Source organism: Pristiophorus japonicus, chromosome 1 (assembly GCF_044704955.1).
Source record: "Pristiophorus japonicus isolate sPriJap1 chromosome 1, sPriJap1.hap1, whole genome shotgun sequence".
In the NCBI taxonomy this organism is placed as follows: domain Eukaryota; kingdom Metazoa; phylum Chordata; class Chondrichthyes; family Pristiophoridae; genus Pristiophorus; species Pristiophorus japonicus.
In genome coordinates, this window is record NC_091977.1 from 253,762,599 (window position 1) to 253,834,687 (window position 72,089).

The 72,089-nt window shown below is 46.0% G+C and overlaps 1 pseudogene; it reads right to left on the reverse strand.

Annotated features, from left to right (window-relative positions):
* Window positions 1-16,172: 16,172 nt before the first annotated feature.
* LOC139262861 (large ribosomal subunit protein mL44 pseudogene) lies at window positions 16,173-33,182 on the reverse strand (annotated as a pseudogene).
* Between the last annotated feature and the right edge of the window lie 38,907 nt (window positions 33,183-72,089).

Consider the following 72,089-nt stretch of genomic DNA (forward strand, 5'->3'; position numbering starts at 1 on the left):
CACATCAAAAAATCGGCGCAGAAAGACGCCATTGTTTCTCGGTAAAGTTTTGGAGGGAGTCAAGAACACATCATCAAGCTTAAATTTTTGAAACTTAAAACACAGAAAATTGAAGTTTCATGGAATTCTTTAAGTTTTGATTTTTTTTAAAGGGCCATGCCACCACCGAACGTTTTCAAACTGGGTTCGAGGGTCGGAGCGTCGGTCGGCAGAATCAGTCCCTCGCCTGGACACAGGGGCTCGGCTTGAAAAGAAGCCGGGGGTGGGGGTGTGTGAAAGACGAACTGAAGGCTTGAGAAGCCTTACACTATGCCACTATGCAGCAAATGAAGCTTCCGGGGAGAGGGGTGGGGGGGCGGGGTGTTTCCCGATCATTGCGCATGCTCAGACCTGGGTGTGGTCCATACTATGGCATTGACCTTGGGGAGAGAGACAACAAAGAACCTTGTCCTGCCTGCCGTTTTCAGTTTTTTGCAAAGGTACAATTTAATCATGGGGGCAATGCTGAGAATGCCATACCTTGTGCAAGCCTACTGCATGATGGTGCTGCAGAGGAGAGAATTGATTTGCGTCATCGCATGAGGAACCTCAGAGCACGTAGGATGATGGGCAGGTGGCCTTACCGACATCGAGTATATCGAGACAGGCGTTCGTACCTGTGCCTGAGTGATGCAGACTGTGTCACAAGGCTGCATTTCTGCAAAGAAGTGTAAGATTTCTAAATCTCTGGCATTAAATTGACAGCAAGAACGATTCTTTTAAAACAATTTGGAATAGTTTATTAAACACATACACATGCACATCTATCAGCAGTCGTCAGCTATCCTATGGGTCTACTTAGTTACAACAGATACAATGATGTAACAATAATGATTTATAAAACAGTATACTTTACTTCCCTCTGGCAAAGTACAAGCACATGGCGTTCATCCTTGCTTCTGCTGTGGAGGGAGGTCCTGCTTTTGATGTGTGCTAAGGAGAAGAGAGACGCAGCAATCTTTGCTTGGATTATAATAGCCCTTACGGCCATTGTTTCTCAGAAAGCCTCAGGATTGGATATTATTTTCAGGGCCGTTCCTGATTGGCTTCTCCTCATAAATGTGTCTGTCTGGAGGGCCGGTGACATTCCTTAATTAGGTTAATGGCTTTCCAATACACACCTTTTCTAGTTTGGTGAGTTTCAAGCTATGCTGACATGAACTTGGGGACATAATCCATTTTGTTTCTTTTAACACTGCAGCTTTTCCATATAATCTACACTTTTAACATTTATATATATACAGAATCAATTTTATCATTACTAAATACTTTTATTCTTACAGAAGTTGTAACTGAGATCTGTGAGTTAGTAAAAGCAGACCTGCAACCTAGAAGTGTCAGGAGGACTGCTTTGCCAGTTAAAGTGAAGATTACAGCTGCACTTTCACTCTATGCATCTGGATCATTCCAGGCCACAACTGTGGATGCGTGCATCATTTGCCAACATGCAACACATATCTGCATTTGGCAGGTGACTGCTGCAATATATGCCCGGAGGAATGACGATATAAATTTCCCCATGACCACCCAGGCAATGCGTGAAAGGGCTGTGGGCTACTCCAGGATTGCTGGCTTCCCAAATGTACAGGGCTGCATTGATCACACCCACATCGCTTTATGAGCACCTTTGGAGGATTCCAAGATGTACAGGAACAGAAAAGACTTCCACTCCATTAATGTGAGCTCATGTGTGATGACATGCATTGTACCATGTCAGTTGATTCAAGATACACTGGAAGCATCCATTGTGCATTCATCCTATGCGAGAACACTATATCTGCCATGTTTCAGCAGCAGCCAGAAGGGCAGAGCTGGCTACTGGGAGACAAAGGGTACAGCCTCACCATCTGGCTCATGATGCTCCTACGCGTAACCCGGACGGAAGCTGATCGGGAATACAACATGTTGCACATTGCGACGCGCAGCCTAATAGAGAGGACCATTGGCACCTTGAAACAATGTTTCCGATGCCGGGACCATTCCAGAGGCTACTTGCAATACTCCCCTGAGATTGTCGGTCAGTTCACTGTTTTATGCTGCATGTTGCATAACTTAGCCATCATGAGGCAGCAGCAGTTGGTAGAAGAAGACCCACCAGATGTGAGAGTGGCTGATGATAATGATGAGGAAGATGGAGATGACAAGGAGGAGAAGGAGGACAAGGACGAGGAAGCCATGTAACTACCTGAACCCGTAGCACGACAGCGGAGGGGGGCGGGCCATCGTGTCCCTTTAACGATTGCTCGAGCCTTGTGCCAGCAGTTCATCCATGAACGCTTTACTGATGCCTGAGGGCTCAGTGGCAACTATTCCACATGGACCATGTTTACTGTTTGGAGCTGTTCCGTGACGTTGTGTTGTGTTGATGGAACAAATGATGGAAATTATTTTTGTTTACTTCAAAAAGTTGTGTTAATAATGGTTCAACCTGTGCCATCTCCAGGCCAGGTCCAAGACCAACCTAACCTCTGTCGTCAAGTTACAGTACACGGACGACACCTGCTTCTGCGCACATACAGAGGCTGAACTCCAGGACATAGTCGACGTATTTACTGAGGCATACGAAAGCATGGGCCTTATGTTAAACATCCATAAGACAAAGGTCCTCCACCAGCCTGTCCTCACCGCACAGCACTTCCCCCCCCACACCCCCCCAATCATCAAGATCCACGGCACGGCCCTGGACACCCACTTCCCAAATCTCAGGAGCAACCTATCAACAAGAGCAGGCATCGACGACGAGATCCAACATGGCCTCCAGTGCGCAAGTACAGCCTTCGGCCGCCTGAGGAAAAGAGTGTTTGAAGACCAGGCCCTCAAAACTGCCACCAAGCTCATGGTTTACAGGGCTGTAGTAATACCTGCCCTCCTGTATGGCTCAGAGACATGGACCATGTACAGCAGACACCTCAAATTGCTGGAGAAATATCACCAACGATGTCTCCGCAAGATCCTACAAATCCCCTGGGAGGACAGGCGCACCAACATCAGCGCCCTCATCCAGGCTAACATCTCCAGCATTGAAGCACTGACCACACTCGATCACCTCTGCTGGGCAGGCCACATAGTTTGCATGTCAGACACGAGACTCCCAAAGCAAGTCTCTACTCGGAGCTCCTTCACGGCAAACGTGCCAATGGTGGGCAGCGGAAACACTACAAGGACACCCTCAATGCCTCCTGATCCGACATCCCCACTGACACCTGGGAGTCCCTGACCCAAGACCGCCCTAAGTGGGGGAAGTGCATCCGAGAGGGCACTGAGCACCTCGAGTCTCAAAGCCGAGAGCATGCAGAAATCAAGCGCAGGCAGCGGAAAGAGCGTGCGACAAACCAGTCCCACCCCCCTTCCCTCAACGACTATCTGTCCCACTTGTGACAAAATCTGTGGCTCTCATATTGGACTGTTCAGCCACCAAAGAACTCACTTCAGGAGTGGAAGCAAGTTTTCCTCGATTCCGAGGGACTGCCTATGATGATGATAATAATGGAACAAATAATGTAAATGATTCAGTTATAATTTAAAATATATTTTATTCAAAAGTTTAACAAACATTTGTTTGTACTTAACTTAACTTTAATGAACATATTCTGGTATCAAACTTTAAAGTTTTCACTTAAGATCCCTTACAAACTCTAAGATCACTTACAAACTCGAAGATGACTTAAAAACTTTAAGATCATGTACTAACTTTTACTAACTTGTAAATTTACATAACTTACAAGAAACTTTTAATTTGAGCACAGTTACAATAGCAACAACAATAATAATAATAACAACAACAACAGCAGCAAAGAAAGACTGCATCCATCTCTCCTCCACCTTATTCTAAGACCGCCCGCAGGTTGTGGCGCAGCATTTCTCAGGTTGGTACCAAGCTTATTTTTTCAAACATCTCGGGTAATGTACACTTCTTGATGGATGGGGGCAGTCGGTAATGTGAAAGGCCCTGCTTGGGCCTCTTCAGAGGCTTGTCTGGGGATTGGAGTGGCAGTTGATTCTGTCAATGGGCGCGGGGTCTCGGTGTGTTCCCTTATTGCAGCAGCTAACTCTGACATTCCCTCCTTCATGTGCCCTGACAGTGTCTCAACTACCTGTGACATGCCCTTCCTCATGTTCGCTGACAGTGTCTCACCTACCTGTGACATGCCCTCCTTCATGTTGAGCAAAAGTGTATCAACTACCTGCAATATTCCCTCCCTCATGTTTACTGACAGCGCATCAGCTACCTGCGACATTCCCTCCCTCATGTGCACCAACATTGTTTCTGCTGACTGAGATATTCCCTCCCTTATGTTCCTGTCCTGCATTCCCATTTCTCCTGAGAGTGCTGTTACTTCTCCCGACATTCCCGATACTTCATCACCCACACCACTGATGGTGTGAGGAGTGATCGGGTAAGGTCAATGCTCCCTGCAATCATTGCCGTCATTTGAACCACGTCTGTTAGATCCTACACCTCTGGAGAACGCTGTTGAGCTCTTCTTCCCCTCCTCCCCCTGGGTGTGCCTTGATGCATCCCAATGGGACCCGCAGCCTCAGAGGGTGGGGCCCTGGGTGTGCCTCGCTGCATCCTATGGAGTGTCCCACCAACACTCAAACCACTAGTCAGAGAAGGGGCTAGCACCTCAATGGGCGGCACCTACACCTCCTCCAAAGTGAGTACAACAGTGGGGACGTCATCCATCCCCTCCCCCTCACCTCCATGCTCTTGGTCTGGAAGGTAGGTTTGGAAGATATTCTCCTCTTCAGCCTCGTCCTTGTCTGAATCTTCTTCTGCATCACCAGGGTGGACATCAAGTTATGCAAAATATAACAGAACAGACAAATGGTTAGCAGCAGAGGAGGGGACAGGGTGGGTGGCATGAGCAGGCACACACAGCGCAGGCAGCAGGCTGATTTGAAGGACCAGGATGAATGATAGCACATTGTATCAACCGAAGCATAGCTGAGGGAGACATCCGGATGAACCGAAGCATGGCTAGCCCACGCAGAACTTAACATTTAGAAAAGCGAGACTGTGGAATTTGCAGGACTTACTCTTTCCCTTGAGTGTGGGCCCAGCTTGTATAGTGGTGGTTGCTTTTCTCCAGGCAGGACCCATCAAAACAGCGACCCTGTCTTCCAATGGTGTCAGTGGGTGCAGATTTTCCGGGCCTCCTCCTGTTCGAGTTCTCTCCCTTTTATTATGTGCCACCTTCCTCTACAAAGATGAAAATGCAACTTTTTAGAGAGGGTGTCTTTCTGCTGAGTGGGACATACAGATGGTCACATTTACAATTGCAATTCCATTGAAAAATGAAAAAATTACTTACACTAACTGCTTGACCAAGGTCCTGCCACTTCTTTTTGCACTGGGTCTCCAGACCGCGGGGTGGTCACTATTGCACAGTAATCTTCTGCAAGTTGGTTCCAGCGTTTCTTCATTTCTTTGGGTAGAACTTTTATGTGACTTCTTCTGGTGTCCAGCTCCTGCCATCTGGCCTCAATCACAGTAACTAGTGCCTCCACTTCATCCTATAAAAAATTCTTGATCCTTGCGTCGCGTTGCATCTTATATTGCAGGTCCGATTTTTCCAATGATAATTAAAGATCTCACACAACACTCAAAATTCTCAACACACAACTGGCTCTATAAAAATGGCCGTTTGCAGACCGGGAGTTGTACTGCGCATGAGCACCCATAGGAATCAGGTCAAAACCGTCCTTTTTTTCACCCATGAGCAGAAGGGACGGCATCGTTTTTTCGGTGCAGATATTAGGCTCCACCCCCCCGAGGCTGTGCGGTGCCAATTAAGAATGTGGAAACTTGGCACATTTATTTTTGGAGCAGTTGTGACCTCGAAAAATGAGCATAACTCTGGCAATACGCCAAAAAACTGCTTTGGGCAAAATTGAGCCCTTTGTGTCTGTCTTCATGGAAGAAGACGTAAAAAAAACTCCTCTCGGAACTAGTGGGGAACCAAGGGTCTAGCAAGAATGAGGAACTGAAAGAAATTAGTATTAGTAAAAAAAAGTACTGAAGAAATTAATGGGACTGAAAGCTGATAAATCCCATTGGACTTTATGGCCTACATCCTTGAGTTTTGAAAGAGGTGGCTTTAGACAGTGGTTGTCGTCTTCCAAAATTCCATAGATTCTAGAATGGTTCCCGCAGATTGGATGGTAGCAAATGTATCCCAGCTATTTAAGAAAGGAGGGAGAGAAAAAGGGGAACTACAAACCAGTTAACCTGATATCAGCCATAGGGAAAATGCTAGAACCTATTAAGGACGTGATAATAGGGCACTTAGAAAATAATAATAGGATTGGGCAGAGTCAACATGGATTTATGAAAGGGAAATCATGTTTGACAAATCTGTTAGAGATTTTTGAGGTTGTAACTAGCAGAATAGATAAGGGAACCAGTGGATGTAGTGAATTTGGATTTTCAGAAGGCATTCAATAAGGTGCCACACAAGAGGTTATTAAACAAAATTAGGGCTCATGGGATTTTGGGTAATATACTAGCATGGATTGAGGATTGGTTAACGGACAGAAAACAGAGAGTAGAAGTAAACAAATCATTTTCGGGTTGGCAGTCTGTAACTAGTGAGATGCCACAAAGATCGGTGCTTGGGCCCCAGCTATTCAAAATCTATAGTGACGATTTAGACAAGGGGATCATAGAAACATAGAAACATAGAAAATAGGTGCAGGAGTAGGCCATTCGGCCCTTCTAGCCTGCACCGCCATTCAATGAGTTCATGGCTGAACATTCAACTTCAGTACCCCATTCCTGCTTTCTCGCCATACCCCTTGATCCCCCTAGCAGTAAGGACCTCATCTAACTCCTTTTTGAATATATTTAGTGAATTGGCCTCAACAACTTTCTGTGGTAGAGAATTCCACAGGTTCACCACTCTCTGGGTGAAGAAGTTCCTCCGCATCTCGGTCCTAAATGGCTTACCCCTTATCCTTAGACTGTGACCCCTGGTTCTGGACTTCCCCAACATTGGGAACATTCTTCCTGCATCTAACCTGTCTAACCCCGTCAGAATTTTATATGTTTCTATGAGGTCCCCTCTCATTCTTCTGAACTCCAGTGAATACAAGCCCAGTTGATCCAGTCTTTCTTGATAGGTCAGTCCCGCCATCCCGGGAATCAGTCTGGTGAACCTTCGCTGCACTCCCTCAATAGCAAGAATGTCCTTCCTCAGGTTAGGAGACCAAAACTGTACACAATACTCCAGGTGTGGCCTCACCAATGCCCTGTACAACTGTAGCAACACCTCCCTGCCCCTGTACTCAAATCCCCTTGCTATGAAGGCCAACATGCCATTTGCTTTCTTAACCGCCTGCTGCACCTGCATGCCAACCTTCAATGACTGATGTACCATGACACCCAGGTCTCTTTGCACCTCCCCTTTTCCTAATCTGTCACCATTCAGATAATAGTCTGTCTCTCTGTTTTTACCACCAAAGTGGATAACCTCACATTTATCCACATTATACTTCATCTGCCATGCATTTGCCCACTCACCTAACCTATCCAAGTCGCTCTGCAGCCTCACAGCATCCTCCTCGCAGCTCACACTGCCACCCAACTTAGTGTCATCCGCAAACTTGGAGATACTACACTCAATCCCCTCATCTAAATCATTAATGTACAGTGTAAACAGCTGGGGCCCCAGCACAGAACCCTGCGGTACCCCACTAGTCACTGCCTGCCATTCTGAAAAGTACCCATTTACTCCTACTCTTTGCTTCCTGTCTGACAACCAGTTCTCAATCCATGTCAGTACACTACCCCCAATCCCATGTGCTCTAACTTTGCACATCAATCTCTTGTGTGGGACCTTGTCGAACGCCTTCTGAAAGTCCAAATATACCACATCAACTGGTTCTCCCTTATCCACTCTACTGGAAACATCCTCAAAAAATTCCAGAAGATTTGTCAAGCATGATTTCCCTTTCACAAATCCATGCTGACTTGGACCTATCATGTCACCTCTTTCCAAATGCACTGCTATGACATCCTTAATAATTGATTCCATCATTTTACCCACTACCGATGTCAGGCTGACCGGTCTATAATTCCCTGTTTTCTCTCTCCCTCCTTTTTTAAAAAGTGGGGTTACATTGGCTACCCTCCACTCCATAGGAACTGATCCAGAGTCAATGGAATGTTGGAAAATGACTGTCAACGCATCCACTATTTCCAAGGCCACCTCCTTAAGTACTCTGGGATGCAGTCCATCAGGCCCTGGGGATTTATCGGCCTTCAATCCCATCAATTTCCCCAACACAATTTCCCGGCTAATAAGGATTTCCCTCAGTTCCTCCTCCTTACTAGACCCCCCGACCCCTTTTATAACCGGAAGGTTGTTCGTGTCCTCCTTCGTGAATACCGAACCAAAGTACTTGTTCAATTGGTCCGCCATTTCTTTGTTCCCCGTTATGACTTCCCCTGATTCTGACTGCAGGGGACCTACGTTTGTCTTTACTAACCTTTTTCTCTTTACATATCTATAGAAACTTTTGCAATCCGTCTTAATGTTCCCTGCAAGCTTCTTCTCATACTCCATTTTCCCTGCCCTAATCAAACCCTTTGTCCTCCTCTGCTGAGTTCTAAATTTCTCCCAGTCCCCAGGTTCGCTGCTATTTCTGGCCAATTTGTATGCCACTTCCTTGGCTTTAATACTATCCCTGATTTCCCTTGATAGCCACGGTTGAGCCACCTTCCCTTTTTTATTTCTATGCCAGACAGGAATGTACAATTGTTGTAGTTCATCCATGCGGTCTCTAAATGTCTGCCATTGCCCATCCACAGTCAACCCCTTAAGTATCATTCGCCAATCCATCTCAGCCAATTCACGCCTCATACCTTCAAAGTTAGCCTTCTTTAAGTTCTGGACCATGGTCTCTGAATTAACTGTTTCATTCTCCATCCTAATGCAGAATTCCACCATATTATGGTCACTCTTCCCCAAGGGGCCTCGCACAACGAGATTGCTAATTAATCCTTTCTCATTACATAACACCCAGTCTAAGATGGCCTCCCCCCTAGTTGGTTCCTCGACATATTGGTCTAAAAAACCATCCCTTATGCACTCCAGAAAATCCTCCTCCACCGTATTGCTTCCAGTTTGGTTAGCCCAATCTATGTGCATATTAAAGTCACCCATTATAACTGCTGCACCTTTATTGCACGCACCCCTAATTTCCTGTTTGATGCCCTCCCCAACATCACTACTACTGTTTGGAGGTCTGTACACAACTCCCACTAACGTTTTTTGCCCTTTGGTGTTCTGCAGCTCTACCCATATAGATTCCACATCATCCAAGCTAATGTCCTTCCTAACTATTGCCTTAATCTCCTCCTTAACCAGCAATGCTACCCCACCTCCTTTTCCTTTTATTCTATCCTTCCTGAATGTTGAATACCCCTGGATGTTGAGTTCCCAGCCCTGATCATCCTGGAGCCACGTCTCCGTAATCCCAATCACATCATATTTGTTAACATCGATTTGCACAGTTAATTCATCCACCTTATTGCGGATACTCCTTGCATTAAGACACAAAGCCTTTAGGCTTGTTTTTTTAACACCCTCTGTCCTTTTAGAATTTTGCTGTACAATGGCCCTTTTTGTTCTTTGCCTTGGGTTTCTCTGCCCTCCACTTTTCCTCATCTCCTTTCTGTCTTTTGTTTTTGCCTCCTTTTTGTTTCCCTCTATCTCCCTGCATTGGTTCCCATCCCCCTGCCATATTAGTTTAACTCCTCCCCAACAGCACTAGCAAACACTCCCCCGAGGACATTGGTTCCGATTCTGCCCAGGTGCAGACCGTCCGGATTGTACTGGTCCCACCTCCCCCAGAACCGGTTCCAATGCCCCAGGAATTTGAATCCCTCCCTGCTGCACCATTGCTCAAGCCACGTATTCATCTGAGCTATCCTGCGATTCCTACTCTGACTAGCACGTGGCACTGGTAGCAATCCCGAGATTACTACTTTTGAGGTCCTACTTTTTAATTTAGCTCCTAGCTCCTTAAATTCATTTCGTAGGAACTCATCCCTTTTTTTACCTATGTCATTGGTACCAACGTGCACCACGACAACTGGCTGTTCTCCCTCCCTTTTTAGAATGTCCTCCACCCGCTCCGAGACATCCTTGACCCTTGCACCAGGGAGGCAACATACCATCCTGGAGTCTCGGTTGCGGCCGCAGAAACGCCTATCTATTCCCCTTACAATTGAATCCCCTATCACTATCGCTCTTCCACTCTTTTTCCTGCCCTCCTGTGCAACAGAGCCAGCCACGGTGCCATGAAAATGTAATATATTCAAGTTTGCTGCTGATACAAAGCTAGGTAGGAAAATAAGTTGTGAGAAGGATGCAAAGTGGCTTCAAGGGGATATGACAGGCTAAGTAAATAGGCAAGAACATGGCAAATGGAATATAATGTAGAGAAATGTGAAGTTAGCCACTTTGGAAGGAACAATAGAAAAGCAGAGTGTTTTCTAAATGGTGAAAGATTGGGAAATGTTGGTGTTCAGAGGGACCTGGGTGTCCTTATAAATGAATCACTGAAATTTAACATGCAGGTACAGCAAGCAATTAAGAAGCAAATGGTATGTTGGCCTTTATTACAAGAGGATTTAATTATAAGAGTAAAGACGTCTTACTGCAATTATATAGGGCCAGGATGAGACCGCACCTGGAGTATTGTGTGCAGTTTTGGTCTTACCTAAAGAAGGATATACTTACCATTGAGGGAGTGCAATGGAGGGTCACCAGACTGATTCCTGGGATGGGTGCATTGTCCTAAGATGAGAGATTGAGTAGACTGGGCCTATATTCTAGAGAGTTTAGAAGAATGAGAACTGATCTAATTGTAACATACAACAAATTTTACAGTGCTTGACAGGGTAGATGCAGGGAGGATGTTTTGCTCTGGTTGGGGAGTCTAGAACCAGGGGTCACAATCTCAGAATAAGGGGTCGGCCATTTAGGACTGAGAGAAAGGGAAATTTCTTCACTCAGAAGGTGGTGAATCTATGGAATTCTCTACCACAGAGGGCTGTGGATGCTGAGTTGTTGAGTATATTCAAGACAGAGATCGATTGATTTTTAGATATTATCAGCAATGATCTTATTGAATGGTGAGCTGACTTGAGGGGCCGAATGGCCTTCTCCTGCTCCTATTTCTTATATTCTTATGTTCTTATGTTCTCTTCACAGACCTGACCTGCTGAGCATTTCCAGCATTTTCTGGTTTTATTATTGTAATATCGGTTTGTAGGTGTCACTTGACAGAGTATTGATGACTCCTTCCATTACTTCCTTAATGATAGGATGGCAATTAATTGATTTATAATTATCCTATATATTTATTATCTATACTTGGGCAATCTTCCACATTGTCAGGATGTCATATCTTTATTGCAACAGCTTGGCTGGGGAAGTAACTAGTCTTAATGTGCAGGACTTCAGCACCGTGGCTGAGATGTTGTCAGGGCCCACAGACCTTGCTGTGCAGTGCACTCAGCTGCTTCTTGGTAGGAGTGACCATCGTACAGTCATTATGAAGACAAAATCTTGTTTCCACAGTGAGGACATCCTTCATTGTTTAGCTAGGTCACTTCAGGTAGTGTTAAGAGTCAACCAAACTCCCTGCCCTGAAAGGCATTAGTGAACCAGTTAGGTTGTTCTGACAAGCCAGCAGTTTATGATTATTTGTCTGGTGCATGCTCAAATTACCAGATTTATTAAATCACTAATGACCACAGTCTAATATGGTTAAAGGAACGGGAGCATAGTGGTAATGTCACTGGACCAGTAATCCAGAGGCCTGGACTAATGATCCAGAAACATGAGTTCAAATCCCACCATGACAGCTGGGGAATTTAAATTCAGCTAATTTAATAAATCTTGAATAAAAACTAGTGTCAGTACTGGTGAACATGAAACTTCTGGATTGTTGTAGGATCCCATCTGGTTCACTAATGTCCTTTAGGGAAGAAAATCTGTCGTCCTTACCTGGTTTGGCCTATATATGACTCCAGATCCACAGGATTAAATTGCGCATGCTCAGACCTGGGTGTGGTCCATACTAGGACATCGACCTTGGGGAGAGAGACAACAAAGAAGCTTGTCCTGCCTGCAGTTTTGAGCTTCTTGCAAAGTTACAATTTAATCCTGGGGGCAATACTGACAATGCCATACCTCTTGCAAGCCTTCTGTATGATGGTGCTGCGAAGGAGACAATTGATTCAACGTCATTGCATGAAAAACCTCAGAGCACGTAGAATGATGGGCAGGAGGTCTTACCCACATCAGGTATATCGAGACAGGTGTACATACCTGCACCTGAGTGATGCAGACTGTACCAGAAGGCTGCGTTTCCACAAATAAGTTGTGACTGTTTCGATAAGATCACCTCTCATGCTTCTGAACTCCAATAAATATAGGCTCAACCTACTTAACCTATCTTCATAAGTCAACCTCCTCATCTCAGGAATCAACCTAGTGAACCTTCTCTGAATAGCCTCCAATGCAAGTATATCTTTCCTTAAATACGGAGACCAAAACTGTACACAGTACTCTAGGTACCAATACCCTGCAGAGTTATAGCAGGAATTCTCTGCTTTTATACTCCGTCCCCCTTGCAATAAAGGCCAACATTCCATGTGCCTTCCTGATTACTTGCTGTACCTGCATACTAACTTTTTGTGTTTCATGCACAAGGACCCCCAGGTCTCTCTGTACTGCAGCACTTTGCAATTTTTCTCCATTTAAATTATAATTTGCTTTTCTATTCTTTCTGTCAAAGCAGATAACCTCACATTTTCCTACATTATATTCCATCTGCCAAGTGTTTGCCCACTCACTTAGCCTGTTTATATCGCTTTGCAGATTTTTTGTGCCTCTTCACAATTTGCTTTCCCACCCATCTTTGTATCATCAGCAAACTTGGTTACATTACACTCGGTCCCTTCATCCAACTCATTAATATAGATTGTAAGTAGTTGAGGTCCCAGCACCAATCCCTGCGGCATCGCATTAGTTACTGTTTGCCAAGCGGAAAATAACCCATTTATACTGACTCTCTGTTTTCTGTTAGTTAGCCAATCCTCTATCCATGCTAATATATTACCCCCAACCCCGTGAACTTTAATCTTGTGCAGTAACCTTTTATATGGCGCCTTATCGAATGCCTTCTGGAAATCTAAATACACCACATCCACTGGTTCCCCGTTATCCACCCTGCTCGTTACATCCTCAAAGAACTCCAACAAATTTGTCAAACATGATTTCCCTTTCATAAAACCCCATGCTGACTCTGCTTGATTGAATGAAAGGGCATGAAATTAGGGGAAGAGTAGCAAACTGGAGTAAAATATGGTTCAAATGGAGAAAACACAGTGTAGGATTTAAGGGCAATTTGTCAGAATGGTTGGGATTTAGTAATTGTGTCCTTGAGGGTCCAGTTCCGCTGCCACTTTTGTTCACTGTGTATCTCAATGATTTGGATATAGGCCGAGAGGGAACAGTGTTGGATTTTGCAGATTATACCAAAATAGCTAAATCTTTAGAAGTTCAAAGAAAACTATAAAATGCTATTGATAAAACGGTGCAATGGGCTAAAAAGAGGCAAGTGGATTTCAATGTCAATAACAATGAGGTGATGCATTCTGTTAAAACAAATAACAGCAGTAACTTACTCTCAATGGAATTCGGCTCGGTGACATGGGAAAAGTCGATACACTTGGAATACAGGTTCACAGAACATTAAAGACAGTGTCTCAGCTTGATATGGCTGTAAAAAAAACTAATAGAATTCTAGCTTTTATCTCAAGAGGTATAGAATATAAAAGCCAAGCCCCAATACAAATTCTTAATAAGACTTAAGTACTTCATTGGCTGTAAAGTGCTTTGAGAAGTACCTAATAATGAGTTAAATTAGCTGCCATTTGGGTCACGGCTGCACTGGGAAGTGAAAGGTGTGTGGAGGCAGGATGGTGGCGGATTTCCGCTCTGAGTTATTTCAACTTGCACTCCTGAACAGCCTCCAATCCCGCTCACGCGGCAGAAAATTGTGGCCTTCATGATCAATGTCAGGTACAGAATATAGTTGCAAACTAGACAGAATACAGAAAGTGCAAGGGGAAATTGAAAAAGGATATAAGACGGACAAAGAGAGAGTATGAAACAGATAAGCAGGTAACATAAAGGGGAACCCGAAAATCTTTCATCAACCTATGAAAAGAATAAGGATAGTTAAAGGAACGATGGGGCCAATTGGGGACAAAAAAGAAATATTCCTGTGGAGGCAGAGAGCATGTCTGAGGTATAGAATTAATACTTTGCATCAGTCCTCACAAAAGAAGAGGATGAAGTTAATGTCACTGTAGAGGAGGGGGGAGGAGAGACATTGGATAGGATAAAGACAGATAGAAAGGAGGTGCTAATTAGGTTGGCATCACTCAAAGTTAACAAGTCATTTGGGATGCATCCTAGGTTGCTGAGTGAAGCTAGGGTGGAGATAGCAGAAGCTCTGACCACAATCTTTCAATCTTCCTTGGATATGAGAGTGGTGCCAGAGGACTGGAGGATTGTAAATGTTATACTCTGATCAAAAAAGGGAAGAAGGATAAACCTGGTAACTACAGTCCAGTCAATCTAACATCAGTGATGGGAAAACCACTAAAGACCATTGTCAAGGACAAAATTAATCCTCACTTGGAGAAGCATGAGTTAGCAAGAGGCAGCCAGCACAGATTTCTTAAAGACAAATCGTGTCTGTTTAACCTGAGTGAGTTATTTGATTAAGTAACAGAGGGTTGATGAGGGGAGTGCAGTAGATATTGTATATATGGACTTTCAAAAGACATTTGATAAAGTACCACATAACAGATTTATTCTGAAAATAATATCACATGGGATTAAAGGGATGGTGGGCAAGTGATTGACTTAGGGATAGGAGGCAGAGAATAGTGGTGAACTGATATTTTTCTGACTGAAGAGAAGTATGCAGTGGGGTCCCTCAGAGGTCAGTATTAGGACCTTTACTTTTCTCGTTATATATAAATGACATGGATTTGGGTAAAGTTGTACAATTTCAAAGTGTGCGGATGATACAAAACATGGCAACATAGTAAGCAGTGAGGAGGATAGTAGCAGACTATCAGGAGGACAGAGAGAGACTGGTGAAATGGGCAGACACATGGCTGATGCAATTAGGTGCAGATAAGTGTGCAGTGATGCACTTTGGGAGAAACAACATGGAGAGCCAGTACAATATAATTAAATGGTACTGTTTTGTGAAGAGTGACCTGGTGGTGCACATTCTCAATTTTTTGAAGGTGGCAGGGCAAGTTGCTGAGGCAGTTGAGAAAACACATGGGATACTTTGTAAATAGTGACATTGAACACAAAAACAAGGAAGACATGTTAAACCTTTACAAATCACTGGTTAGGCCTCAGCTGGAGAATTGTGCACAATTTTGAGCGCCACAGTAGGAAGAATGTCAAGGCCCTGACGAGGCTGCAGAGGAAATTTACCAGAATATTAGCAGGGATGAGGGAGTTAAGTTATGTGGAAGGATTGGAGAAGCAGGGATTGTTCTGCTTAATCAGAGAAGATTAAGGGGAGACCTAATAGAGATATTCTTTTATTTCATTCATGGGATGTGGGCGTCGCTGGCAAGGCCAGCATTTATTGCCCATCTCTAATTGTCCTTGAGAAGATGGTGATGAGCTGTCCATGTGGTGAAGGTACTCCCACTGTTCTGTTAGGGAGGGAGTTCCAGGATTTTGACCTAGCGACGATAAAGGAACGGCGATATACTTCCAAGTCAGGATGGTGTGTAACTTAGAGGGGAACGTGGAGATAGTGGTGTTCCAATGCACCTGCTGCCCTTGTCCTTCTAGGTGGTAGAGGTCACAGATTTGGGAGGTGCTGCCGAAGAAGCCTTGATGAGTTGCTGCAGAACATTTTGTAGATGGTACACAATGCAACCATGGTATTTTTTTTGAATTTGAATGTCTTTATTATAGCTCCAACATGATGAACATTTGCACAATGGTTAAAGTCCCATAAACAGAAATAATAATTGGATGATGCGCGTCACATAGATCGAGTCCAGCACATTAACCACTCAGCGCCTTGGCTACCACAGGTTCCTTTGTGGGGCTGGAGTAATCCCAAGGTTGTCTGTTTTCTGTAAGGCCATAAATCTTACGCAGTACTACTCGTGCTGCCTCTTCTTCAGCTGACAGCACCATTTCACCAGGTCCGTCTGCGATAAGCTGCTTATCACTGTATAGTCCAACGAAATAGACCGGGAGCACAGTGCCAGCTCCAGACTGCCTGGTCAGTCTGGGCTCAGGAAGAGACACCTTCCTCTTATTCAGCTCTTCCACTTGCAGTCCCATGAGATTAACAAGAGGCCACATTTCAAACAGATCTTTGCCAATAAGTTGAGTAATTAGGAAGTCCTGGATAAATAAGCTGGCTCTTTCAGGATCACTGCTCTCAAGCAAAGCTCCAACAACAGCAAAGAATGTATTTTGAAAAACCTCATGTGGCACTGGGAACTCTGCACTTAGCATCAAGTCTTCCACAGCCAAGTTCCTGGCAACATGGCACAAAATCTGTGAGCTTGTGATGTGACTAACAAGTGCCTTAACACTGTCGACAGGCAGGTTTGGATAGGCACGACTGAAATAGTCTTGGAGGTAAGTGTTACACTCATATTAAAGGATGAAACTGAATACTGTAGGCAATGAGTAAGTGTGACCTTAGTTCCTTTAATTAGACTCCAGAGTGCAGGTATCGCGTGAGTGGCCTGATTATGTACAGTGCTCACAAGGGATGCTGGGATTCCTTGGGACTCCAACAGGTAGGCCCTCTGGTGGTGGTGTGATACAGGTTGCCAAGGGTTAAATACATAACATCACTCCCTCGGAAAGTCAATAGTACACTTATTTGCAGGGTGAGACGATCTGGGGTTTTTTGCTCCCTTGTCGATCGTCTCAGTACAAATGCAGGTGCGGGTGAGTTGGTTGGTTCTTCACTGGGCTGCTGGGCAGCCGGCCTTGCTGGGCTGCTGGGGATGATGAGTTCGGCTTCGTGATCAACCGTGATCTCGGTTGCCACTTGTGTGTGTGTGTTGGAGGGTCGAAGTTGGTGGTTGCTCGTAGCTGTTAATGAACCGCAATTTGATTTGGTCCAAATGCTTTCTGCACGTCAGTCCATTGGTCAATTTGAACTGAAACACCCTACTCCCTTCTTTGGCTATGACTGTGCCAGCGAGCCATTGATTGAGTACAAACACAGGATCATTGACCTCAGTATCGCGTGACAAATTTGCGTGATCATGGTACATACTTTGTTGATGCCGCCTGCCCTCAACGTTATCATGGAGAACAGGGTGGACAAGAGAGAGCCTCGTTTTTTGAGCGCCCTTTTCATGAGCAGCTCTGCTGGGGGAACCTCGGTGAACGAGTGGGGTCTAGTGTGGTAGCTGAGCAGAATTCGGGACAATCGGGTCTGCAAGGAGCCTTCCGACACACGTTTCAAGCTTTGCTTGATGGCATCTGCCTCGTTCAAGCCCATTCTGCCTGGCCATTGAATGTGGGCTTGAACGGGGTAGATGTGATGTGCTTTATCCCATTGTGGGTCATGAATTCCTTGAATTCAGCACTGATGAAACATGGCCCATTGTCTCTGACGAGGACATCAGTCAGGCCGTGTGTGGCAAACATGGCTCGTAGGCTTTCTATGGTGGCGGTGGACATGCTTACAGACATTATTACACATTCAATCCATTTTGAATAAGCATCCATGACAACCAAGAACATTTTGTCTTGAAATGGGCCAGCATAGTCAACGTGGATCCTAGTCCACAGTTTGGAGGGCCATGACCACCACTTAGCGGTGCCTCTCTGGGTGCATTGCTCAGTTGAGAGCAAGTGTTGCACTGGCGTATGCATGACTCTAAATCTGAGTCGATGCCGGGCCACCATACATGGGATCTGGCTATGGCTTTCATCATTACAATGCCTGGGTGGGTGTTGTGTAGGTCACGTATGAACATTTCCCTGCCTTTCTTGGGCAAGACCAAGCGATTACCCCACAAAAGACAGTCTGCCTGCAAGGACATTTTGTTTTTGCGCCTGCGGAACGGTTTAATCTCTTCCTGCATCTCCGTTGGGACACTGGATCAGCTCCCATGGAGGACACAGTTTTTTTTACAAAGGACAGTAAAGGATCCTGGCTGGTCCAGGTCTGATCTGGTAGGCCGTAACTGGTGACTTTTCGTTTTCGAATGCATCCATCACCAAGAGCAAGTCTGCAGGCTGTGCCATTTCCACCCTGGTGGTGGGCAATGGTAGCCGACTGAGAGCATCAGCACAGTTCTCTGTGCCTGGTCTGTGGCGGATTACATAGTTGTATGCCGACAGCGTGAGCACCCATCTTTGGATGCAGGCAGAGGCATTGATGTTAATCCCTTTGCTCTCTGAGAATAGCGATATGAGCGTCTTATGGTCAGTTTCAAGCTCAAACTTGAGACCAAACAAATACTGGTGCATTTTTTTCACCCTGTAAAAGCACACCAGAGCTTCTTTTTCAATCATGCTGTAGGCCCTTTTGGCCTTGGACAGACTCCTGGATGCATAAGCGACCGGTTGCAAAATCCCCGATTCATTAGCCTGTTGTAACACACACCCGACCCCATATGACGACGCATCGCAAGCTAGCACTAATCGTTTACTTGGGTTATACAGAACAAGCAGTTTGTTTGAACATAACAGATTTATGACTTTCTCAAAGGCAGCCTCTTGTGAATTCCCCCATACCCAGTCATCTCCTTTGCGCAGTAGCACATGTAGAGGTTCTAACAAGGTGCTTAACCCGGGTAGAAAATTACCAAAATAGTTGAGGAGTCCCAGGAACGACCGCAGTTCCATCACGTTCTGTGGTCTAAGTGCCTTTTTGATGGCCTCCGTCTTGGCGTCGGTGGGTCTGATGCCAATCACTGCGATTCCTCTCCCTAAGAACTCGACCTCTGGTGCCAGGAAAACACACTTCGAGCGTTTCAACCTGAGTCCCACGTGATCTAGCCGACTTAGAACCTCTTCCAGATTCTTCAAGTGGTCGACGATGTCCCAACCCTGTGACCAGTATGTCATCCTGGAAAACCACGGTGAGAGGAACCGACTTTAGCAGGTTCTCCATGTTCCGTTGGAAAATTGCCGCGGCCGACCGAATCCAGAACGGGCATCTGTTATAGATGAACAGGCCTTTGTGCATGTTGATGCAGGTGAGGCCTTTCGAAGATTCCTCCAGCTCCTGCGTCATGTAGGTTGAGGTCAGGTCCAACTTGCTGAACGTCTTTCCTCCAGCCAGGGTTGCAAATAGGTCGTCTGCCTTGGGTTGCGGGTACTGGTCCTGTAGCAAAAAACGGTTAATCATTACTTTATAGTCACCACAAATTCTGACCGTGTCATCAGCTTTGAGTACCGGGACAATTGGACTGGCCCACTCGTTGAATTCCACCGGCGCGACGATGCCTTCTCACTGCAGCCTGTCCAGCTCAATTTCCATTTTCTCTCGCATCATGTACGGTACCGCCCGTGCCTTGTGCTGGATGAGTTGTGTACCAGGAATCAAATGGATCTGCACTTTCACCCCCGAGAAACTTCCAATGCCTGGCTCGAACAACGATGGAAATCTGCTCAGAACCTGGGCACATGAGGCGTCGTCGACGGACGAAAGCGCTCGGATGTTGTCACAGTTCCAGCGGATTTTTCCCAGCCAGCTTCTGCCGAACAGTGTGGGGCCATCCGCTGGCACGATCCATGGTGGGAGTTCGTGCACTGCTCCATCATAGGAGACTTTGACTTCTTCACTGCCAATTACCGGGATCAGTTCTTTGGTGTAAGCTCTTAGAAACATAGAAACATAGAAAATAGGTGCAGGAGTAGGCCATTCGGCCCTTCTAGCCTGCACCGCCATTCAATGAGTTCATGGCTGAACATGCAACTTCAGTTTGAAGTTTAGAAGAATGAGAGGGGATCTCATCGAAACATATAAAATTCTGATGGGACCGGACAGGTTAGATGCAGGAAGAATGTTCCCAATGTTGGGGAAATCCAGAACCAGGGGTCACAGTCTAAGGATAAGGGGTAAGCCATTTAGGACCGAGATGTGGAGAAACTTCTTCATTCAGAGAGTTGTTAACCTGTGGAATTCTCTACCGCAGAAATTTGTTGATGCCAGTTTGTTAGATATATTCAAGAGGGAGTTAGATATGGCCCTTACGGCTAAAGGGATCAAGGGGTATGGAGAGAAAGCAGGAAAGGGGTACTGAGGTGAATGATCAGCCATGATCTTATTGAATGGTGGTGCAGGCTTGAAGGTCCGAATGGCCTACTCCTGCACCTATTATCGATGTTTCTATGTTTTTATGGTGTGAATGGGGCTGAGCTTAGGCCTGTGTGCCTTGTTACACCACAGCCTGTCGAAGGCCTTTTTGCTCATTATGGACTGACTCGCACTCGTGTCCAGTTCCATGGATACTGAAATTGCATTCAGTTCAACCTTTAACATTATTGGTGGACATTTCGTGGTGAAGCTGTGTACCCCGTACACTTCTGCCTCCTCGGTTCGAGTCTCTAGTTCAGCCTGATCCACCGTGGATCAATCTTCCTCTGTAACGTGGCGGTTTGCAGGGTTAGCAGGGTTTGCAGCTCACCTGCACATTTGCTGGAGGTGTCCCATTGTTCTGCAGCCATTGCACACATAGTGCTTGAAGTGGCATGATGGGCCCGATGATCACCTCCACAACGCCAACAAGGTGTTAACTGCCTCGCATTAACAATTGATGATGAACTCTGAGTCATCTGAGGTCGTGTAGCAGCCGGCATGTATGTTCTGCCATGTATATAAAAACGACGTTACTGGCCAAAACCTCTTTATGCTGCGAAATTTGTTTGGTGTTTTCGCTGGTGGACATAAATGCCTGGGCTATTAGAAACATAGAAACATAGAAAATAGATGCAGGAGTAGGCCATTCGGCCCTTTGAGTCTGCACCGCCATTCAATGAGTTCATGGCTGAACTTGCAACTTCAGTACCCCATTCCTGCTTTCTCGCCATACCCCTTGATCCCCGTAGTAGTACAGACTACATCTAACTCCTTTTTGAATATATTTAGTGAATTGGCCTCAACAACTTTCTGTGGTAGAAAATTCCACAGGTTCACCACTCTCTGGGTGAAGAAGTTTCTCCTCATCTCGGTCCTAAATGGCTTACCGCTTATCCTCAAATTGTGACCCCTGGTTCTGGACTTCCCCAACATTGGGAATATTCTTCCTGCATCTAACCTGTCTAAACCCATCAGAATTTTAAACGTTTCTATGAATCCCCTCTCATTCTTCTGAACTCCAGAGAATACAAGCCCAGTTGATCCAGTCTTTCTTGATATGTCAGACCCGCCATCCCGGGAATCAGTCTGGTGAACCTTCGCTGCACTCCCTCAATAGCAAGAATGTGCTTCCTCAAGTTAGGAGACCAAAACTGTACACAATACTCCAGGTGTGGCCTCACCAAGGCCCTGTACAACTGTAGTAACACCTCCCTGCCCCTGTACTCAAATCCCCTCGCTATGAAGGCCAAGATGCCATTTGCTTTCTTAACCGCCTGCTGTACCTGCATGCTAACCTTCAATGACTGATGTACCATGACACCCAGGTCTCGATGCACCTCCCCTTTTCCTAATCTGTCACCATTCAGATAATAGTCTGTCTCTCTGTTTTTGCCACCGAAGTGGATAACCTCACATTTATCCACATTATACTGCATCTGCCATGCATTTTCCCACTCACCTAAACTGTCCAAGTCACTGTGCAGCCTCATAGCATCCTCCTTGCAGTTCACACTGCCACCCAACTTAGTGTCATCCGCAAACTTTTAGATACTACATTTAATCCCTTCGTCTAAATCATTAATGTACAATGTAAACAGCTGGGGCCCCAGCACAGAACCTTGCGGTACCCCACTAGTCACTGCCTGCCATTCTGAAAAGTCCCCATTTACTCCTACTCTTTGCTTCCTGTCTGCCAACCAGTTCTCAATCCACGTCAGCACACTACCCCCAATCCCATGTGCTTTAACTTTGCACATTAATCTCTTGTGTGGGACCTTGTCGAAAGCCTTCTGAAAGTCCAAATACACCACATCAACTGGTTCTCCCTTGTCCACTCGACTGGAAACATCCTCAAAAAATTCCAGAAGATTTGTCAAGCATGATTTCCCTTTCACAAATCCATGCTGACTTGGACCTATCATGTCACCTCTTTCCAAATGCGCTGCTATGACATCCTTAATAATTGATTCCATCATTTTACCCACTACTGATGTCAGGCTGACCGGACTATAATTCCCTGTTTTCTCTCTTCCTCCTTTTTTAAAAAGTGGGGTTACATTGGCTATCCTCCACTCCATAGGAACTGATCCAGAGTCTATGGAATGTTGGAAAATGACTGTCAATGCATCCACTATTTCCAAGGCCACCTCCTTAAGTACTCTGGGATGCAGTCCATCAGGCCCTGGGGATTTATCGGCCTTCAATCCCATCAATTTCCCCAACACAATTTCCCAACTAATAAGGATTTCCCTCAGTTCCTCCTTCTTACTCGACCCTCTGACCCCCTTTATATCCGGAAGGTTGTTTGTGTCCTCCTTAATGAATACCGAACCAAAGTACTTGTTCAATTGGTCTGCCATTTCTTTGTTCCCCGTTATGACTTCCCCTGATTCTGACTGCAGGGGAACTACGTTTGTCTTTACTAACCTTTTTCTCTTTACATATCTATAGAAGCTTTTGCAGTCCATTTTAATGTTCCCTACAAGCTTCCTCTCGTACTCTATTTTCCCTGCCCTAATCAAACCCTTTGTCCTCCTCTGCTGAGTTCTAAATTTTTCCCAATTCCCGGAATCGCTGCTATTTCTGGCCAATTTGTATGCCACTTCCTTGGCTTTAATACTATCCCTGATTTCCCTTGATAGCCACGGTTGAGCCACATTCCCTTTTTTATTTTTACGCCAGACAGGGATGTACAATTGTTGTAGTGCATCCATGCGGTCTCTAAATGTCTGCCATTACCCATCCACTGTCAACCCCTTAAGTATCATTCGCCAATCTATCCTAGCCAATTCACGCTTCATACTTTCAAAGTTACCCTTCTTTAAGTTCTGGACCATGGTCTCTGAATTAACTGTTTCATTCTCCATCCTAATGCAGAATTCCACCATATTATGATCACTCTTTCCCAAGGGGCCTCGCACAACGAGATTGCTAATTAATCCTCTCTCATTACACAACACCCAGTTAAGATGGCCTCCCCCCCCGACATATTGGTCTAGAAAACCATCCCTTATGCACTCCAGGAAATCCTCCTCCACCGTATTGTTTCCAGTTTGGTTAGCCCAATCTATATGCATATTAAAGTCACCCATGATAACTGCTGCATCTTTATTGCATGCACCCCTAATTTCCTGTTTGATGCCCTCCCCAACATCACTACTACTGTTTGGAGGTCTGTACACAATTCCCACTAGCGTTTTCTGCCCTTTGGTATTCCGTAGCTCCACCCATACCGATTCCACATCATCCAAGCTAATATCTTTCCTTACAATTGCATTAATTTCCTCTTTAACCAGCAACGCCACCCCGCCTCCTTTTCCTTTCTGTCTATCCTTCCTAAATGTTGAATACCCTTGGATATTGAGTTCCCAGCCTTGGTCACCCTGGAGCCATGTCTCCGTGATGCCAACCACATCGTATCCATTAACTGCTATCTGCAGTTAATTCATCCACCTTATTCTGAATACTCCTTGCATTGAGGCATAGAGCCTTCAGGCTTGCCTTTTTAACACACTTTGACCCTTTAGAATTTTGCTGCAAAGTGGTCCTTTTGGGTTTCTCTGCCCTCCACTTTTACTCATCTCCTTTCTGTCTTTTGCTTCTGTCTTCATTTTTTTTCCCTCTGTCTCCCTGCATTGGTTCCCATTCCCCTGCCATATTAGTTTAACTCCTCCCCAACAGCACTAGCAAACACTACTCCTCGGACATTGGTTCCGGTCCTGCCTAGGTGCAAACCATCCAGTTTGTACTGGTCCCCCAGAACCGGTTCCAATGCCCCAGGAATTTGAATACCTCCCTGCTGCACCACTGCTCAAGCCACGTATTCATCTGCGCTATCCTGCGATTTCTACTCTGACTAGCACGTGGCACTGGTAGCAATCCTGAGATTACTACTTTTGAGGTCCTACTTTTTAATTTAGCTCCGTCTTAAATGCGTCTCGTAGAATCTCATCCCGTTTTTTACCTATATCGTTGGTACCAATGTGCACCATGACAACTGGCTGTTCACACTCCCTTTTCAGAATGTCCTGCACCCGCTCCGAGACATCCTTGACCCTTGCACTAGGGAGGCAACATACCATCCTGGAGTCTCGGTTGCGGCCGCAGAAACGCCTATCTATTCCCCTTACAATTGAATCCCCTATCACTATCGCTCTCCCACTCTTTTTCCTGCCCTCCTGTGCAGCAGAGCCAGCCACGGTGCCATGAACTTGGCTGCTGCTGCCCTCCCGTGATGAGTCATCCCCCCCAACAGTACTCAAAGTGGTGTATCTGTTTTGCAGTGGGGATGACCTCAGGGGACCCCTGCACTTTCTTCCTTGCACTGTTCTTCCTGTTGGTCTTCCATTCCCTATCTGGCTGTGGGCCCTTTACCTGCGGTAAGACCAACTCACTACACATGCTAATCACATCATTAACAGCATCGTGGATGCTTCAGAGTGAATCCACCCTCAGCTCCAATTCTGCAACGTGGTCCGTCAGGAGCTGGAGGCGGATACAATTCCCGCAGATGTAGTCGTCAGGGACACCGGAAGTGTCCCTGAGTTCCCACATAGTACAGGAGGAGCATATCACGTCTCCTGCCATGACTTAACACTTAGATACACTTAATTTGGCGACAACAATGTTAACAGGTTACTTACTGATATAAAAAGAAAAAAAAACTACTCACCAATCACCATCCAATCACTTACCCCCTTGGCTGTGGCGTCACCTTTTGCTTTCTTTCTACTTCTTTTTGGCTTTCTCTCCCCGCTGCAGTTGCACAAGCTGGGCCTTTATAGGCCTGGGACGCTGCCCTGCACCTCTCGACCTCTCGCTGGGCCTCCCCGACTCACGCTGGGCCTTTATCGGCCTGGGACGCTGCCCTGCACCTCTCGACCTCCCGCTGGGCCTCCCCGACACACGCTGGACCTTTATAGGCCTGGGACGCTGCCCTGCACCTCTCGACCTCCCGCTGGGCCTCACCGACTCACGCTGGGCCTTTATAGGCCAGGGACACTGCCCTGCACCTCTCGACCTCCCGCTGGGCCTCCCCGACTCACGCTAGGCCTTTATAGGCCTGCGACGCTGCCCTGCACCTCTCGACCTCCCGCTGGGCCTCCCCGACTCACGATGGCCTTTATCGGCCTGGGACACTGCCGCTCCGCCTCTCGACCTCCCGCTGGGCCTCCCTGACTCACGCTGGCCTTTTGTAGGCCTGGGACGCTGCCGCTTGCCTCTCGACCTCCCGCTTATTAAGGCTTTGCTTAGATTCAGTTTCAACAGTCAATAGTTTGGGAAGGATTACCTCATGGCCAATGCCAAGCACAAAAAAGTCTCTCAGTATTTGTTCTAGGAATCCATCAAATTTGCAATGTCCTGCAAGGCGCCTTAGTTCGGTGACGTAGCTCGCCACTTCGTGGCCCTCTGACCGTTGACACGTGTAGAACCGATACCTCGCCATCAAAACACTTTCCTTAGGATTTAGGTGCTACCGGACCAGCGTACACAATTCTTCATAGAATTTGGTTGTTGGTTTTACTGGAGCTAGAAGATTCTTTGTGAGGCCATAGGTTGTTGCCCCACCGACGGTAAGGAGGATCGCCCTTCGTTTGGCAGTGTTTTCGTCCCCTTCCAGCTCATTGGCCATGAAGTATTGGTCGAGTCTCTCCACGAAGGCCTCCCAATCATCCCCTTCTGAGAACTTCTCCAGGATAACAACTGTTCTTTACATTTTCACACGGTTGTTCGTTATCTCGTCGCCAATTGTTACACTCATATTAAAGGATGAAACTGAGTACTGTAAGCAATGAGTAAGTGTGACCTTAGCTCCTTTAATTAGACTCCAGAGTGCAGGTACCGCGTGGGTGGCCTGCTTATATACAGTGCTCCCAAGTGATGCTGGGATCCCTTGGGACTTCAACAGGTAGGCCCTCTGGTGGTGGTGTGATACAGGTTGCCAAGGGTTAAATACATAACAGTAAGTATCCGTAAATAATGATCCTTTCTTAAATAACTCGTGATTGTCTTTGAGATTTAACGTGATATTCTCTTTGTTCAGTTCAAGTTCCCACCGGTGTGCTTCCCAGGATGTTGATGTTGGGGGATTTGGTGATGGTAATGCCGTTGCATATCAAGGGGCGGTGGTTAGACTCTCACTTGTTGGAGATAGTCATTGCCTGGCACTAGTATGAAGAAAATGTTACTTGTCACTTATCTGCTCAAGCCTGAATGTCGTCCAGGTCTTCCTGCATGCGGGCATGGAATGCTTCATTATCTGAGGAATTGTGAATGGCACTGAACACTGTGCAGTCATCAGTGAACATCCCCACGTCTGACAGTATGATGGAGGGAAGGTCCTTGATGAAGCAGCTGAATGTGGTTGGACCTCGGACACTGCCCTGAGGAACTCCTGCAGTGATATCCTAGGACTGTGATGATTAACCTCCAACCACCAAAACCATCTTCCTTTGTGCTAGGTATGACTCCAGGCAGTGGAGAGTTTTCCCCCTGATTCCCATTGACTTCAGTTTTACTAGGGCTCCTTGATGACACACTCGGTCAAATGCTGCCTTGATGCCAAGAGCAGTCACTCACACCTCACCTCAGAAAATCAGCTCTTTTGTCCATGTTTGGATCAAGGCAGCAATAAAGTCTGGAGCCGAGTGGTCCTGACGGAAACTAAACTGGGCATCAGTGAGCGGGCTGTTGGTGAGTAAGTGCCACTTGATAGCATTGTCGACGACACCTTCCCTCATTTTGCTGATGATTGAGAGTAGATTGATGGGGCGGTAATTGGCCAGATTGGATTTGTCATGCTTTTTGGGGATAGAAAATACCTGGGCAGTTTTCCACATTGTCAAATAGATGCCAGTGTTGTAGCTGTACTGGAACAGCTTGGCTAGAGGCAAGGCTTGTTCTGGAGGACAAGTCTTCTGCACGACAGCCGGGATGTTGTCAGGGGCCTTAGCCTTTGCTGCATTCAGTGCGCTCAGCCATTTTCTGATATCATATGGAGTGAATCAAATTGGCTGAAGATGGTTCTGTGATGGTGAGGACCTCAGGAGGAGGCCGATACGGATCAGCCACTTGGCACTTCTGGCTGAAGATGGTTGCCAATGCTTCAGCCTTGTCTTTTGCACTCACGTGCTGGGATCCACCATCATTGAGGATGAGGATATTCATGGAACCTCCTCCTCCCGTTAGTTGTTTAATTGTCCACCACCATTCATGACTGGATATGGCAGGACTGCAGAGATTTGATCTGATCCATTGATTGTGGAATCACTTAGTCCTATCTATGGCATGCTGCTTCCACTGTTTAGCATGTATGTAGTCCTGTGTTGCAGCTTCCCCAAGTTGGCACCTCATTTTTAGGTACGCCTGGTGCTGCTCCTGGCATGCTCTTCTACACTCTTCATTGAACCAGGGTTGGTCCCCTGGCTTGATGATAATGGTAGAGTGAGGGATATGCCGGGCCATGAGGTTACATATTGTGGTGGAATACAACTCTACTGCTGCCGATGGCCCACAGTGCCTCATGGATGTCCAGTTTTGAGCTGCTAGATCTGCTCTGAATCTATCCCATTTAGCATGGTAGTAGTGCCACACAAAACAATGGATGGTGTCCTCATTGCTGGGTCTGTCCTGCAGGTCAGGCAGGACATACCCAGGGATGATGATGGCGGAGAATGGGACATTGGCTGAAAGATATGTTTCTGTGAGCATGGCTATATGCTTGACTAGTCTGTGGGACAGTTCTCCCAATTTTGGCACAGGTTCCCAGATGTTAGTGAGGAGGACTTTGCAGGGTCAACTAGGTTGGGTGTGCTGTTGTCATGTCCGAGGCCACGGCCACGGTCGATGCCGGTTTGTTCGTCCAGTTATATTCTTCTTATTTTACGTAGCGGTTTGTTACAACTGAGTGGCATGCTGGGCCATTTCAGAGGGCAGTTAAGAGCCAACCACATTGCTGTGGGTTTGGAATCACATGTACGCCAGACCAGCTAAGGACAATTTGCTTCCTTAAAGGACAAAAGTGAACCAGATGGGTTTTTACGACAATAGCTTTTTATTCCAGATTTTTATTCAATTAACTGAATTTAAATTCACCAGCTGCCATCGTGGGATGTGAACTGCATCATTAAGCCTTAGGATTACTGGGCCAGTAACATTACCACTATGTTACTGTTCCCACTACATTATGAGAGGTTTTGGTCGAGCAGGTAAGGAGAAACGGTTTCCTCTGGCAAATGTATTATTAACCATAGGTCAGAGATTTAAAATAATTGACAAAAGAACTAGAGGGGAAATGAGGAGAAATTGTTTCACACAGAGGGTTGTTACGATCTGGAGCGCACTACCTGAAAGGGTGGTGGAATCAGATTCCATAGGAACTTTCAAAAGGTAAAAGGACGTGTACCTGAAGAGGACTGATTCGCACGGTTAGTGGCAAAAGCAGGGGAGTGGTATTAATTTGGACAGCTCCTTCAAAGAGCAAGCACAGGCATGATTGGCCGAATGGCCTCCTTCTGTGCTGTACAATTCTATTGGCCCAAAATTCATCATATTACTACCCCACTTACCATCCACTTACTGCCCAGAATTCAAATTTCATCAAAAAAGATCATTTACCGCAGAGATACAGCCCACAATACTGCGGGCAGAAAATTCATCAGTCATTTACTGCCAGCAGTATTCAATACTGCCCACCCATCATTTAAGGCCCAAATGATAATTTGTTCATCAAGATCCATTTACTACCGGACCTAAATAACACCCTGAAAAAGCAAGTCTTACCTGATCTTACCCGATCTTAAGCGAACGGTATGGGCACCATTTTAGAAATCGGAGCATTTGATGAAAAGCTGCTTAAGATTAATATCTAGCATGCTCAGATACTGGAATTTCTTTTTCTGTTTTGTTTTCTTTATCCAGTTTAAAGTTTATCATTCAAAGCCCTTTCACTTAAATCATTGAATAAACAATGCCCTCCACACTCCCCACTCCCCCTATCTCTATGTTGAATTTACAAAATGATTCCCCACTGATCATTTTCCCTTCAAGTTATTTTTACTCTGTTGCTACAGTCATTTTGCTGACTGTTGGGCCGTTGTTCTTTACCCAATGTTGAACATGGAAACCTGGCATGAATTTCACAAGTGGGCTGAATTTAATCATTGGAAGTCCTCATATTAGAGACCATTAGCTATAAAAAAAACCGTGGGAAAAACGAACTCAGAAAAATAAAATCACGCATGCGCAGAAGTCCGTTCTTTTCATGATCGAGAAAAAAGTCGATCTCGATCGACGACAATGCCTGCCGTTACATACTGCTCCCGCCACCATCCCAAAAAAAGTCACCAAAATTAGCAGTTCTCGATCTTAGCGGTATGTGGGTGGTAAAAAACCTCGTACCACTGGAATACTGCCAAGAAACGGGCAGTAGCAGTACTTCATCAATTTTGGGCCCTATGATTCTACATAATTTATTCAGTGAAACCTATTCACAAAACTGGGTATTATATGAAATATAATGAACTGCAATTTTTACTCAACAAATTTGTACTGATTAAAGCAGATTTATTCACTTTTAGTCTGAACATCATCATAGTTCACCTGGCTGTCGACATCCACTCCGAGAAAGACAAAGCAGAAACATTCTCCCTAATAACACCTGAGTGACTTCATGGTTCTAATCTCATTCTGGGTTTCAGATAACACATAAATTAATTGGATCTCCACTTTTGGCATTTATAATATCACATAAGAATAGGTCATACTCTGAAGAATAAAAGTAGGCCATACTGCCCCTCGAGCCTGCTCCGCTATTCAATACGATCATGGCTGATCTTCAATCTCAACTCTGATTTCCCGCCCGATCCCCATATCCCTTGATTCTCCTAGAGTCCAAAAATCTATCTATCTCAGCCTTGAATATACCTGAACCCTTTGCTGAGGGCAGTCTATATTTCATCCAGTTAACCATTATTGTCTCTGTCAGTCGTGCATGTTTGCAGAAAAGGTAAAGAATAGAATGAAGGGATCACAGTTATACAAAGGTGATCTCTAAACCAGTGCAGTGAGCTTGGGAGTGGCGAGTTTGGAGAATCTCAAACAGTGGAGGGAGATATTGAAGGTATGGTGCAGGGAAAGGAAGGAGAATGATCTGACTCTTCAAGCCCACATTATTTTTAAATGTGACACAGTATCTCCAATATCTTTGGATTAGTTGATTTTTTACAATTTTGTTCAGCAAATTATTCAAAAATGGGTAATAAAAGTAACTTATCTGTAAGCCGTGGTACCTCCTCTTCTCCTGTATTGTCTGTGTATACTTGTCCTCTTATGTATTTGTGGTGTGTACCTGTAGTTTTCATTTGTATTCTATGTATGTACCTGTCTGTCTTTATGTTAAAGATAACTAATGACGAGATAAAAAGGAAGCTGCCACAATCAGGATTGAATTGCACCAGCTGTTCTTTCCAAGCTTCCTCTATAATACACAAGATATTTCTTGTAACATGCAGTTGAAATTGCCCTGAAATTCTTTGGGTCTTAACTCAAGCATAACTGCAGGTGTCATGCCTGATGATGTATTCCAGTGTGTACTACACTGGAGTTTGTGGGCAAGACTCTCATTGATATCAACTTCAGGTACATCTCCTACAGCCACCTACCCATGACTGGCAAGTGCTGTGCCGCCCACTGTAGTGAGCTATCTAGGCTCCCCAACACAGCAAAGCTTTCTGTTGTCTCCCTAAACAAGTGAGTCCATCTGGCTGATACTTATTTAAGGAGGGATATACTTGCATTGGAGGCAGTTCAGAGAAGGTTCACTAGGTTGATTCCTGAGATGAAGGGGTTGTCATATGAAGAAAGGTTGAGCAGGTTGGGCCTATACTCATTGGAGTTTAGAAGAATGAGAGGTGATCTTATTGAATCAGAGAGACTTAGGAGTTCCAAGTACAGAAATCACTAAAAGTCGGTGGGAAGGTACAAAACATAATTTCAACAGCTAATGGAATGTTGGCCTTTATCTCAAGGGGGTGGGGGGTAGGGGGGGGGCGCTGGAATAAAAAGGTGTGGGAATTCTATTAGTTATACTAGAGTTTAGAAGAATGATAGGGGATCTCATTGAAACGTATAAAATTTTGACTGGGTTGGATAGACTGGATGCGGGGAGGATGTTTCCCCTGGCTGGGAAGTCTAAAACAAGGGGTCACAGTCTCAGGATACGGGGTGGGAAATTTAGGATGAGATGAGGAGAAATGTTTTCACTCAGAGGCTGGTGAACGTGTGGAATTCTCTACCACAGAAGGCTGTGGAGGATAATTCACTGAATATATTTAAGAGGGAGATAGATAGATTTCTAGAAACAAAAGACATCAAGGGTTAGGGGAAGAAGTGGGAATATGGTGTTGAGATAAAGGATCAGCCATGATCATATTGAATGGCGGTGCAGACTCGAAGGGCCGAATGGCCTACTACTGCTCCTATTTTCTAGGTTTCTATAATGAAGAGGCTTGACAGGGTAGATGCAGAGAGGATGTTTCCCTTCGTGGGGGAATCTAGAACTAGGGGGCATCATTTCAGAATAAGGGGTCGCCCATTTAAAACAGAGATGAGGAGGAACTTCTTCTCTCAGTGGGGTTGTAAATCTGTGGAATTCTCTGCCCCAGAGAGCTGTGGAGGCTGGGTCATTGAATATATTTAAGGTGGAAATAGACAGATTTTTGAACGATAAGAGAATCAAAGTTTATGAGGAGCGGGCGGGGAAGTGGAGTTGACTCCATGATCAGATCAGCCATGATCTTATTGAATGGCGGAGCAGGCTCGAGGGACCAAATTGCCTACTCCTGATCCTATTTCTTTTGTGTTCAGCGGTTCAAGCCACTTGCTTGGGCTTGGACCCCAGGTATGAATCTCACATAGACCTTTACGGAGGTCATACACCTCCTCTCACCAGCGTACCAGCCGCCACACAAACACCACGTCACGAAAGAGAATCTGGTGCGGCAATTCCCATTTTTGGGATTCCTGCTCCTCGATCCTCCCCTTGTCCATCAGTTGCCTTATAAGGGGCACACAGAAGTTCTGAGGAAGGTGAGGACACTCTTGGAAACATTGTGTCGCTGCACTTTTCCCAGGCATTCTCTCAGTCTTCCAGTTGAGTTCGAGCAGACGACCAGCAGAGACCACTGCAGCATTTCAGGACCTTTCATTCCAGTAACAGTCACCGGAGACTATCATATTGTAAAGGTTATTCAACTATTAGTGTACAATTGAGGAGGAATTTTGCAAAGCGTGGCTCTCAGCATAAAGCCTTGTTAGTAAAGAGCTCAGGTAACAGAATTATCCTATAGTGTTATAGCTCTATGCCTGAGGCACAATATCATTTAAATATCTGCAGCTCTTTTAAAGGCTAACAACATTTTTGATTCTATGTGGGCATTTAAATAGTTTTTTCCTCAATTTTACCAGCAATCCATGGTGACTGCCAGTTAGGTAACATGCACTCATGCACTGCTACCTGCTGATCTCCCCAACATGCCTTCTTACATTACACCATTTACCACTTCAACCCTGAAATTCTGTGATTACAGCACTTGACAAGCAACCTCGTTCACCATGTTTAACTTGACTTGTCACCCACCAAAGATTCTGCATTTGGGTGACTTGCGGTTCCTCGATTTCCCATGAAAGTTTCGGGTCAAAATTCGGTTGATAACACCGAACACCGGCATTATCAGCATGCGTTAACGGGGAGTTAGGCGTCTGGGAGTGCTGCTCGGTGCTGTTCACGCCAGACGCGAAATTCAGCTGAAATTTTTTGGGGGCGTAAAAACGTAACGTCCCGCCAGCTAACGCCATGGAAATCATGACATCAGTACACGTGCAACACCTCCTTGGCGCCCTTCTCACCAAATTCACTTTTGCCGCGTCACTTAACGGCTGGCGTCCATGAAGCCTGCATAAGTTGGACTGCACAATGTGGAGAAAAAAATAGGGGGCATTATTTAAACAAAGTAGGGGCCGGGACTCAGGGGTCTCGGTCAGTGCTGCGTTTGATGCTCACACAGACAGTAGGGTGTTGGCCTCACACTGCTGTGGACTTGTCTGATTGTCTACTAGTATCTGGGACACATTGGCTCAGCTAACTTTGAAATCTCTATCTCGCTGTGACCGGTGCCAAGTGATGGGGGCAGTGATCACACACCGCGTAGTCCTGCGGCGCTGACTTGAAAGGCGCCGGCTGCAGAGACAGCTTAAGGCAAATGTGGATCCCCCCAGAGGAGAGGCCCCAGACGGCGGGGCAGGAGGCCGTACACACACAGGATTTACTGCGCGCATTACCCTTATCTTGAGATGTCCAAGGAGCAGTGCTTAAGAATACTGTGGTTCTGCACGGAGGTGGTCACGGAGCTTTGCCACCTTCTGCGGACATACCTGGCAGCTGATATCGGCACTGGGACCTCGCTGTCAGTGGCAGTAAAAGTTACAGTGGCACTGAACTTCTACGCTACCAGCTCCTTCCAGTCTCCTGTAGGCGATGTATGCAACATTTCACAGATTGCAGTACATTGCTGCATTCGCCAGGTGACTGACTCTCTCCACCGCAAACGATTCGACTACATCAAATTCAGCATGTCAAGGCAAGACCAGGATGAGGGCACCGTGCCTTTGCCCATCTAGTGGGCTTTCCCAGGGTTCAAGGAGCCATTCATTGTATGCATGTGGCATTGAGGGCCCCACCCCACAATGGAGAGATCTTTCGGAATTGCAAAGGATTCCACTCCCTCAATGTATAGCTGGTCTGCGATCACAGGCAGATGATTTTCGCTGTCAACACCCGATATCCTGGCAGCTGCCACGATGCCTTTATCCTGCAGGAGACCAGTGTGCCACGATTCTTCCAGCCACTGCACGAAGGCCATGGCTGACTCCTGAGTGACAAAGGATATGGTGTGGCTCCTTGGCTGATGACACCCCTCTGCAATCCCATCACCCTGCTGAGCAGCACTACAACACCAGCCATACCACAACCCAGGTCATTATCGAGCAAACTATCGAGGTTCTGAAGCAGCATTTCTGAGGTCTTGACCGCTCTGGAGGGGCATTGCAGTACTCACCTAATAGAGTCTCAATGATCACCATTGTCTGCTGTATGCTGCACAACCTGGCCATTATGAAGGGCCAGCCATTACCACCAGGGATGGATGAACCACCTCAGGAGGAGAACGATGATGACGAGGAAGATGAGGATCCTCACCAAAGGAGGAGGCAGCATGACACTGCTGCGGCTGGAAGGGCTGCACGTCAGAGACTCACTGCTCATCGATCCAATGAATGAGACTTGATGTGCTGAATGGCCAACCTATACCCCTGGGCATCAACTCAACACATCGCTACACACCCTGCAGCCCTCCGTCTTAAGTAATCAGTGCCTCATCATGTGAACAATCCAAACTTGCTTTATTGCAAACATAAATCATGTGTGCTGAAAACATCCACAAAACAACTTCATCCCCAACACATCACCATACCCACAAAATCCCTTCATACTTCTCATAGACATCCAAATGGGCCGATTGACACCAGTTCATTTTGTAACAAGGTAGCCATCTCTGGGAAGTACAAAACAATTGGCGGATCATTCATCGAAATGCAACAATTTACATGAGCTCACATTGCAACAACCTAGCTATTTCTGTTGACTATGAACCAAGTGTTTGGTGCATTATACAAGAGCAATTAATGTTAAAAGCTCATATCTTCACAAGGTGAGAATATGTGGCCACCTTCCCAAAGATCTTTACTTTGTCTTAAAGAAGGCTTTACGACCCCTTCCCTTCCAAATCCCCCACACCCGCCCCCTCCCCCCCTCCCCCCCCCCCCCCCCCCCCCTCCCCGCTTCCCCACTGCTCCTCCGCAACGGGGTCTCAGGGCCTTTAGCAATTCTGGTAGTCGATTACTGTCTTCGATCCTCAGCCACACATCATGGCCTAGCAGGACGTCCTCAACCAGCTCGGGGCCTTGAAGACCTGGCTGCAGACTGCATAACCTCAGCAAGGCTGGAAGCAAAGCAATCTGTTGTGGATGGGGTGCGGACAGCGGCAGGTGCAAAGGCAGAAAGATGTCGTCCTGAGGAAGGACATCACGGTCCAATTGGCCCAACAGGCTGATACTCCCCTGGGGCAGAGCATCATCTGGGTGAGGTGAGAATCCTGCGCTGGGTCAGCAAGGTTAGGTCCCTATTGCCCCAGACCGGATGGCAGCGGTCAGTGCGTCTATTGAATCGATTTGCCTCGGCATCAAGAGTGTCTGCGACTGCAGTGCACCAGAGAGCTGACTCAGGACACCATGCACTGATGACATTTGAGTATGGAGGCCTACAATAACATATGCCTGGTGCTCAATGGCCACTGCAACATCAGCCATAGCCCATGCCACCATGTCTGGGATCCCATGGTCACTGTTTTCATCCATCATCTGTCCATCATCTGTTGGTATCTACCAAGGATGGGCTTGATGGGCTGCTGAGAGGCATGAGCAACAGTTGAGGCGGACTTCTCCATCCTCACAGCTACTGCATCGAGATTCTGGGGCACCGTGGCTATTACACCCAGCAGATCGCTGTACAACTGCAGGGATTGTCTTGCGACAACCTCTAGGTCGAGTTCATTGTCAGAGTGCTGCTGAGCATCACTCAGGCGTGCACTCACCCTCCGTGGAGCTGGTCCCCGGGCTTCCCCGTGGTGTAGCTGGAGGCCACTGGGGCTCGGAGCATCACCCACTTCCGTCTCCCCGACCACCCCTTGGTCAGCAGCACTGCTGGCCCCGCTCTCCGACGGCGCAGCCTCCTACGTGAGGTCGAAGGAGGTCTGGTCCTCCTGCTCCTCCTCCTCCTCTGGGTCATTGCCACCTTCTGCACCTGTGGGAGGTGCCCGAGAAGGCCCCAGTGGATCTGGCTGGTCATCTGAAAGCATAAACACAGAACAGTGGTTACCTGCAGGGGACGAGGTCAGGAATGGGAAAGGCATTTGTGAATGCCAGTTCCATGGAAATAGCTGCACGTTGAAGTTGTCAGGGCCAAGTGTCCTGTATGTCGCTGCAAAGGAACTCAACATACCGTCACTGTCCCGAGGAGGGTCAGCTGCACCTGCTGCTATCACATCAACTTGGACGCCCATCAGGGCAGCTATCTGTTCCTCCAACAGAGTGAGCACTTGGAGGTCTGGCTCCCCTCCACCAGTCCACATTTGCTCCTGTCGGTTGTGGGCCAGCTTCGCCTGTAACATTAAAGAAAATGTCGGAGTTAGAGGCCTTCTATCAGTGTGTCCCAAGTGCCTTACATACATTTTACTCTATGACAGTCTTCACGACTCGATGTAACTACCGTTTGGGGTGTGGATTTGCTGTGCCATTTCTTGAATTAGGTGGCCAGGACCTCAGAGTAACGGGGAGGCTACCGTCTTGGACGCACATATGAAGACTGGGGAATAAACAACATGAGGAGTGGGTCTGCAGAGCCGAGCAGCAAAGTTAACAGCATATGTAGGCCCTTGCAGTGGGTGAGGCTGCAAATGGAAACCTTCAATGTGGCCTCACCCACTTAGAACATGGATTTCGAAACACTACATTGAATAGAGAGTGCATTTAGGTCAGTGCATAGCATGTTGAAGTTTGAAGTTAAAGATACTCACCCTCACTATCCATGTTAAGTCATTCCACTTTTTGCGACATTGCATCACTGTCCTTAGAAACATAAAAACATAGAAAATAGGTGCAGGAGTAGGCCATTCGGCCCTTCGAGTCTGCACCGCCATTCAATGAGTTCATGGCTGAACATGCAACTTCAGTACCCCATTCCTGCTTTCTCGCCATACCCCTTGATCCCCCTAGTAGTAAGGACTACACCTAATTCCTTTTTGAATATATTTAGTGAATTGGCCTCAACAACTTTCTGTGGTAGAGAATTCCACAGGTTCACCACTCTCTGGGTGAAGAGGTTTCTCCTCATCTCGGTCCTAAATGGCTTACCCCTTATCCTTAGACTGTGTCCCCTGGTTCTGGACTTCCCCAATATTGGGAACATTTTTCCTGCATCTACCCTGTCTAAACCCATCAGAATTTTCAACGTTTCTATGAGATCCCCTCTCATTCTTCTGAACTCCAGTGAATACAAGCCCAGTTGATCCAATCTTTCTTGATATGTCAGTCCTGCTATCCCGGGAATCAGTCTGGTGAACCTTCGCTGCACTCCCTCAATAGCAAGAACGTCCTTCCTCAAGTTAGGAGACCAAAACTGTACACAATACTCCAGGTGTGGCCTCACCAATGCCCTGTACAACTGTAGTAACACCTCCCTGCCCCTGTACTCAAATCCCCTCGCTATGAAGGCCAACATGCCATTTGCTTTCTTAACCGCCTGCTGTACCTGCATGCCAACCTTCAATGACTGATGTACCATGACACCCAGGTCTCGTTGCACTGTGTCACTCGCAGACACTTGCTCCGCTCTTTCCCTCCTTAGCCTTCAGTATGTTTGGGGGTCTCCTCCCAGCCTCTGTCCTCAGCACCTGCCGCCGCCTCTCCAGGGCATCTTGGAGTATATCCAGTGCGGTGTCTGTGAACCGATGGGCACGCTGACAAGCTGCTGTTGCTGGGTTTGCCATGCTCACCCTCTGAGTGAGTGCGTAGGAAGCGAATATAGCCACGAGACATTGAGCTGGCTAATCAATGTTTCAATTAAATTTGGGTGGTGCCACTATGTCTGTGGTGCAACTCCCAATGATGCTTTAATCCCGGATGTTGAGCCCACATTTAACGGCCCACTTAGCGCAGTGTTGCGCATCCAGGTTAGTGTGCAACGCCATGATTTATCGCTCTTATTAATTCTTTAATACTGAATTTTGGGTTTGGCAAGTGCGCCTGAAGTGAGGTGTTAAACATTTCTCTCATGCGGTGACAACGCCTTAAAAATGGCGGAACCAAATTTCGACCCCATTGTATTGTAAGAACTTATTTATCACGCCACCATCTTTTTTGGATCTTCCTGTTCTGCTAAACACTGGTAAGTGCTTCAAATGTAGTTAACTTTCTGGAAAATAAGTAGATCATATTCGACACAGATATTTTTAAGAGAAAAAACATTTAGAAAATAAACTGATGAAAATGATCAGGAAAATGCCAGTAAAAAAAAAACAGAAGACCATGCTAAAAATGTACCCCGACACAAATAAAAGACTGATAACCTTAGACATAAGAACATAAGAAATAAGAGCAGGAGTAGGCCATTTGGCCCCTTGCGCCTGCTCCGCCATTCAGTGGCCTAGAAATTCCGGCTTTCCCAGGGTCAGTACGGAGTGTGTACGGACCCAGGAAGGCATCACAAAAGCCGGTTTTCAGCGCACAATGCACATGCGCTGAAATCAGGCTTTTCCGATCTGTCAAACTCCAGCTTGATAGATCCTCCACATCTCGGGAGCGAGAACATTTGCATGGGCAAGATTGCGGTATTTACCCATATCTTGCCCAGCAAAAGTCCTGAAAAGTCTTGCGCCTGATATAAACAGGCACAGAGCCTACTTTTATAGGCATAAGAATTTCAAAACACACTTAAAACATAAAAAATAAAATTAAAAAACACATTTTATTTTTTTGAATCCTGCCAACTCCATTCAATTTATTTTAAACCATAATTAAAAAAACTTTTTTAAAAACTCGGAAAAATATTCTTTCTCTAAGATATTTATTAACTTTAATTTAAATTTTTTTAATTATGTGAGATGTGTTTTTTATTTTTTATTTGGTGTTATTGTGTTTGTTTTTTCTCTCAATTAATAGCAATGAGAACTTGTAGATACGGAGTTCCCATTGCTATTAATTGAGAATACTTTACCTAATTGGTTGAGCAGTCACACATGACTGCATCTTCTGCGTGGGAATCTGGAGGACAGGAGCGCGCTTCGCAGTGCGAGAAGAGAAGGCCTCCCCAATGGAATTCCACGCTCCTCTGGGACCACCAGATACTTTTTGAAAAATTGTCCGGTCGGAGGCATTCGTCCGAAAGAAGCCTCTGACCAGAATTTCAGGGCCAATAAGATTATGGCTGATCGGATCTTGGCCTCAACTCCACTTCCCTGCCTGCTCCCCATAACTCTTTACTCCCTTATTATTCAAAAATCTGACTGTCTCCGCCTTAAATATATTCAATAACCCAGCCTCCACAGCTCTCTGGGGAAGAGAATTCCAAAGATTCACAACCCTCTGAGAGAAGAAATCCTCCTAATTTCCGTTTTAAATGGGCGACTGCTTATTCTGAAACTATGCCCTCCAGTTCTAGATTCCCCCACGAGGGGAAACATCCTCTCTGCATCTACCTTGTCAAACCCTCAAAATCTTATATGTTTTAATAAGATCACCTCTCATTCTTCTAAACTCCAATGAGTAGAGGCCCAACCTGCTCAACATTTCATTATATGACAACACCTTCATCTCAGGAATCAACCTCGTGAACCTTCTCTGAACTGCCTCCAATGCAAGTATATCCCTCCTTAAATAAGGAGACCAAAACTGCACGCAGTACTCCAGATGTGGTCTTACCTTTGTAGAGATCATCTTAAGTCAATTTCAAGTGAAAAAAGTGAGTTCCCAACTCCGTATCATTCTAAATAGAGGGAAAATGACCTGAAGCTTCAATTACATTTATTATAATATTAAAATGAAACTATGACTCAATTTGGCAAATGCATTTTAGACTGATCTAAAAGGTCCTCTGGAGCAATTGGACTTGATGCAAAAGCATTGCAGACCCGGGTATATGGTTCTTAGCCAATGTTTCCAGTCCCTCGGTGCCCTCTCTGCTCCTGTGCTATTCCAACATCATCAGTCTTTGGCCCTAATAAACTACCATATTGTAACAGAATACTGGAAATGCACAGCAGGATAGTTAATATCTGAAGGAGCAAGATGGCTTTTAATGTTTCAGTTGTAACCCTTCATTTATAGCTGTTTCATTTCAGGTTTCCAGCATCTGCATTGTGTATTTATGGTCATTCTTACTCATAATATGGATATCCCATTCATTGCAAACGGAAATATAGAACTTTCTATTTAGGAATCTTTGACATCTGCAGCTTATAAAGCTAACTCAAGGCTAGTCACTTCAACGGGAAAGGCCGTCAGTGGAAACTGCTGTGGGACACACTGGGGAAATTAAGGACATCTGTTTCTTATTGTGCTCTTCATAATGTGGTACTCCATGTCCTGTGCTGGCATTACTGCTTCTACCTTCATAAGGAGCTGACATGCAACTGGGCTGCATACCTAGAGGGTTCAACGATAAAAAATATGTTTAAAGGATATTGAGGCCTGCCATTGAACAGGTTCTTCAGGTTAGATTTTCAAATTCAACTACAATGTCGGGTTCAGCATAACCGTAACACATTAAAACAGCCGACAGACTCTCCTGGGAGACCAGTGCTAAATATAGGAACCTGCATGTCCTTAGTCAAAATGGCATAGGGTTAAATGGGGAAAATGGGAGAGTAAAATGACCTTCATGAATCATGTCTTTTGTGGGTTTTACAAAAAAGAAATACAATTGTTTGCTGCAGGTTTCCTGTTCCAGGTCATTATAGCCTGGTATTTGGAAGACAAAAGCATTGTTTTAGGATCACATAACTTCACACGGCTGATCCCAGCAGTCTCCAGGGCCACGTACAGGGATAGACGCATCAATGAAACTTCATCTCATCTGTCCCAGTCACACGCACTGTCAGAGAAGCGGGGTCAAGCTTCGTGAGGGAGGGAACCTGCAGCTGCAGCACTCCGACATTGGCACAGTTCCAAGATGGTGAACCACGACGCAGACAGAAGCTCCACACTTCTCCTTCCATTAGTTATTTTTGCCAAATGCTTTAGCTCACTGATTATGGAGTTAATTTTTCTTTTTATAGAACACACTCATAGGAATGCACAGCTTTATATATAGTACATTCTAGGATATATTACAATTAGCACAAGATGGAGCAGTCAATCAGAAAAAAAGCTGCAATAATAGTGCTGAATTACCCCATTAATACTCTTAATAGGCATGTCAGCATTATAAATAATGCACTGTGAGTTAGTCCAGCTGTAGGGGTGTGCAAAAGGGAGTACAGATGGAGGCAGCAAGGCCCACCTCATAAAGCAAGCATGCAAATGATTCTGCATAAGGGAATGGAGAAATTACCTATATGTGTCAAAAGGACAAAGCTCAATAAATCACAGCAAAATAGGGGTCCATCAGGTGTGAGAGGCATTCATGCAAGGAGTTAATGTAATCTCCACAACCCACTATGCTTGGAGGGATTTACAGAAGAGAATGATCAATGTGAATAAAATTGACAAGATATAAGCATCATGGGCAATTATCTTACACGGGTATATAGACATGTTAGCAAAATTAAAGCCCATGGGATTAATGGGGCAGTGGCAGCATAGGTACAGGCAACACTCGATTATCCGGGGCCCTTGGGGATTGGGCTATGCTGGGTGAACGATTTCTCCGTTAGAGCGAGTTGAGATTATAAAGTTAAAACTTCAATGAATAAATACTTTGCAATCAGCTACAAGCAGTAACAAGGCAGTTAAGTATGGACTTTACCAGCATGCATGCAGGTGGCCTCGAGGAGGAGATTGTCTAGCTCTAGGGTTCCGGAGCACGATGCCTTCCCTGGCCGAAAGGACTCCGAACGCACCAGCCCGATGCCTTCCCAGGCCGAAAGGACTCCGAACGCACCAGCCCGATGCCTTCCCAGGCCGAAAGGACTCTGACGTCAATGGCGGCCGTGAGAGACAGCGGCTGCAGCAGCGCACACACACGGAATTTTAAATGCCATTACAAAACTGTTTCCCTGTGCATCCGTGTGTGGATAATCGAGAGTTGCCTGTACTAAATTGGCTAAGGGACAGGAAGCAGAGAGTAGTGGTGAACAGTTGTTTTTAAAATTTGAGGGAAAGTGGTGTTCCCCAGGGGTCAGTATTAGGACCTTTTGATATATATTAATGACCTGGACATGAATATAAAGGAAATAATTTCAAAATTTTCAGATGATACAAAACTCTGAAATGTAGTAAACAGTGAGAATAGTGATAGATTTCAGAAGGACATAGACAATAATGGGTGGACACATGGCAGATGTAATTTCATGCAGAGAAGTGTGAAGTGATGCATTTTGGTAGGAAGAATGAGGAGAGGCAATATCAACTAAATGGTACGATTTTAAAGGGGGTGAAGGAACAGCGAGACCTGGGGATGTATGTATACAAATCTTTGAAGATGGCAGGACAAGTTGAAAAAGCATATGGGATCTTTGACTTTATTAATAGAGGAAAAGAGTACGAAAGGAAGGATGTTATGCTGAACCTTTATAAAACCACAGGGACTGCAGGGGTTCAATAAAGCAGCTCACCACCACCTTCTCAAGGGCAATTAGGGATGAGCAATAAATGTTGGCCTTGCCTGTGATGCTCACATCCCAGAACAAATGAAAAAAATACTAGTTAGATCTTGGCGAGAGTAATATGTTCAATTCTGAGCACTGCTCCTTTGGAATGATGTCAAGGCCTTTGAGAAGGTACAGAAGAGATTTATTGGAATAGTACCAGGGGTGAGGGACTTCCATTATGTGGAGAGACTGGAGAAGCTGGCTTTGTTATTCTTAGAGCAGAGAAGGTTAAGAGGAGATTTGATAAATAAGGAGAAACTGTTTCCAGTGCCAGAAGGGTCAGTAACCAAAGAATACAGGTTTAAGGTGATTGGTAAAAGAACCAGAGATGATGTGAGGAAACATTTTTTACATGGCAAATTGTTGTGAAATGGAATGCGCTGCCTGATAGGGTGGAGGAAGCAGATTCAATAGTGACATTCTAAAGAGAATTGGATAAATACTAGAAGGGGAAAAATTACAGGGCAATGAGGAAGGACCAGGGGAGTGGGATTAATTGGATACCTCTACCAAGGAGTCAGCACAGGCACGATGGGCCGAATGACCTCCTCCTGTGCTGTATCATTCTGTGATTTTATGAGTCTATATGGCTCTGATTGTGAATTACTATAATTATCTTCCACTGGTATAATTTCCTATCCAAGGAAATTTTTAGGTTTTAGTTACGTCGTGTGAATACTTTCACCGGAGGATAATGTAATTGGAGTAGAAAAAAGATATTACGACATTCAGAAATATTACAACATGTCAGCAAAGACAGCCATGCTTGTTACCAGTTGAGAATAGATTGTTCACTAACATGATTCATACATGTCTAAAACTGACTACACAAAAGTATTCACTCTGCCGCCTATCACCTCCCTTAGAGGCTGAGACAGGTGAAATTATAAGGGGGAATAAGGAAATGGCATGCCATTTGCCTTCTTAATTGTTTGTGGTACCTGCATGCTAACATTCTGTATTTCCTGTATGAGGACATCTTGAACGCCAAAATTTAAGAGTTTCTACATTTTAAAACATATTCTATTTTTCTATTCTTCCCACCAAAGTGAATAACCTCACATTTCCCCACATTATAGCATCTGCCACCTTATTGCCCACACACTTAACCGGTCTATATCCCTTTGCAGGCTCCTTGTGTCCTCCTCACAGCTTACTTTCCCACCTAGGTTTGTATCATCAATAAATTGGATATATTACACTGGGTCCCTTCATGTAAGTAATTAGTATAGATTGTAAATAGCTGAGTCCCAAGCACTGATCCTTGCAGCACTCCACTAGTTATAGCCTGCCAACCAGAAAATGATCCATTTATCCCTACTCTCTGTTTTGTGTTCGTTAACCAATCATCTATCCATGCTAATATATTACCCCCAACCCCATGAGCTCTTATCTTGCTTAGCAAGCTTTTATGTGACACCTTATTAAATGCCTTTTGGAAATCCAAATATACTACATCCACTCTTTCCCCTTTATCTACCCTGCTAGTTACATACTCAAAAAACTCTTATAGATTTGTAAACAAGCTTTCCTTTCATAAAACCATGTTGACTCTGTTTAATCATACTATGATTTTCTAAATGCCCTGTTACCACTTCCTCAATAATGGATTCCAGAATTTTCCCCAAAACTGATGTCAGGCTAACTGGCCTGTAGTTCCCTGTTTTCTCTTTCCCTCCTTTCTTAAATAGCAGTTGCTACCTTCCAATCCATTGGGACTTTTCTAGAGTCCAGGGAATTTTGGAAGATCACAACTGTAATGTCTGTAAGCTTGTAATGTTTGTAGCTCACACTGTTTGTGGATGTGGACATATTGTGTACTGCAAGTACAGAGTTAATAATAAACAGAAACAGGAAGTTCCGGAGACTTCCGAGAGCTGCCTGCCATGTGAGGAAGCTATGTGTGCTTGTGCTCTGTGAATATATCACAACAACCAATGCATCGACTATCTCTGCAGCCAACTATCTTTTAGAACCCTAGGATGTAGGCCATCAGGTCCAGGGGATTTGACGGCTTTTTAGTCTTGTAAGCTTCTCAAGTACTTTTTAATCTACTAATATTAATTACTTTAAGTTCTTCATTCTCATTAGCCCCTTGGTTCCTCACTATCTTAGTAAGTTTTTTTTCTTCTAATGTGAAGACAGCTACAAAATATTTGTTTAAAGGCTCTGCCATTTCCTTATTCCCCATTATAATTCTCCTGTCTCAGCCTCTAAGGGACCAACACTTACTTTTGCTGCTCTCTTCCTTTTTACATAGTGTAGAACCTCTTACAATGGTAGTGGGCTTATTCTTTAGTGTTGATGGGAGCCTCTTCCATCAGAGGTTCTAATTGCTTTTTGTTTGCAAACATCTGCTTATATATGTACATGTCTGCAGCCTTGTTCACCTGAGACCACTCAGTCACTCCTCTATCTCTAGCTCTCTGAGACAACCTTGGATTCTACTGTGGCTTTATCTCTTCTCTCATACAATGGTATAACAGCAATGTGGGTGACTCTTAACTGCTTTCTGAAATGGCCTAGCAAGCCATTCAGTTGTACCAAATGCTATAAAGAACTATCCTAAGAATAAAACCAGACAGACCACCCGGCATCGAGACGACAACGCCACACCCAGCTCAGTTGACCCTGCAAAGTCCTCCTCACTAACATCTGGGGACTTGTGCCAAAATTGGGAGAGCTGTTCCACAGACTCATCATGCAACGACCCGACATAGTCATACTCACAGAATCATACCATTCAGCCAATGTGCCAGACTCCTCCATCACCATTCCTGGTTATGTACTGTCCCACCAGCAGGACAGACCCACCAGGGGTGATGGCACAGTGGTATACATTCATGGGGGAGTAGCCCTGGGAGTTTTCAACATTGATTCCGAACCGATGAAGTTTCATGGCATCAGGTTAAACATGGGCAAGGAAATCTCCTGCTGATTACCACCTACTGCCCTCCTTCAGCTGATGAATCAGTACTCTTCCATGTTGAACACCACTTGGAAGAAGCACTGAGGGTAGCAAGGGCACAGAATGTACTCTGGGTGGGGGAATTCAATGTCCATCATCAAGAGTGGCTCGGTAGCACCACTATGGACCGAGCTGACCGAGCCTTAAGGACCCAGCTGCCAGACTGGGCCTAAGGCAGGTGGTGAGACAACCGACATGAGGGAAAAACCGACTTGACCTCGTCCTCACCAATCTACCTGTCGCAAATGCATGTTGATCATGCCACAATGCCCTCATCCCATGAACAAATAAAAAAAATCTTGGCCATTCATCTTCAGATAATGGTAAATATTCAGTATATTGAGGGTTTCTCTTTGCTTCTATATTTGCATCAATTGATATGACTTTCTTATCTTCAACCAGTCTGGTTATGGGAAGTGGATATACTTTGCTCAGTGCGTCAGCAAGAATCATCTCCTTGCCCCTTGCAGGCTACATCAAATTTGTATTTTTAAAGACTTGGGCTCGGATTTTGTGATTTGCAGCAAATGAATGGTGACAGCCATTCATCACCTTTATACAGACTTTCTATGGGCATTTGCACTGTAACGTGCAACAACTAGAAATCCAAAACATCACGGCCCCCTCTGCAGGGGATCTGGAACCTGTGTTAACAGGGCAAATATTGAGGGGCTGAAATTGCCAACCACTGGAAATGTGGTGTACCTACCATGTTTCGAGCGTTTTTACCAGCGTATTGGATGCGATGGTCTCTAGAGCGAAATTCAGCTCTTTGACTTTTTTTTTCCAACGGACCAGAAGTTGGTCATAATGGGGGCAGATGTGTGGCAGTAAACGGAAATTCGCTCACTAGAAGGGTGGAAGTTGGGGAGCGAGCAGAGTGTCCGCCGCTGTCAGTCATCACCGTAGCGTTGATGCTGTCATCACGGTGCCATGTCACCACGTCTCTCCCCTTCACTTAAAGAGGAGATCAGTGTGAATCTTTAAGTTCAGTCCACTGGGCCACCAGGAAGGTTTTGATCGGGCCAGCGGCCTAGCACCTAAGAAGGGGCATAATTGTCAGTCTGACATAGCAGTCGGCCACCAAAAAAAAAGATGACAGCCATGGCAGCAGGTCTTCCCCATTAATGGTAGCCGCACCGCCATTTTGCAAGTATTCCAAGCATAGTGCACCGGCAGAAAAAGCTGCCGGTGGCACGAGCAGTGGCTGCAAGATTTTCTCCGTGGAATTTCGTGTTCGGGGGGGGGGACACTGGCAGTGCGCACTCTGATGACACACTTAGGACAGATCGGCAGCAGCAAAGCAGTAGTTAGGAGAACAGATCACCTTTGGGATACCTCAGGAGTGGAATTTTCAAAATGGCGGCCATTCCACGAAAAATCGGCGACCATTGCACTCCGCAGTGTTGATTTCCGACGGTAACGGGCCTTAAGGGAAGGGATAATTTTGGCCCCTGCGTATCTCCTTACTACCAAGATAGAGTGGATAGGAAGGACCTATTTCCCTTAGCAGAGGGGTCAACAACCAGAGGGCAGAGATTTAAAGTAATTTGTAGAAGGTTTAGAAGGGATTTGAGGGGAAATGTCTTCACCCACAGGGTGGTGGGGGTCTGAAAGAGTGGGTGAGGCAGAAACCCTCACTACATTTAAAGGGTACTTGGATGTGCACTTAAAGTGATGTAACCTACAGGGCTACGGACCTAGAGCTGGAAAGTGGGATTAGGCTGGATAGCCTCTTGTTGGCCAGCGTGGACATGATGGGCTGAAATGGCTTCCTTCCATGCTGTGAGTTTCTGTGATTCTATGATTCTATGATTGACCAGTCAGATTGAAGTATCTTTACTGAGAAATGCAGGGGGGAATTTTTCAGGGGCTCGGTGGGTACATTCTGTGGCAGGTCACGTGGGAAATGTATTTTTTCGGACACCAGGTCGGGACCCGGATGTCATCCTGCCACCACGCTACTTTCCCAGAAGTTGGGTCTGTCAGCAGTAAACAGGCCCGACATGCAGCAGCGGGGGAGGCAATTTTGGTCATTATGACTTTGATAACATTCCATTAAAGAGCATTTTGAGCTCACCTTACTATTTTACCATGTTGCCCACAGGGTCCACACTGCTCGGGGATCACATCAGGTAAGGAGATCAAGAGTTGAAGCAGCATGGGAATATCTCATTACTTGACAGCTGTAATTGTGCTATAAAAGCTCCCATCTCACAGACCTTCACTTTCCAAGCTCAGAAGTTGTTGCTTACTGCATTTGGAAGACAAATTGAGCTTTATACAGCTAGCAAGTGCTTGGAGAAAACTCATGATCCATTATCACCTCTTTGGAACAACCGCTCTCACCATATATAGATCGCTTCTGTCATCTTAAGTTCACCTGTCATCTATTCCATCAGCATCAGTGCCCTTGAAACTATCTCACCTTGATCCGCAGAATCCCACCACAATCAGCCCCAACACCAGCATCACCAGGCACTCCAGCAGCACCAACAACAACACCAACCTCTCTGCAATCAACTGATGCTGCACAGGACACAGGTCATCAGCACCCGACCACATTTATGTCCAGGTCACTAGGGATGGCCTCACCATGGCTACATTTACTTCACTTGATACTGTACACCATGGCTGCCACACGATGCACCAGGTTAGCTCCACCCCACACCAACAACATTCCATTCCTTTCACACTCAGCACCATTGTGGGGAATACCGTTATGTCTCACCATTCACTGCAACTCAGTAAGCCACTTACAAAAATGCCCACAAATCTGTCCAAGAAAACAAGGAGGGAAAAATTCCTGCTTTTTTTTTGGCCCTGTTAGTATCTCCAGTGGACCTAACGGAGATAAAGGAATTTTTCACCCGGAGTAGGGGAGGCGCTACTGTCTCCCAGGAAATTGCCCCGGAGGTTTTGGGGCCGCTGTCCCACCAGCACGGTTAGCGCCATGGGCTGGCGCGCAACCGGCGATGACGTCATCACCATGCATGCCGACCCCTTTCCGTCCCACGGGGGAAATTGCTCCATGGGCCGTGAAGCTGGTGGACATTGGCTGCTGGGCCTTATTTAAAAGGGAGGCCTTTAGCATCTTGGGCCGCCATCTTTATTTGTTGGCCAACTCTTGGGTTGACCCGACAATTGCGACCATAGCATAGACCAGGCCGCCTTGTTTAATGTTTAATACCACACTAACCAAAACTGCACATGAGCATTGGCTAAAACATTCAAGTGCCTACCCTTGTGTGTTGTTGGTTGGTATGATTGGACTAGGCTGAGAGTGAATGTGAGGGGTGGCTAGTGAGATGGGGAAGTCATAATATAGATAGACTGGGGTGGGTGGAGCTACAAGGAGAGTAAGGATGTGCAGGTGTTGGGTAGTGAAGGCAGAGTGATGGGGATATGATGAGAGGCACATCAGGATGAGACTGAGTGTGGCTTTACAGTAACGTTTCACGATCCACTAAGATTATTGAAAGATTTGCACCTCTGCAGCTGGTCCTCCTGACTACATCCCTGCTTGTGCCCTTCTGTGCAACATGCACCCATTCTGTGTTGGTTTCCTTGAGAGGTCTCTTCCACCCATTGGAAGGGAAGAGAACCTCCCTGCGTGCATATGGAGGGAGTCATAGGAGAGCCTGGGTGTACATTTGTGCAGTGCTTGTCAGTATATGCAGCACCACAATGCTGTGGAATATTGAATGTACAGCTTTCAAAATAAATGTGTGCATGCTCCCTTTAAGGAAACTGGCTGATGACCCATCCACAAATGACGCTTCAGACCCACTTCCTTCAATTGGCCGACAAACACGCTGGGAGGGCTTAACAAGCCCAATCAACATAAAATCATTCTACACAGCGGTCGGGACCCGCCACCGACCCACTGAGGGAGGGGAAAGCTTAGAAATAATGGGCCCAAGTTTCCACACGTGCCTAGAACGGCGCAGTCCCGACCTGGACGCCCGTTTTTTGCGCCACAAAGTGCGCCTAAAAAAATCCTCGGTATTCTCCACCTACCTGCAGGTCCTCTGGCCCTCGGTGCAGCGCAGCACCAGCTGTGGGGGGGGGGAGCCAGGTCCCTGCGCTGAAAACAGTGCCGGGACCTCTGCACATGCGTGCTACAGTGGGCACGCAAGTGCAGTAGCTCCAGGTGCCCGAAACTGTGTGGGAGGGGCCCGAAGCACGCAGCCCCTAGCCCTGGCTGAATGGCCTCACTGGGGCTGCATGAATAAGGCTCCTCCCACGGCCAGCTCCTGCTTCCACCCCCCACCCCCCGCCCCTGACCAGACCCGACACCCACTCCCCCCCCACCCCCCGACTGACCCGACCCGATCCGCGCTCCTGTTCCCGCTCCCCACCTCCCCGACTGGACCCGACCCGACCCGCGCTCCTGTTCCCGCTCCGCCCTCCCCCCCCCCGACTGGACCCGACCCGACCCGACCCAACCCGCGCTCCTGTTCCCGCTCCCCGCCCCCCCGACTGGACCCGACCCACGCTCCTGTTCCCGCTCCCCGCCTCCCCGACTGGACCCGACCCGACCCGCGCTCCTGTTCCCGCTCCCCGCCTCCCCGACTGGACCCGACCCGACCCGCGCTCCTGTTCCCGCTCCCCGCCTCCCCGACTGGACCCGACCCGACCCGCGCTCCTGTTCCCGCTCCCCGCCCCCCCGACTGGACCCGACCCGACCCGCGCACCCGCCCCCCGACCCGACCCGACCCCCCCCCCCACTGGACCCGACCCGACCCGACTCCCGCCTCCCGCTCCCGGACTGGATCCGACCTGACCTCCCCCCCTCCCTCTCTCCCTCCCTCTCTCCCCCTCTCTCTCTCTCCCTCCCCCCCCTCTCTCTCTCCCTCCCTCTCTCTCTCTCCCTGCCCCCCTCTCTCTCTCTCCCTCCCCCCCCGCCCCCGACCCGAACCGAACCGACCCGACCCGACCCGACCCAACCCAACGCCACCTACCTGTAAATCTGGTGCTGGGGACGGGCCCTGCCCAAAGTCTCGGGCCGGCCCGTTCAGCCTTCGGTCCCGAAAGGCCTGCCTGAAGCACTTTCACACAGGTAGGAAGATGGTTTATTTAATCTTTTCTTTGCTTATAAATGTTTATTCAGGTTGGATTTATTTGTATAATATTTGTATAAGTATAAAGAAGGATTTATTATAGAATTTAATGACTTCCCTTCCCCCCCCTCCCCCCCCCCCCCCCGCACCTCGTTCTGGACGCCTAATTTGTAACCTATGCCTGATTTTTTAATGTGTAGAACAGGTTTTTTCAGTTCTACAAAAATCTTCACTTGCTCCATTCTACTTTAGTTTGGAGTACGTTTTCACTGTGGAAACTTTGAAATCAGGCGTCAGTGGCCAGACACGCCTCCTTTTGAAGAAAAAATTCTGTTCCAAAGTAGAACTGTTCTACCTGACTAGAACTGCAGAAAAAAAAATGTGGCGAATTGCGATTTCTAAGATAGTCCGTTCTCCACCAGTTGCTCCTAAAAATCAGGCGCAAATCATGTGGAAACTTGGGCCCATAGAAACATGGAAAATAGGTGCAGGAGAAGGCCATTCAGTTTTTCGAGCCTGCACCACCATTCAACATGATCGTGGCTGATCATGCAACTTTAGTACCCAATTTCTGCTTTCTCTCCATACCCTTTGATCCCTTTAGCCGTAAGGGCCACATCTAACTCCCTCTTGAATATATCTAACGAACTGGCCTCAACAACTTTCTGCGATAGAGAATTCCACAGGTTCACAATTCTCTGAGTGAAGAAGTTTCTCTTCATTTCAGTCCTAAATGGCTTATCCCTTATCCTTAGACAGTGACCCCTGGTTCTAGACATCCTCAATATCGGAAACATTCTTCCTGCATCTAACTTGTTCAATCCCGTCAGAATTTTATACGTTTCTGAGGTCCCCTCTCATTCTTCTAAATTCCAGTTAATATAAGCCTTGTCGATCCAATCTTTCTTCATATGTCAGTCCTGCCATCCCGGTAACCAGTCTGGTGAACCGTTGCTTCACTCCCTCAATAACAACAATGTCCTTCCTCAGAACAAAACTGCACACAAGATTCAAGGTGTGGCCTCAACAAGACCCTGTACAACTGCAGTAAACCTCCCTGCTCCTATACCCAAATCCGCTTGCCAGGAAGGCCAACATGCCATTTGCCTTCTTCACCGCCTGCTGTACCCGCATGTCAACTTTCAATGACTGATGTACCATGACACCCAGGTCCCGTTGAACCTCCCTTTTTCCTAATCTGTCACCATTCAGATAATATTTTGCCTTCCTGTTTTTGCCACCAAAGTGGATAACCTAACATTTATCCACATTATACTGCATCTGCCATGCATTTGCCCACTCACCTAACCTGTCCAACTCACTCTGCAGCCTCTTAGCATCCTCCTCACAGCTCACACTGCCACCCAGCTTAGTGTCATCTGCAAACTTGAAGATATTACATTCAATTCCTTTGTCCAAATCATTGATGTATATCGTAAATGGCTTAGGTCCCAGCACTGAACCATGCGGTACCCAACTAGTCACTGCCTGCCATTCTGAAAAGGATCCGTTTATTCCTATTCTTTGCTTCCTGTCTGCCAACCAGTTCTCTATCCATGTTAATACATTACCCCCAATACCATGTGCTTTAATTTTGCACACTAATTTCTTGTGTGGGACCTTGTCAAAAGCCTTTTGAAAGTCCAAATACACCACATTCACTGGTTCTCCCTTGTCCACTCTACTAGTTACGTCGTCAAAAAAATCAAGAAGATTTGTCAAGCATGATTTCCCTTTCATAAATCCATGTTGACTTGGACCGATCCTGTCACTGCTTTCCAAATGCGCTGCTACTACATCTTTAATAATTGATTCCAACGTTTTCCCCACGACCGATGTCAGGCTAACCGGTCTATAATTCCCTGTTTTCTCTGTCCCTCCTTTTTTTAAAAAGAGTGTTACATTAGCTACTCTCCAATCCATAGTAACTGATCCAGAGCCTATAGAATGTTGGAAAATGACCACCAATGCATCCACTATTTCTAGGGATACTTCCTTAAGTACTCTGGGATGCAGACTATCAGGCCCTGGGGAATTATCGGCCTTCAATCTCATCAATTTCCCTAACACCATTTCCTGACTACTAAGGATTTCCTTCAGTTCCTCCTTCTTGCTAGACCCTCGGTCCCCTTGTATTTCCGGAAGGTTATTTGTGTCTTCCTTAGTGAAGACAGAACCAAAGTATTTGTTCAATTGGTCTGCCATTTCCTTGTTCCCCATTATAAATTCACCTGATTCTGGCTGCAGAGGACCTATATTTGTCTTCACTAAACTTTTTCTCTTCCCATATCTATAGAAGCTTTTGCAGTCAGTTTTTATGTTCCCTGCAAGCTTATTCTCATTCTTTATTTTCCCCCTCCTAATTAAACCCTTTGTCCTCCTCTTCTGAATTCTAAATTTCTCCCAGTCCTCAGGTTTGCTTCTTTTTCTGGCCAATTTATATGCCTCTTCCTTGGATTTAACACTGTCCCTAATTTCCCTTGTTATCCATGGTTGAGCCACCTTCCCTGTTTTATTTTTACGCCAGACAGGGATGTACAATTGTTGAAGTTCATCCATGTGATCTTTAAATATCTGCCATTGCCTATCCACCGTCAACCCTTTAAGTATCATTTACCAGTCGATCCTCGCCAATTCATGTCTCATACCATCGAAGTTACCTTTCTTTAAGTTCAGGACCCTAGGTTCTGAACTAACTGTGTCACTCTCCATCTTAATGAAGAATTGTACCATATTCTGGTCACTCTTCCCCAAGGGGCCTCGCACAACAAGATTGCTAATTAATCCTCTCTCGTTACACAACACCCAGTATAGGATGGCCAGCTCTCTAGTCGGTTTATTCATCCACCTTAAGAATGCTCCTCGCATTGAGACACAGAGTCTTCAGGCTTGTTTTTTATCACTCTTTTGAGAAAGCCAGAAACCTTTTATGCTCCAACAAGCTGCTTGTATTGTATAACCCGTGTAAAAGACTTGTGTTCGCATGTGATGTGTCGTCGTACGGAGTCGGGTGTGTATTACAACAAGCTGACGTTGCGGGGATGTTGCAACCTGTCGCCTATGCCTCCAGGAGCTTGTCTAAGGCCGAGAGGGCCGACAGCATGATTGAGAAAGAGGCATTAGCGTGTGTGTTTGGGGTAAAGAAAATGCATCAGTACCTGTTTGGCCTCAAATTTGAGCTGGAAACCAATCACAAGCCCCTCATATCCCTGTTCACTGAAAACAAGGGGATAAATACTAATGCCTCAGCCCGCATACAAAGGTGGGCACTCACGCTATCAGCGTATAATTATACCATCCGTCACAGGCCAGGCACTGAGAACTGTGCGGATACTTTCAGTCGGCTACCATTGCCCACCACGAGGGTGGAAATGGCGCAGCCTGCAAACTTGTTGATGGTGGCACAGCCCGCAGACTTGTTGATGGTCATGGAAGTGTTTGGAAATGATAAATCACCTGTCACGGCCAGATTAGGACTTGGACCAGCCAAGATCCTCTGTTGTCCCTAGTAAAAAACTGTGTGCTGCATGGGAGCTGGGCCAGCATCCCCGTTGAAATGCAAGAGCTAATCAAGCCGTTCCAGCGGCGTAAGGACGAGCTGTCCATTCAGGCAGACTGCCTGTTGTGGGGTAACGGTGTAGTGCTACCAAAAAAGGGCAAGGAGACGTTCATCTCGGAACTCCACAGCACACACCCGGGTATAGTAATGATGAAAGCGATAGCCAGATACCACGTGTGGTGGCCCGGTATCGACTCTGACTTAGGGTCCTGCGTACGGCAATGCAGCGTATGTGCTCAGTTGAGCAACGCGCCCAGAGAGGCACCACTAAGTTTATGGTCCTGGCCCTCCAGACATGGATCCATTGTCGACTATGCGGGCCCGTTTCTCGGTAAAATGTTCCTGGTGATGGTGGATGCTTTTTCAAAATGGATTGAATGTGAAATAATGTCGAGAAGCACCGCCACGGCCAACATTGAAAGCCTGAGGGCAATGTTTGCCACCCACGGCCTGCCTGACATTCTGGTCAGTGACAACGGGCCATGTTTCACCAGTGCCGAATTTAACAAATTCATGACCTGCAATGGGATCAAACATGTCACCTCGGCCCCGTTTAAACCAGCCTCCAATGGGCAGGCAGAGCGGGCAGTACAAACCATCAAACAAAGCCTTAAACGAGTCACAGAAGGCTCACTCCAAACCCGCCTGTCCCGAGTACTATTCAGCTACCGCACGAGACCCCACTCGCTCACAGGGGTGCCCCCGGCTGAGCTACTCATGAAAAGGACACTTAAAACCAGACTCTCGTTGGTTCACCCCAATCTGCATGATCAGGTAGAAAGCAGGTGGCAGCAAGAAAATGTAAACGATGGTCGTGCCACTGTGTCACGGGAAATTGATCTGAATGACCCTGTGTATGTGCTAAACTATGGACATGGTCCCAAGTGGATCGCGGGCACGGTGATAGCTAAAAAAGCGAGTCGGGTGTTTGTAGTCAAACTAGACAATGGAAAAATTTGCAGAAAGCACCTGGAACAAACGAGGCTGCGGTTCACAGACTGCCCTGAACAACCCACAGCAGACACCACCTTTTTCGAGCCCAGAACACACACCCAAAGCTTCAACGACACCACCCCGGACCAGGAAATCGAACCCATCACGCCCAACAGCCCAGCAAGGCCAGGCTCACCCAGCAGCCCTGCAGGTCCAACAACATGCCAGCCCAGCGAGGGCACAGCCAGAACAGACATTTGTACCGAGGCGGTCCACCAGGGTAAGAAAGGCTCCCGACCGCCTCAACCTGGTAAATAGTTTTCACTTTGACTTTGCAGGGGAGTGATGTTGTATATCTGTAAAGCATGCACTCCCATGTTCCGCCACCAGGGATTGCATCCCTGAAGTTCCAAGGGATCCCAGCATCCCTTGGGAGCACTGTATATAAGCCGGCCCCTAAGGCCTGTTCCTCACTCTGGAGTGTCTTAATAAAGACTGAGGTCACTGTTACTTTAACCTCCCTATGTGCAGTCTCATCTGTGTTAGGAACACAATAGAATCCATGTGCAGCTCCAGTACTGCAATGCAGTCTGTCAGGAGCTGCAGCTGGACATGCTCCCTGCACACATAGTAGTCAGGGACACTGGAAGCGTCCCTGATTTCCCACATGGCGCAGGAGGAGCATGACACAGATCTGGCCATGACTTATGTCATGTATTTCACCATCTTGCAATGACAATAGTTATGTAACTGTAACCATGCACACTGTACCTGTACCCTTGAAATGCACACCCTGACCACAGTGGGTGAGCTTTCGGGAGACACTCCTCACCTGGGTTTCTAGGTATAAAAGGGGAGGTCCCACCCAGGGTCAGCACTCCTTGATCCTGGGAATAAAGTGAATGTCACAGAGTGACCGTGTCTGATATATACATGCCGTGTGTGAGTTTGTTACAAGGTGCAGAGACACTACATTTGGTGACGAGAAACGGGAATCACCGAACCACAAGGATGGCCACCGGTGGCACAGAGGAACACTACTGTGTGGGTGAGGACTGGGATGACTTTGTGGAAAGACTCCAGCAGAGCTTTTTCACAAAGGACTGGCTGGAAGAGACAGCGTCTGACAAGCGGAGGGCGCATCTACTGACCAGCTGTGGTCCACAGATGTATGCGCTGATGAAAGACCTGCTCGCACCCCAAAAGCCAGCGGACAAGTCCTTCGAAGAGCTCAGCCAGCTGATCAGAGAGCATCTCAAGCCGGCAAGTAGCGTACACTTGGCCCGGCACCAGTTCTACTCTTACCGGCGTCGGGAGGGTCAAAACATCTCGGACTTCGTGGCGGAACTGTGGCGTTTGGCCAGTCTCTGTAAGTTCTCCGATGTCTGCAGGGGGGAGATGTTAAGGGACTTTTTCATCGAGGGCATTAATCATGCCGGCATTTTCAGGAAGCTCATAAAGACCAAGGACCTGACTTTAGAAGGGGTGACGTTGATAGCTCAGCCCTTTATGGCAGGGGAAGAGGAGACCAAGCTAATTTACACACGCAGCCCTGATTTTAACGTTGCGATGAACCAGGGAGTTAATGTTGTAAAAGTGATACAGAACCCTGCAAGCAGGCAAGGGCAATTTGACACTGCCCAGGCAGGCAGGCAAGGGCAATTCGACACCGCCCAGGCAGGCAGGCAAGGACAATTCAACACCGCCCAGGCAGCAACAAGCTCCAGGGTGGGCCCGCAACAGGGACAATGGAAAGAGGATCAGCAATTCACACCATCACGAGGAACAATGCATCCCGTGATGGGACCATTAACACCCCCCATCAGAGTGCTTAGAAACAGCCAAACAGGCCATCGAAGAGGAATGTCTGGGAATAGTTATTTTGTTAACAGCAATCTCAGCTCATGCTGGAGATGTGGGAGTAGACACACTGCCAAAAGCTGCAGGTTCCAGCTTTATACCTGTAGGATTTGTAATGTCAGTGGACACTTGGCCAGGATGTGCAAAAAGGCAGTAGCGAGGCTAGTCTGCGAGACAGAGGAACCAGGCGAGGGGTCTGCAATGCAGGATGAGGCCTGGGGAACAACCATGGATGCTGAAGTTCAGAGAGTTCATGTGGCTGACGTCCACAGCTCATACACTAAAAAGCCACCCATGATGATGAAAGTCTTACTGAATGGCATCCCGGTGCACATGGAGCTGGATATGGGAGCTAGCCAGTCACTCATGAGCGCCCAACAATTTGAGAGACTATGGCCACACAGAGCTAGCAGGCCCAAACTGGAACTCATTGAGACACAGCTACGTACATACACCAAAGAGATCATCCCAGTGCTGGGCAGTGCAAACTTGGTGATAACGCATAATGGATTACAGAACCGGCTGCCACTTTGGATTGTTCTAGGAAATGGCCCTGCGCTTTTGGGAGGAGTTGGCTAGCTGAGATGAATTGGAAATGGGGGGAATGTGCACGCCATTTCATCCGTGGAGTGAAGTTCATGCTCGCAGGTGTTGCAAAAATTTGAGTCACTCTTTCAACCCGATGTCGGAACGTTCAAGGGCACCAAAGTAGTGATACACATCACTCCGGACACCAGATCAGTGCACCACAAAGCCAGAGCAGTGACGTACGTGATGCGTGAGAAAATTGAAAGTGAACTGGACAGGCTGCTCAGAGAGGGCATAATTTTGGCCATTGAATTCAGCGACTGGACAAGTCCCATCATTCCCATCCTCAAAGCCGATGGCTCGGTTAGGATTTGTGGCGACGACAAAGCCACCATCAACCGAGTGTCGCTGCAAGGCCAATACCCACTTCTGAGAGCGGAGGACCTCTTTGCCATGCTGGCAGGTGGAAAGCTGTTCACGAAGCTGGACCTCACTTCGGCCTACATGACTCAGGAACTGGCTGAAGATTCCAAGCTTCTGACCACCATCACGACACACAAAGGATTATTTGTCTACAACAGGTGCCCGTTTGGCATTCATTTCGGCAGCGGCTATCTTTCAGCGAAATATAGAAAGCTTGCTCAAGTCCATCCCAGGAACGGTCGTATTCCAAGACGACATCCTTATAACGGGTCGAGACACCAAGGAACACCTCCGCAACCTGGAGGAGGTGCTACGCCGATTGGATCGGGTAGGATTGCGGCTGAAAAAGGCCAAGTGCATGTTTTTGGCCCCAGAGGTCGAGTTCCTGGGCAGGAGGGTTGCTGCAGACGGGATCTGGCCCACTGAATCAAAAACTGAGGCGATTCGCCGGGAGCCCAGGCCCGGCAACACATCGGAGTTGCGATCATTCCTGGGACTTTTGAACTATTTTAGGAACTTACTGCCGAACTTAAACACATTGTTGGAGCCGTTACACATGCTCCTCCGTAAAGGTTGTGAATGGTTTTGGGGGGATTGTCAAGAACGGGCTTTCAATAAGGCGAGGAACCTGCTGTGTTCCAACAAACTGTTGACTTTGTATGACCCCTGTAAAAAACTGGTCTTAACATGCGATGCGTCATCCTACGGGGTTGGGTGTGTGTTGCAGCAGGATAACAATGACGGCCGACTCCAACCGGTGGCTTACGTCTCCAGGTCACTCTCCCAGGCAGAGCGTGGATATGGCATGGTCGAGAAGGAGGCACTCGAGTGTGTGTACGGTGTGAAAAAGATGCACCAGTACCTTTTCGGTAGACAGTTCGAGCTAGAGACGGACCACAAGCCGTTAACATCCCTGTTGTCCGACAGCAAGGCTGTCAACGCTAATGCGTCAGCTCGCATACAGCGATGGGCCCTCAAGCTGGCTGCGTATGACTACACCATACGGCACCAACCAGGCCCCGAAATTGCACTGACGCACTCAGCAGGCTCCCACTGGCCACCACCGAGGGGGCGTCAGAGCCGAGCGCCGAGATGGTCATGGCCATTGAGACTTTTGACACTGCGGGCTCCTCCATCACAGCCTGACAGATCAAACTCTGGACCAACAGGGACCCCCTCCTATCCATGACAAAGAAATGTGTCCTAACTGGGAATTGGGCGCCCGCACACAGGGCGTGCCCCGAGGAATTCAGGCCGATTCAGAGACGGATGGATGAACTCTCCATCCAAGCCGACTGCCTTTTATGGGGCAGTCGGGTAGTCATGCCCCAGAAAGGAATGGAAGCATTCAGCAGGGAGCTCCACAGCGAGCACCCTGGCATCGTGTTAATGAAGGCCATTGCCTGGTCACATGTATGGTGGCCGGGGATTGACTCAGACCTGGAACACTGGGTTCGCAGGTGCACAGCGTGTGCCCAGCTAGGCAATGCCCCCAGGGAGGCTCCACTCAGCCCGTGGCCCTAGCCCACCAGGCCATGGTCACGTATTCACATAGACTATGCGGGCCCGTTCATGGGGAAAATGTTCCCGATCGTAGTCGATGCATACTCGAAGTGGATCAAGTGCATCATATTGAACTCGTGCACGACATCCATCACTGTGGAGAGTCTACATACGGTTTTCGCGACCCACGGCTTGCCGGGCATCCTGGTCAGTGACAATGGCCCGTGTTTTACCAGCCATGAATTCCAGGAGTTTATGTCGGGCAATGGGATCAAGCACGTCCGGACAGTGCCGTTCAAGCCGGCTTCCAATGGCCAGGCAGAACAGGCGGTCCAAGTCATAAAACAGGGCATGCTACGCATCCAAGGACCCTCCCTTCAGTACCGCCTATCGCGCCTCCTGCTGGCCTACAGATCCCGGCCGTACTCACTCACGGGAGTCCCGCCAGCGGAACTTCTCATGAAACGCAAGCTCAAGACGCGGCTGTCCCTCATTCACCCAGACCTGACAGACAATGTTGAGGGCAAGTGCCAGTTCCAAACCGAGCTCCATGATCGAGGATCAAGGGGGAGGTATATAGAAATAGATGACCCGGTATTTGTTCTTAACCATGCTTTGGGACCCAAATGGCTTGAGGGCACTATAATCGGCAAAGAAGGAAACAGGGTCATGGTGGTCAGACTAAACAATGGGCAGATATGCCACAAACACTTGGACCAAGTAAAGACAAGGTTCAGCATAGACACAGAGGAACCGGAAGAAGAGCATGATGAGATAGCACCCACACCACTGCCAGCGTACAAGCAACAAAGACAGCCCTCAGCATGCACAGTCCCGGCGGCCAGCCCGGACAGGCCAGAATCACCTCAAGTAACAGAGACGTGTGCTGAGGCTCAGCCACCAGAGCCACAACTGTGGAGCTCCTTGAGAGAGCGCCGACCACCCGTTAGACTTAACCTCTGAAACTAAAAGACTTAAGGGAGGTGATGTCATGTATTTCACCATCTTGCAATGACAATAGTTATGTAACTGTAACTCATGCACACTGTACCTGTACCCCTGAAATGCACATCCTGACCACAGGGGGTGAGCTTGCGGGAGACACTCCTCACCTGGGTTTCCACGTATAAAAGGGGAGGTCCCACCCATGGTCAGCACTCCTTGGTCCTGAGAATAAAGTGAAGGTCACAGAGTGACCGTGTCTGATATATACATGCCTCGTGTGAGTTTGTAACAAGGTGCAGAGACACTACAACTTAACCCTTAAATTAACTTAATTTGGCAACAATACCAAAGGTTACCTACAGATAAGAAAAGAAAAAGAAAAAGAAAAAGATTAAATGCTCATCAATCCACCAGCCAATCACTTACCCGCCTGGCTGTGATGTCACACTTCGATTTCTTTTTACTTCTTTGTTTACCTTCTGCCCCTGTACCAGCTGGCCTCCTCCGACTGCTGAGCTCCTTTTATGGGCCTCGCTGCTCCCGACCTGCTCCACTCTGACCTCCGCCGCTCCCAGCTGCTGGGCCCCTGTTATGGGCCTCGTTGCTCCTGACCTGCTTCGCTCTGACCTTCGCACGACCTTAGATTCTAAACCAGGAAATGTAAGTTAGAATACTTAATTCCAAGTCAAATCATGTACAGAAAACATAATAAAGAGTGGGAAAGAAAGATGAGGTTAAGAGAAAGAGATAAGAGTCAGAAAGAAAAAGTAACAACAATGCAATTAAAAAGTTTTATTTCTTTTAATTCTCCAGCAATAATCAAAATCTGAAGGAATAAGATTCCACACTGGTAATTGTTAATTTTTGGTGCCAGAGAGATTGTTTGCCAATAATTAAGATTTATCACACTGTTAAGGTTTCACTGCACTGGATTGGACAAGCCCTAACTTTTCTGGCATGCTTAATTTGTATTTATCATGTAAGTACCTCAATTTCATACCATTCCATGTGTTTTAATGGCGAGTCTCTCGGCAAGATGCTGGTATAGTGAGGCTTCTGGAGGAGCAGGGCAACTCAGTCAGCAACTTCCTGATTTCCGCGTTTAACTGCGCAAGTGGCATCGCCGGATGTTGCTGTCCGATTTACACTTTAATAATCGTGAGCACTGACAGCCTCACCATTATTTTTACCACAACATATGCATTATTCTTTAACTTTTTGGGTGCACTAATGGGACAGGCTTGTTGTCATTTCTTTTTGATAATTTTCTTTCCAAAGAGAAACATTTCAAATTCTCCAAACTAAAAACAATTGTTCTTTTTTGAGCTGAGCATAACTTATCTTTTTCAGTTTGAAATTTTGAGACATGAACCACAGGCTAATCTTATAAGAGACATGCTCCCAATCCTATTTCTTATGGATCTTGCTATACAACTACATCATTATTAACATCAAAGTACTTTAGTGCTTGAGGGATGATCCTCTTAATCCTAGCCAAACATGTCTCATCATGGCAGTCACACGCTAAGTCAACTTTCTCTAGTATGTCATGAATAGGGGCTCTGATAACTTTGAAGCAACATAACGCAAATAGCAAGTCATTCCGAGAAGGCTCTCGACACTTTGTCAATGGGAGAAGGCATTTTATGTATCGCTTCAAACTTAACAATCTTTGGCTTGCCACATATGACTTTTAATTAATTATGATCTTAGTCCCAACTACTGAAAATAATATATAAATAGGATTCAGTAGTTTCTCCAACATATCATTGTTTAATCTTAATAAGGGGGTTGACTTATGAAGATAGGTTGAGTAGGTTGGGCCTATACCCATTGGAGTTCAGAAGAATGAGAGGTGATCTTATTGGAACATATAAGATGAAGGGGCTCAACAAGGTGGATGCAGAGAGGATGTTTCCACTCATAAGAACATAAGAACTTAAAAATAGGAGCAGGTGTCAGCCATTTGGTCCCACAAGCCTGCTCCGCCATTCACAAAGATCATGGCTGATCTGATCATGAACTCAACTCCACTTCCCTGCCCGCTCCCCATAACCCTTTACTCCCTTAATGCTCAAAAATCTGTCTATCTGCCTTAAATATATTCAATGACCAAGCCTCCGCAGCTCTCTGAGGCAGAGAATTCCATAGATTTACAACCCGCTGAGGGAAGAAATTTCTCCTCATCTCAGTTTTAAATGGACGGCCCCTTATTCTGAGACTACGTCCCCTAGTTTTAGTTTCCCCTATGAGTGGAAATATCATCTCTGCTTCCACCTTGTTGAGGCCCCTCATTATCTTATAAGTTTCAATAAGATCACCTCTCATTCTTCTGAACTCCAATGTGTATAGGCCCAACCTACTCAACCTATCCTCATAAGTCAATTCCTTCATCTCCGGAATCAACCTAGTGAAACTTCTCTGAACAGCATCCAATGCAATTATATCCTTCCTTAAATACGGAGACCAAAACTGTAAGCAGTACTCCAAGTGTGGCCTACGCCTGCTCCTATTAATTATGTTCTTATGTTCTTATTAGTCAAAAACTGATGACCATCATGTGCCTTCCAGTGCTTGTAGTCCACACTGTAGCGGTTCTGACATGTTTTGTTTGGCAGCTTAATAATTCATTCTCATAAGTTGTTTCATATTCTCCTTAAATGTTTCCAATTAATTGCCGTCTTGCAAGAAATGGTACATTTTGACTAATAGATTTGTAGAACTATTAATTTGCTGCATTCACCATGCTTATGGTTGTGATTTATGTGAAGTGAATTGTTGGCTGAAAAAAGAAGACAGAGCAGCAGGCCATGATAAAAATAGCATGCAGTAAGTACACTTCTTTTTCTTCTCTTCCATTCCTAGTGGCACACAAGGCAACCCATTTCTTCAATTGCTTTACGTCCACGAGATCGTGATCTGGGTTGCTTCCATAAGACCCCTTTGTATAGAAACATAGAAATATACAGTGCAGAAGGAGGCTATTTCGGCCCATCAAATCCGCGCCAGCCTACAAAGAGCCACACGGCCTTCGGTCAGCAGCTCTGAAGGTTGCATATAAACCTATGAACAATGAACAATGGCAGACAGGTAAAGAGCACCCAGCCCATCCAGTCCGCCCCACATAACTGCGACATCCCTTGCACCGAAACATTCTACATTCCACCCCAATCAGAGCCATGAAATCTCCAGGGAGAGCAAAAAAAAGATTAAAAACCCAGGCCAATTGGGAAAAAAAATCTGGGAAAATTCCTCTCTGACCCATCCAGGTGATCAAAACTAGTCCAGGAGATCACCCTGGCCGTATTCAATTCCCTGCAGTACTTACCATCAAATCTGTGCCAGCCAACAAAAGGTCATCCGGTCTCATCCCAATTACCAGCTCTAGGTCCGTAACTCTGCAGGTTACAGCACTTCAAGAGCCCATTCAAGCATCTTTTAAATGTGGTGAGGGTTTCTGCATCCACCACCCTTCCAGGCAATGAGTTCCAGACCCCCACAACCCTCTGCGTGAAGAAGCCTCACCTCAAATCCCCTCTGAACCTTCCACCAACCACCTTAAAACTTTGTCCTCTCATAATTGACCCCTCCACCAAGGGAAATAGGCCCTTGCTATCCACTATACACAGGCCCCTCAAAATTTTGTACACGTCAATGAGGTCTCCTCTCAGCCTCCTCAGTTCCAATGAGAATAAACCCAGCCTATTCAATATGTCCTCATAACTAAGATTCTCCATTCCAGGCAGCATCCTTGTAAATCTCCTCTGCACCTTCTCTAGTGCAATCACAACCTTCCTATAATAAGGTGACCCGAACTGCACGCAATACTCCAGCTGTGGCCTAACCAGAGTATTATACAAGTTATGCATAACCTCCCTGCTCTTGTATTCTATGCCTCGGCCAATAAAGGCAAGCATTTCGTATGCCTTCTTAACCACCTTATCTACCTGGCCTGCTACTTTCAGGGATCTGTGGTCAAGCACTCCAAGGTCCCTTTGTTCATCTACACTTTAGTGGCCTATCGTTTAATGTGTATAAAATCCTTTCCTTATTAGCCCTCCCAAAGTGCATTAATTACCTCACACTTCTCTGAATTAAATTCTATTTGCCACTGCTCTGCCCACCTGACCAGTAGATTGATATCCTCCTGCAGTCCATGACTTTCCTCTTCATTATCAACCACACAGCCAGTTTTAGTGTCATTTGCAAACTTCTTAATCATACTCCCTATATTCAAATCTAGATCATTGATGTATACCACAAAAAGCAAGGGACCCAGCACTGAGCCTTGCGGAACACCACTGGACACATTTTCGAATCACAAAAGCACCCATCAACCATTACCCTTTGCTTCCTACCTCTAAGCCAATTTTGGATCCAACTTGCACTTTGCCCTGGATCCAATGGGCTTTAACCTTCGTGACCAGTCTACCATGTGGGACCTTATCAAAAGCTTTGCTAAAGTTCCTATATACTACATCGTACGCACTACCCTCATCGAACTTCCTGGTTACCTCTTCAAAAAATGTATTTATGTGGACAGATTGTTAGCCTGATCAGGGCGGACCTATTAGACACGTTGGGTGGCAATCACTCCACTCCCATCGGGCATGGGTACAACAACCAGATGTCAACTCAATATTCAGAGGCTGGAGCTCTGTTCGCCATGGCTACGATCTCTGCGCTCCTCCAATTCTGGCCTCTTTTGCATCGCTGAATTTCATCGCTCCACCATTGGCAGCCATTTATTTCAAAGGGGATGGAGTATAAAAGCAGGGAAGTCTTGCTACCATTATACAGCTTATTGGAGAGGCCACACCTGGAATACTGCATACAGTTTTGGTTTCCATATTTACGAAAGGATATACTTGCTTTGGAGGCAGTTCAGGGAAGGTTCACTAGGTTGATTCCGGAGATGAGGGGGTTGACTTATGAGGAAAGATTGAGTAGGTTGGGCCTCTATTCATTGAAATTCAGAAGAATGAGAGGTGGTCTTATCGAAATGTATAAGATATAAGGGGGCTTGACAAGGTGGATGCAGAGAGGATGTCTCCACTAATAGGGGAGACCAGAACTAGGGGGCATAATCTTAGAATAAGGGGCCGCCCATTTAAAACTGAGATGAGGAGGAATTTCTTCTCTCAGAGAGTTGTAAATCTGTGGAATTCACTGCCTCAGAGAGCTGTGGAAGTTGGGACATTGAATAAATTTAAGACAGAGATAGACAGCTTCTTAACTGATAAGGAATTAAGGGGTTATGGAGAGCGGGCAGGGAAGTGAACCTGAGTCCATGATCGGATCAGCCATAATCGTACTAAATGGCGGAGCAGGCTCGAGGGGCCATATGGACTACTCCTGCTCCTATTTATTATGTTCTTATGTTCTTATTCCTTTATCTGCCTTGGCCCTAAGTGTTGGAATTCCCTCCCTAAACCTCTCCGCCTCTCTCTCCCTCTTTAACTCGTTCCTTAAAATGTATCTCTATGACCAAATTTTTGGCCGCCTATCCCAATATCTCTCCATGTGGCTCAATGTAAAATTCTGTATGATAACGCTCATTTGAAACAATCTGAGATATTTTCATTTGTTAAATGTGCTGTAAAAATGTAAGTTGTAGTTGTTACATTTGGTGAAATGTAACAACGACTCCATCACATTTGGTGAAATGGCTTTCCCCTCTCTGCAGAAGACTTTGTCTGCCATTTGGATAGTTCCATTAGCAGTGCTCACAATTACTATTTATAAGTAGGGTAATAACCATACCATTTAACCCTTAGACTGCTGATAGGTTCAGAGAAATCCTGTTTTGTACAGTATTTTTTAAATGGTGAGAGTATATTTTAAATGTTGAGAGATTGGGAAATGTCGGTATTCAGAGAGACCTGGGTGTCCTTGTACATGAATTACTGAAAGTTAACATGCAGGTACAGCAAGTAATTAAGAAAGCAAATGGTATGTTGGCCTTTATTACAAGAGGATTTGAGTATTAGAGTAAAGACGTCTTACTGCAATTATATTGGGCCCTGGTGCGACCGCACCTGGAGTATTGTGTACAGTTTTGGTCTCCTTACCTAAGGAAGGATGTACTTGCCATAGAGGGAGTGCAACGAAGGTTCACCAGACTGATTCCTGGGATGGGGGGATTGTCCTATGAGGAGAGATTGAGTAGACTAGACCTATATTCTCGAGAGTTTAGAAGAATGAGAGATGATATTGAAACATACACAATTCTTACACGGCTTGACAGGGAGGATGTTTCCTCTGGCTGGGGATTCTAGAACCAGGGGTCTCAGAATAAGGGGTCGACCATTTAGGACTGAGATAAGGAAAAACTTCTTCACTCAGAGGGTGGTGAATCATTGGAATTCTCTACCCCAGAGGCCTGTGGCGGCTCAGTCGTTGAGTATATTCAAGACAGAGATCGATAGATTTTTGGATATTAAGGGAATCAAGGGATATGGAGACAGTGCAGGAAAGTGGAGCTGAGGTAGAAGGTCAGCCATGATCATATTGAATGGTGGTGCAGGCTCAAGGGGCCGAATGGCTGCCTCCTGCTCCTATTTCTTATGTAAGTTATCAGCTTATTCAATGCTGAAAATAATACTGATATATAAATAAAGCTACCCCTATTAAGGATAGTTTTAATACTATAATATTAATCCTCAATTACTAAATCAAACAATTAAAACATAATTTAGCATAAAAATAAAATTGAAATACTGCGCTTGAACTGTTCCCTTTCCATTTTTATTTATTTTAACATTATTTATTTCTACTTCTATTCCAATGGTTTGACCTCTATATTACAGGTTTAAGAGTAAGATATGTTACTTACTGTTACAATTTGAGCTCTCTGCCTCCCCTTAAACTTGTATCCACAGCAAAAAGGAATTTGCCATAAGCAGGCCAGCACCTGCTGTGAACTGAAACTTGCACCCTTTGGCATGACATGTCTATGACGTGACTGGGATCATTTGCCACATAACTAACAAATCACTTTGTAACCACAGGACTGCACAGTGCACACCACAGGGGAAGGAGTAGGTAACTTTCACCTTCACCGCCTGGGTGCTAATCTGACCGTGTATCACCCGTCCAATATATAGAATCTGCCAGCGATATCCACATTTATTAATTGTTTCTTCATTATATGCTATTATTATTTATTACTCTGATATCTCTTCGCCTAAAAGTCATCTCACAATTGAATCTAATCTCTTCCTCTTCTTCCAGACAGTTATATCAATGTCCAGAGGTTGGTAACTGGGAGTGTACCCATGGAGCCCTTGAGGACTGGAGTGACTCTCATCCTAGTGATGTTGATGGCCTTCAGTGCTGACCCAGCTCAATCCAGAAGCTCCCTCCTGTGCTGTTATTAGAGGAGATAGCAATGATGGAGGTGCATTGTCACTATTCATGAGAAACAGATACATCTGCAACTGTTCCTTGAAGCGCACTTATCCTGAACATGGGCTCAGTTGGGCTACTGACCTGTGTGAGCACAGGGCAAATAGTTTCATTTAGCACTGACCTGTCACCATTTGTCTTATTATTCCCTGTAGCTGGGAGTCATTTTCTTAAACAAAAAGATTTTTCATTAGCTAAAAACTAGATTCAAAGACAGGGTTTTCAACCAATGAAACATTCTGATTCTGAAGTTTGACCTGGCTGATCTTTTTGATCCCTATAAACAGAGCTTAGATGAGTAAACTTGTTTGTGGAACTGCAAGGGTTAGTAACTTGCCACTACAGAAGCCCAAGATCCAGGAAGGGAATTAAAGGGGCTGACGAGCCCTGAAGACCTGAATGAAGCATCCATCACCCCCCATTGAAGGCTTCAGCCCAGAGTAAGGTTTTCAGCAAGAGCGTCTCTGCCACTGTCTGGAAGAAGAGGAAGCCACATGTCACTCACACTCCATTTGTGTACTTACTGCCGCTTCTACATGGTGGCCTCATGAAGTAGTGGTAAGTATGGTGGATAACAAGAAAATCGATTGGGACCATAGGCCCTGCTTCCACTGATTAAGAATCAGTTTGGTTGGAGATAATAAGTAATAAGGAAAGGAATTCACTGGTGTGAGTAGTCGCTAGGCTCACTAGCAGTACCTACACTGTAGGACAGAGTATTAATCAAGAAATAATGGAGACTTGTAAGAAAGGTATGGCAATAATCATGGGCGATTTTAATCTTCTTATAGATTGGATAAATCAAACTGGCCAAGGTAGCCCTGAGAATGAGTTCATAGAGTGTATTCAGGTTGGTTTCTTAGAACAATACGTTGTGGAATCAACCAGGGCACAGGCTATTTTAGATCTGGTAATATGTAATGAGATAGAATTAATTAATAATCTCATAGTAAATGATCCTCTAGGGAAGAGTGATCATAGCATGTTAGAATTTCAAATTCAGTTTGAGTGTGAGAAAGTTGTGTCCTGAACTTAAATAAAGGCAATTACAAAGGTCTGAAGACAGAGTTGACTAAAGTGGACTGGGAAAATAGATAAGCAGCGGCAAACATTTAAGGAGATAATTCATAGCTCTAAGCAAAGATATATTCTGGTGAGAAAGAAAGATTCTAGGAGAAGGATGAACCATCCATGGCTAACTATGGAAGTTAAGGATGGTATCACATTGAAAACAAAGGCATACAATGTTGTAAAGATTAGTGGAAGGCCAGAGGATTGGGAAATCTTTAGAAACCAACAAAGGACAATTAAAAGAATAAGAAAGAGAGAGAAGATAGATTATGAGGGTAAACTAGCAAGAAATATAAAAACAGACCAAGAGCTTCTACAGGAAAATACAAGGAAGAGAGTAGCTAAAGTAAATATTGGTCCTTTAGAGGATGAGACTGGGGAATTAATAATGGGAAACAGAGAAATGGCAGAGACTTTGAACAAATATTTTGTATCGGTCTTCACGGTAGAAGACACTAAAAGTATCCCAATAATAATAGATAAAGCGGCTATAGGGAGTGGGGAACTTCAAATAATCACTATCACTGGAGAAAAAATATGAGGCAAATTAATGGAACTAAAGTTGGACAAGTCCCCTGGACCTGATGGCCTGCATCCAAGGGTCTTAAAAGAAATGGCTGCAGAGACAGTGGATGCATTGGTTGTAATCTACCAACATTCCCTGGATTCTGGGGAGGTCCCAGCGGATTGGAAAACCACAAATATAATGCCCCTATTCAAGAAAGGATGGAGACAGTTAGCCTAACATCTGTCATTGGGTAAATGCTGGAGTCCATTATTGAGGAAGTAGTAGCAGGACATTTAGAAAATCATAATATAATCAAGCAGAGTCAGCTTGATTTTATGAAAGGGTAATCATGTTTGAAAAATTTTCTGGAGTTCTTTGAGGATGTAACGAGCAAGATGGTTAAAGGCAGAACCAGTAGATGAAGTGTATTTGGATTTCCAGAAGGCATTCGATAAGGTGCCACATAAAAGGTTACTGCACAAGATAAGAGCACATGGGGTTGGGGGGAAAAAGAGTGGGAGAGCTATAGTGATAGGGGACGCTATTGTAAGGGAAATAGATAGGAGTTTCTGCGGCCGTAACCGAGACTCCAGGATGGTATGTTGCCTCCCTGGTGCAAGGGTCAAGCATGTCTCGGAGCGGCTGCAGAGCATTCTGGAGAGGGAGGGTGAACAGCCAGTTGTCGTGGTACATGTAGGTACCAACGATATAGGTAAGAAGCGGGAAGAGGTTCTACAAGCTGAATTTAGGGAGCTAGGAGTTAAATTAAAAAGTAGGACCTCAAAGGTAGTAATCTCTGGATTGCTACCAGTGCCACGGCTAATCAGAGTAGAGGGAGCAGGATAGTTAGAATAAATACGTGGCTTGAGCAGTGGTGCAAGAGGGAGGGATTCAAATTCCTGGGACATTGGAACCAGTTCTGGGGGAAGTGGGACCTGTACAAAAGGGACGGTCTTCACTTGGGCAGGACTGGAACTGATGTCCTTAGGGTAATATTTGCTAATGCAGTTCGGGAGTGTTTAAACTAATATGGCAGGGGGATGGGAACCTATGCAGCGAGATAGGGCGAAGTAATATGGAGTCAGAAACAGATGGTACAAAGGTAAAAAGCAATAGTGGAAGGCCGAGTAAACAAAGGCAAGAAACAAAAAGGCCACATGACATCTTAATTTTAAAAGGACAAAGGGTGTTAAAAAAAAACAAGCCTGAAGGCTTTGTGTCTTAATGCAAGGAGTATCCGTAATAAGGTGGATGAATTAACTGTGCAAATAGATGTTAACGGATATGATGTGATTGGGATTACAGAGACGTGGCTCCAGGATGATCAGGGCTGGGAACTCAACATCCATGGGTATTCAACATTCAGGAAGGATAGAATAAACGGAAAAGGAGGTGGGGTAGCATTGCTGGTTAAAGAGGAGATTAATGCAATAGTTAGGAAGGACATTAGCTTGGATGATGTGGAATCTATATGGGTAGAGCTGCAGAACACCAAAGGGCAAAAAACATTAGTGGGAGTTGTGTACAGATCTCCAAACAGTAGTAGTGATGTTGGGGAGGGCATCAAACAGGAAATTAGGGGTGCATGCAATAAAGGTGCAGCAGTTATCATGGGTGACTTTAATATGCATATAGATTGGGCTAACCAAACTGGAAGCAATAGGGTGGAGGAGGATTTCCTGGAGTGCATAAGGGATGGTTTTCTAGACCAATATGTCTAGGAACCAACTAAGGGGGAGGCCATCTTAGACTGGATGTTGTATAATGAGAGAGGATTAATTAGCAATCTCGTTGTACGAGGCCCCTTGGGGAAGAGTGACCATAATATGGTGGAATTCTGCATTAGGATGGAGAATGAAACTGTTAATTCAGAGACCATGGTCCAGAACTTAAAGAAGGCTAACTTTGAAGATATTAGGCGTGAATTGGCTAGGATAGATTGGCGAATGATACTTAAGGGGTTGACTGTGAATGGGCAATGGCAGACATTTAGAGACCGCATGGATGAACTACAACAATTGTACATCCCTGTCTGGCGTAAAAATAAAAAAGGGAAGGTGGCTCAACCGTGGCTATCAAGGGAAATCAGGGATAGTATTAAAGCCAAGGAAGTGGCATACAAATTGGCCAGAAATAGCAGCGAACCTGGGGACTGGGAGAAATTTAGAACTCAGCAGAGGAGGACAAAAGGTTTGATTAGGGCAGGGAAAATAGAGTACGAGAGAAAGCTTGCAGGGAACATTAAGACAGACTGCAAAAGTTTCTATAGGTATGTAAAGAGAAAAAGGTTAGTAAAGACAAACATAGGTCCCCTGCAGTCAGAATCAGGGGAAGTCATAACGGGGAACAAAGAAATGGCAGACCAATTGAACAAATACTTTGGTTCGGT